The sequence below is a fragment of the Camelina sativa genome, chromosome 17, assembly GCF_030686135.1.
Source record: "Camelina sativa cultivar CO46 ecotype springtype chromosome 17, ASM3068613v1".
Lineage (NCBI taxonomy): Eukaryota > Viridiplantae > Streptophyta > Magnoliopsida > Brassicales > Brassicaceae > Camelina > Camelina sativa.
In genome coordinates this window covers 24813478-24885566 of record NC_141896.1, presented here as the reverse complement: position 1 = coordinate 24885566, position 72089 = coordinate 24813478, and the positions used below count along the sequence as shown (strand labels likewise).

At 39.2% G+C, this 72089-nt stretch overlaps 1 protein-coding gene across 1 annotated transcript; it reads right to left on the bottom strand.

Moving 5' to 3' along the window:
- Window positions 1-39943: 39943 nt before the first annotated feature.
- Window positions 39944-43103, bottom strand: LOC147924282 (uncharacterized). Its single transcript, XM_087496698.1, has 3 exons — window positions 42095-43103; window positions 40266-40843; window positions 39944-39988 (listed from the first exon to the last, which is right to left on the bottom strand). Exons 1-3 carry the CDS (start codon window positions 43059-43061, stop codon window positions 39944-39946), a joined length of 1590 nt encoding a protein of 529 aa, XP_087352824.1. The 5' UTR covers window positions 43062-43103.
- Window positions 43104-72089: the final 28986 nt, after the last annotated feature.

Here is a 72089-nt window from a genome sequence, read left to right as displayed (position 1 = left end):
TAAAATGTGTCTTAATCCAATGCAATTAACTAATTATAAGAGTTTGAAATAGATGTGAAGAGTTTAAAAGCCACTTATACCCATTTTGTCCCAAAACAGGCTAACAGCAAGAAAACATTGCTTAGTAGCTGTAAACAGCTATGTTAGTGTGTATGGGGTTAAAATGTGTCTTAATCCAATGCAACTAACTAAGTATAAGAGTTTGAGATAGATGTGGAGAGTTTAAAAGCCACTTATAACCATTTTGTCCCAAAACAGGTTAAAACCAAGAAAACATTGCTTAGAAGCTGTAAACAGCTATGTTAGTGTTTATGGGGTTAAAATGTGTCTTAATCCAATGCAACTAACTAATTCTAAGAGTTTGAGATAGATGTGGAGAGTTTAAAAGCCACTTATACCCATTTTGTCCCAAAACAGGCTAAAACCAAGAAAATATTGCTTAGAAGCACTAAACAGCTATGTTAGTGTTTATGGGGTTAAAATGTGTCTTAATCCAATGCAACTAACTAATTATAAGACTTCGAGATAGATGTGGAGAGTTTAAAAGCCACTTATACCCATTTTGTCCCAAAACAGGCTAAAACCAAGAAAACATTGCTTAGAAGCACTAAACAGCTATGTTAGTGTTTATGGGGTTAATATGTGTCTTAATCCAATGCAACTAACTAATTATAAGACTTTGAGATAGATGTGGAGAGTTTAAAAGCCACTTATAACCATTTTGTCCCAAAACAGGTTAAAACCAAGAAAACATTGCTTAGAAGCTGTAAACAGCTATGTTAGTGTTTATGGGGTTAAAATGTGTCTTAATTCAATGCAACTAACTAATTATAAGAGTTTGAGATAGATGTGGAGAGTTTAAAAGCCACTTATACCCATTTTGTCCCAAAACAGGCTAACAGCAAGAAAACATTGCTTAGTAGCTGTAAACAGCTATGTTAGTGTTTATGGGGTTAAAATGTGTCTTAATCCAATGCAACTAACTAAGTATAAGAGTTTGAGATAGATGTGGTGAGTTTAAAAGCCACTTATACCCATTTTGTCCCAAAACAAGCTAAAACCAAGAAAATATTGCTTAGAAGCACTAAACAGCTATGTTAGTGTTTATGGGGTTAAAATGTGTCTTAATCCAATGCAACTAACTAATTATAAGACTTCGAGATAGATGTGGAGAGTTTAAAAGCCACTTATACCCATTTTGTCCCAAAACAGGCTAAAACCAAGAAAACATTGCTTAGAAGCACTAAACAGCTATGTTAGTGTTTATGGGGTTAATATGTGTCTTAATCCAATGCAACTAACTAATTATAAGACTTTGAGATAGATGTGGAGAGTTTGAGATAGATGTGGAGAGTTTAAAAGCCACTTATACCCATTTTGTCCCAAAATAGGCTAACAGCAAGAAAACATTGCTTAGTAGCTGTAAACAGCTATGTTAGTGTTTATGGGGTTAAAATGTGTCTTAATCCAATGCAACTAACTAAGTATAAGAGTTTGAGATAGATGTGGTGAGTTTAAAAGCCACTTATAACCATTTTGTCCCAAAAAAGGTTAAAACCAAGAAAACATTGCTTAGAAGCTGTAAACAGCTATGTTAGTGTTTATGGGGTTAAAATGTGTCTTAATCCAATGCAACTAACTAATTATAAGAGTTTGAAATAGATGTGGAGAGTTTAAAAGCCACTTATACCCATTTTGTCCCAAAACAGGCTAAAACCAAGAAAACATTGCTTAGAAGTTGTAAACAGCTATGTTAGTGTTTCTGGGGTTAAAATGTGTCTTAATCCAATGCAATTAACTAATTATAAGAGTTTGAAATAGATGTGAAGAGTTTAAAAGCCACTTATACCCATTTTGTCCCAAAACAGGCTAACAGCAAGAAAACATTGCTTAGTAGCTGTAAACAGCTATGTTAGTGTGTATGGGGTTAAAATGTGTCTTAATCCAATGCAACTAACTAAGTATAAGAGTTTGAGATAGATGTGGAGAGTTTAAAAGCCACTTATAACCATTTTGTCCCAAAACAGGTTAAAACCAAGAAAACATTGCTTAGAAGCTGTAAACAGCTATGTTAGTGTTTATGGGGTTAAAATGTGTCTTAATCCAATGCAACTAACTAATTATAAGAGTTTGAGATAGGTGTGGAGAGTTTAAAAGCCACTTATACCCATTTTTTCCCAAAACAGGCTAACAGCAAGAAAACATTGCTTAGTAGCTGTAAACAGCTATGTTAGTGTTTATGGGGTTAAAATGTGTCTTAATCCAATGCAACTAACTAATTATAAGAGTTTGAGATAGATGTGGAGAGTTTAAAAGCCACTTATACCCGTTTTGTCCCAAAACAGGCTAAAACCAAGAAAACATTGCTTAGAAGCTGTAAACAGCTATGTTAGTGTTTATGGGGTTAATATGTGTCTTAATTCAATGCAACTAACTAATTATAAGAGTTTGAGATAGATGTGGAGAGTTTAAAAGCCACTTATACCCATTTTGTCCCAAAACAGGCTAACAGCAAGAAAACATTGCTTAGTAGCTGTAAACAGCTATGTTAGTGTTTATGGGGTTAAAATGTGTCTTAATCCAATGCAACTAACTAAGTATAAGAGTTTGAGATAGATGTGGTGAGTTTAAAAGCCACTTATAACCATTTTGTCCCAAAAAAGGTTAAAACCAAGAAAACATTGCTTAGAAGCTGTAAACAGCTATGTTAGTGTTTATGGGGTTAAAATGTGTCTTAATCCAATGCAACTAACTAATTCTAAGAGTTTGAGATAGATGTGGAGAGTTTAAAAGCCACTTATACCCATTTTGTCCCAAAATAGGCTAAAACCAAGAAAATATTGCTTAGAAGCACTAAACAGCTATGTTAGTGTTTATGGGGTTAAAATGTGTCTTAATCCAATGCAACTAACTAATTATAAGACTTCGAGATAGATGTGGAGAGTTTAAAAGCCACTTATACCCATTTTGTCCCAAAACAGGCTAACAGCAAGAAAACATTGCTTAGTAGCTGTAAACAGCTATGTTAGTGTTTATGGGGTTAAAATGTATTAGAATGTACCAAGGAGGAGAGAGGAGAGGCCGGTAAGGCCGAACCTTGGAAGAAGAGAAGAAAGGCCGGAAAGGCCATGTAAAGGCCGGTAAGGCCATGTCCGTGTCCGTGAGCGACCATGTACCGTGTCCGGTACCATGTACCGTGTCCGTGAACGGACCCATGTCCGGTGAGCGGCCAGGTAGGCCGTGAACACCAGGAAGAGAAGGCCCATGAAGATGCCCGTCCGTACAGGTCCGTCCGTACAGGCCCGTCCGTACAGGCCCGTCCGTACAGGCCCGTCCGTACGGTCTCGGCCTGTTACGTCCGTACGGCCTGCGCTTGGTCCAAGGGGCCTCACAAGAGAAAGGCCGAGTTTGAGAGAAGGAAAACAAGGCCTTACAAGAGAGAGAGGCCCATGGGAAGAAGAGAAGAAAAGAGAGGCCAATGGGAAGAAGAAGAAGGGAAAAGCGCACAAGGAAGGAAGGGAAGGAAGAATCACGTGGCCTTTGGTTGGTGAAGGAAGGAGCTGTCCCTTTCACCATTGTCTTGCCCAAGAGAAGACCACTTTATGTCCCTATCTCCCTTCTTCTCTCTCTAACGGTCATATAACATTTTGTACTCATATATTACATTGTATACACTCTCATATGTAACAACACAACAACAATATTGAATAAAAGAAGAGAAACGATTTTTCCTCTCTCTACCTTGTGTTCTTGTTCATGTCACCAATGTAGAGAGATTAGGGTAAACGATTTAGGGGCTGCCCTTAAGGCAGCCTATTCTCTTCTCAAATCCACCTAAAATCTTCCTTATTTACTGTTTTCTATAGCCTAGATTACTGATTCTTAATCCTCTTTCTCCTAAGTACACAAACTTGAGTGTTGTGATACTAGAAGAGGATAAGTCTCAAACTAGGCTGTTTGTTCCTCATAGATCCGATTTATATCTAGTATTTGGGGTCTATTGAGGTTGTTTGTGGGGAGTTCATCACAAGTTGATGTCCTCTCCTTCCCCCTTGAGAATGAGCTAGTTTGTTGTGGGTAAAGGGGGATTCATTCACCAAGTGTTTGTCTACCCTCTCTTGTGAGCTTTGTCTCATAAATCCCAACATGGTATCAGAGCAGGTTCTGTTCTTGGTGATTCAAACTCGTTCTCAAGGTTTAAATCTCTTAGGAGATAGCTTAGTGAAAGTTTTAAACTTTGCTTAAGTGTTAATTCGCTTAGCCTTGTTCTTTAAAGCTTTAACTTTGCTTTTGTTGTTAAAAACGATTCTCTAACAGCTCAATGTTGAGTAAGCTTGGTCTCTTGTCTTGTTAGAACTTGTAGACCAAGTGTGTAAAGAGAAATCGATTTTACAGCCCCATCCTTAAGCTTTAAAAGCCTCATTCTTAAGCTTTACCGATTTGGTGAAAGTTGGGTACAAAATGAGGTAGTGATGAACTAATGAGCAAATCGGTTGTGTTCATGGTTAGGATTCACGCTTGAGGAAGAGAGAGACCTTGTTTTTCGCATATATGGTCTGCTTTGTTGGGATTTATGAGACAAAGCTCACAAGAGAGGGTAGACAAACACTTGGTGAATGAATCCCCCTTTACCCACAACAAACTAACTCATTCTCAAGGGGGAGGAGAGAACATCAACTTGTGATGAACTCCCCATAAACAAGCTAGATAGAACCCAAATACTAGAGAGTAAGCGGATCCTAACTAGGAGAAGCACTAGTTTGAGACTTATCCTCTTCTAGTATCACAACACTTAGAGTTTGTGTACTTAGGAGAAGGAGGATTAAGAATCAGTAATCTAGGCTAAGTAAAGCAGTAAATAAGAAGAGTTTAGGTGGATTTGAGAAGAGAATAGGCTGCCTTAAGGGCAGCCTCTAACCGCTAATCTCCTAAACACTCTACATTGTTGATATGAACAAGAACACAAGTAGAGAGGGAAAACGGTTTCTCTTCTATTAGATAATATTGTAATGTATTACATATGAGAGAAATTACATCTTAATATAGGAATACAAAGCTCCATATAACCGTTAGAGAGGAGATGAGAGTTGAGAGGGACATGAGGAGAGAGAAGTGTGATTTCCTAAGCTAATAGCGACATGCCCACTTGCTTAACCACACTCGTGATTTCTCTCCTTCTTTCCTAACGGTTGGATTAGAAGCTTCTTGATCACATAGTGGGCCGAGTCTTCCTTCTTCTCATCACTCACACTCGGCCTCATTCCTTCCTTCTTTCCTTTGTGAGACTTCCTCATGGGCTTCTTCTTCTTATAAGGCCTTTGTTCTTCTTATAAGGCACTTATGGCCTTGCTGACCACTCTCCTTGCTCTCACGGCCCACATGGCCTTATTGGCCACTCTTATTGTGCTCACGGCCTTACTGGCCGCTCCCACACCACTCATGGCCTTACCGGCCACACTTCTTGTACTAGCAGCCTTACCGGCCACTCTCTTCTTCCTTGTGCAGCTCGGCCTCACCGGCCTCACTCTCTCTTCTCCTTCATATATACTAATAGTACGGACGGGCCTGCTCTTCAATGTGTTCACGGCCTAACTGGCCGCTCTCCGGACATGGGTCCGTTCACGGACACGGTACATGGTACCGGACACGGTACATGGTCGCTCACGGACACGGACATGGCCTTACCGGCCTTTACATGGCCTTTCCGGCCTTTCTTCTCTTCTTCCAAGGTTCGGCCTTACCGGCCTCTCCTCTCTCCTCCTTGGTACATTCTAATACTCCCCCGCACGCTTGATCGGTGGGACACCATGGGGACCAAAGATCAAGGGTGGACTAGTGTCATCTACCTCATTAAAAACCTCAACAAAGAAAACCTCTTGGGATAAAACTTTGTTAAGGGAAAAAGAGTATAGACTCCACTATCCATGATGTCCCTTGACCTTGGTTTGCAAAGAACTAGCTCCCTTCTCTTCATGATTTGAACCGCTACTCTTCCTTAGTCCACCTTGCCTTTAACACACTTCTTATGATCTCTATCTTTGTACCTTTAGAATTTCTTTGAGGCTCTCATAATCTTCTTTACCCTTCAAACAAGTGATAAAGAAGAAACAATAAGTGTATGTTATGAGGAATATCAAAGAAAATTTCTAAAAGTGTGACAATTTAAGAGAACATATTAAAGACTAAAGACTAGTAATGAAACTAAGGTAATGAATTTATGAATTAAAATAGAGAAGAGTTTAGAGCACAGCCTTTATGGTGTTTTGATGGATAGGAGGGAGAGAGTTGATCACTGTTGCGGTTTGGAATTCCTCCTTGAGACCGCTCCTACTCTAACCATGGTTTTTAAACCTGGTCAGTTTTATTTGTCAGACTGACACATGCCCACTGAATCGGACATAACTTTCGAACGGCTGCTCGGATTGGTATGATTCCACTTCCACTGGCAAGATGACTCTGTGGTCTCGAACTTTAATGAAGAACGCGGAAGCCGAATCGCAGTGGAAGGGTTTCGTCCGAGTCGATCTTTGAGACGCTTCGGCTGAGCTTTAAGTAAAGACTTTTGCTTGTGGCCGAGCAGAATCTGTGAGGTACGGTCTGAAGTCACTTGATCTCCCCCGTAACCTTTACTTGATGATGGGCTGAAACCTCATCACCTCAGTTGAAGCCTTGTGCATCACCGTTCTTGTGCACATCCAATCAACAGTTGAAACCTTGTGCATCACCTTTCCTAAAGACCATTGTGCACATCCGATCAACAACTTGGCACTAACACACATGCTCTTGGACTGATTCATCACCTTCCACCAGCTTAACAAAGACTTGGTGGCCCTTGGTTCTAACTCCAGGCATTGTGCTGCGCTCTCCTCATGGCTATCTTGTAGCCTTCAACCTCGCCACTTCTTCTTCTTGAGATAGTAGGCGAGCTCCACACAATCTTCAAGGCTGAAGCTGAAACCAAATTCAATGGAACAGATTCTAAACAAGAGATTGTTAGAGATTAGAGAATAGAGAATATAGAATATTACTGAAAATAAAATAGAATTTAGAGAATAAGTAACCAGAGAATTAGTAACCAAGAGTATAGAGTATAGTAGAGTATATGGGCGGAAGTATAAGGTGAGTGGAGAGTAGAATAGAGAATTTGCTCAAGAGTTCTTATGGACAGAGTTATACTCTGTTTTCTTGAGTTTGCAGAAGCTTTGACAGCCAAGAGCATCCAACATTCAACAAGACTTTGGTGCTTTAATGGCTGAAACACATGGACCGTTTGGAAAATTAATTTCTCCAACGGTTTGAACCTAACTCATGGTAGAATCACTTAAACAAAGTGTTCTCCAAGATCTTAAGGCTTTAGATCCACGAAAATAACATATAGAAGATGTTTTTCGTGGTCCCAAGCAAAGAAGAAACAACAAAAGCCTTTGGAACAGCCTATTGTCCAACGGTTAAAAGAATGCATCTTGGACCAACTTGAATCTATTTGACCAAGCGGGCTCTACATGCTAAAATAAAGTCTCTCTCTTCCTCAAACTCGAACCTGGACACACCATATGACCAGAAACAAAGCTTTCTCAACCTTGAGAAGAAGAAGAAGCGATTTAGTAATTAAGCCTTTAAAGGAAATTTAACAAAAGCAAAATTAAACCTTTAGAGGAAAAATTAACTAAATCCTAAGAGAACTAAATCCTAAGAATTTCGTGGCTCATACAAGCACACAAGAACCGTGAATCCTCACCATGAACAACACAATTTGCTCAATGGTTCATCACTTCCCACACATCCCAAAATAAACAAAGCTATTACCAAATCGGTGAAGCTTAAGGATGGGGCTTGTAAAATCGATTTCTTTCCACACACTTGGTCTACAAATTCTAACAAGACAAGAGACCAAGCTTACTCAACAATGAGCTGCTAGAGAATCGATTTAATCAACAAAAGCAAAATTAAAGCTTTAAAGAAACTAAGCTAAGCGATTTAACACCTAAGCAAAGTCTAAAACTTTAACTAAGCTAACTCCTAAGAAAACGACTTTGAGAATGAGTTTAAATCACCAAGAACAGAACCTGGCTCTGATACCATGTTGGGATTTATGAGACAAAGCTCACAAGAGAGGGTAGACAAACACTTGGTGAATGAATCCCCCTTTACCCACAACAAACTAACTCATTCTCAAGGGGGAGGAGAGAACATCAACTTGTGATGAACTCCCCATAAACAAGCTAGATAGAACCCAAATACTAGAGAGTAAGCGGATCCTAACTAGGAGAAGCACTAGTTTGAGACTTATCCTCTTCTAGTATCACAACACTTAGAGTTTGTGTACTTAGGAGAAGGAGGATTAAGAATCAGTAATCTAGGCTAAGTAAAGCAGTAAATAAGAAGAGTTTAGGTGGATTTGAGAAGAGAATAGGCTGCCTTAAGGGCAGCCTCTAACCGCTAATCTCCTAAACACTCTACATTGTTGATATGAACAAGAACACAAGTAGAGAGGGAAAACGGTTTCTCTTCTATTAGATAATATTGTAATGTATTACATATGAGAGAAATTACATCTTAATATAGGAATACAAAGCTCCATATAACCGTTAGAGAGGAGATGAGAGTTGAGAGGGACATGAGGAGAGAGAAGTGTGATTTCCTAAGCTAATAGCGACATGCCCACTTGCTTAACCACACTCGTGATTTCTCTCCTTCTTTCCTAACGGTTGGATTAGAAGCTTCTTGATCACATAGTGGGCCGAGTCTTCCTTCTTCTCATCACTCACACTCGGCCTCATTCCTTCCTTCTTTCCTTTGTGAGACTTCCTCATGGGCTTCTTCTTCTTATAAGGCCTTTGTTCTTCTTATAAGGCACTTATGGCCTTGCTGACCACTCTCCTTGCTCTCACGGCCCACATGGCCTTATTGGCCACTCTTATTGTGCTCACGGCCTTACTGGCCGCTCCCACACCACTCATGGCCTTACCGGCCACACTTCTTGTACTAGCAGCCTTACCGGCCACTCTCTTCTTCCTTGTGCAGCTCGGCCTCACCGGCCTCACTCTCTCTTCTCCTTCATATATACTAATAGTACGGACGGGCCTGCTCTTCAATGTGTTCACGGCCTAACTGGCCGCTCTCCGGACATGGGTCCGTTCACGGACACGGTACATGGTACCGGACACGGTACATGGTCGCTCACGGACACGGACATGGCCTTACCGGCCTTTACATGGCCTTTCCGGCCTTTCTTCTCTTCTTCCAAGGTTCGGCCTTACCGGCCTCTCCTCTCTCCTCCTTGGTACATTCTAATATGCTTGGTCAAAGAGATTAAAGCTGGTCCAAGAATGCTTTGTTTTAACCGATGGACAATAGGGTGTTCCAAAGGCTCTTTTGTTTCTTGTTTGCTTGTGACCACGAAAAGCATCTTCTTTATGTTATTTTCGTGGATCTAAAGCCTTAAGATCTTGGAGAACACTTTGTTTAAGTGATTCTACCATGAAATTTGTCTAAACCGTTGGAGAGATTAATTTTCCAATCGGTCCATGTGTTTCAGCCACTAAAGCACCAAAAGAGATTGTCTTGTTGGTTGTTCTTGGCTGTCAAAGTTGTCTCAAACTCAAGAAAACAGAGTATAACTCTGTCCATTGGAACTCTTGAGTCCAATTCTACACTCCATCCATCTTATACTACCCCCCATTCTCTTATATATATACTCTATTATACTCTCTTTGGTTACTTATTCTCCATTTACACTCTATACTCTACTCTACACTCTATACTCTAACTCCTAACAATCTCTTGTTTAGAATCTGTCCCATTAAATTTTGGTTTCAGTTTCAAACTTGAAGATTGTGTGGAGCTCACTTGCTATCTCAAGAAGAAGTGGCGAGGTTGAAGGCTACAAAGAAGCCATGAGAAGGCGCAGCACAATGCTTGGAGTTAGAACCAATGGCCATCAAGCTTCTTAGACCACACGTTTCACCACCATAGTAATAAACTCCGGCGGTCAGGTTTACCCGAGGAGAGCAGAAGACTCTTTTGAGCGAGGTAACCTATTAAGCTGACCGAGAGAGATAAAGCTTTGGGTATTAAACTCCGGCGGTTAGACTCATCCGAGGAGAGCAGAAGACTCTTTTGAGCGAGGTGGTCTATTTAAGGCTGACCGAGAGAGATAAAGCTATGGAGGAAGTTCTAGTGGAGAGAGCTGGTGGAAGGTGATGAATCAGCCCAAGGACATGTGTATTAGTGCCAAGTTGTTGATCGGATGTGCACAATGGTCTTTAGGAAAGGTGATGCACAAGGTTTCAACTGTTGATTGGATGTGCACAAGAACGGTGATGCACAAGGCTTCAACTGAGGTGATGAGGTTTCAGCCCATCATCAAGTAAAGGTTACGGGGGAGATCAAGTGACTTCAGACCGTACCTCACAGATTCTGCTCGGCCACAAGCAAAAGTCTTTACTTAAAGCTCAGCCGAAGCGTCTCAAAGATCGACTCGGACGAAACCCTTCCACTGCGATTCGGCTTCCGCGTTCTTCATTAAAGTTCGAGACCACAGAGTCATCTTGCCAGTGGAAGTGGAATCATACCAATCCGAGCAGCCGTTCGAAAGTTATGTCCGATTCAGTGGGCATGTGTCAGTCTGACAAATAAAACTGACCAGGTTTAAAAACCATGGTTAGAGTAGGAGCGGTCTCAAGGAGGAATTCCAAACCGCAACAGTGATCAACTCTCTCCCTCCTATCCATCAAAACACCATAAAGGCTGTGCTCTAAACTCTTCTCTATTTTAATTCATAAATTCATTACCTTAGTTTCATTACTAGTCTTTAGTCTTTAATATGTTCTCTTAAATGGTCACACTTTTAGAAATTTTCTTTGATATTCCTCATAGCAAACCCTTATTCTTTTCTTCTTTATCACTTGTTTAAGGGGTAAAGGAGACTATGAGAGCCTCAAAGAAATTCTAAAGGCGCAAGGATGGAGATCATAAGGAATGTGCTAAAGGCAAGGTGGGCTAAGGAGTAGGAGCGGTTCAAATCATGAAGAGAAGGGAGCTAGTTCTTTGCAAACCAAGGTCAAGGGACATCATGGATAGTGGAGTCTATACTCTTTTTCCCTTAACAAAGTTTTATCCCAAGAGGTTTTCTTTGTTGAGGTTTTTTAATGAGGTAGATGACACTAGTCCACCCTTGATCTTTGGTCCCCATGGTGTCCCACCGATCAAGCGTGCGGGGGAGTATTAGAATGTACCAAGGAGGAGAGAGGAGAGGCCGGTAAGGCCGAACCTTGGAAGAAGAGAAGAAAGGCCGGAAAGGCCATGTAAAGGCCGGTAAGGCCATGTCCGTGTCCGTGAGCGACCATGTACCGTGTCCGGTACCATGTACCGTGTCCGTGAACGGACCCATGTCCGGTGAGCGGCCAGGTAGGCCGTGAACACCAGGAAGAGAAGGCCCATGAAGATGCCCGTCCGTACAGGTCCGTCCGTACAGGCCCGTCCGTACAGGCCCGTCCGTACAGGCCCGTCCGTACGGTCTCGGCCTGTTACGTCCGTACGGCCTGCGCTTGGTCCAAGGGGCCTCACAAGAGAAAGGCCGAGTTTGAGAGAAGGAAAACAAGGCCTTACAAGAGAGAGAGGCCCATGGGAAGAAGAGAAGAAAAGAGAGGCCAATGGGAAGAAGAAGAAGGGAAAAGCGCACAAGGAAGGAAGGGAAGGAAGAATCACGTGGCCTTTGGTTGGTGAAGGAAGGAGCTGTCCCTTTCACCATTGTCTTGCCCAAGAGAAGACCACTTTATGTCCCTATCTCCCTTCTTCTCTCTCTAACGGTCATATAACATTTTGTACTCATATATTACATTGTATACACTCTCATATGTAACAACACAACAACAATATTGAATAAAAGAAGAGAAACGATTTTTCCTCTCTCTACCTTGTGTTCTTGTTCATGTCACCAATGTAGAGAGATTAGGGTAAACGATTTAGGGGCTGCCCTTAAGGCAGCCTATTCTCTTCTCAAATCCACCTAAAATCTTCCTTATTTACTGTTTTCTATAGCCTAGATTACTGATTCTTAATCCTCTTTCTCCTAAGTACACAAACTTGAGTGTTGTGATACTAGAAGAGGATAAGTCTCAAACTAGGCTGTTTGTTCCTCATAGATCCGATTTATATCTAGTATTTGGGGTCTATTGAGGTTGTTTGTGGGGAGTTCATCACAAGTTGATGTCCTCTCCTTCCCCCTTGAGAATGAGCTAGTTTGTTGTGGGTAAAGGGGGATTCATTCACCAAGTGTTTGTCTACCCTCTCTTGTGAGCTTTGTCTCATAAATCCCAACAAAATGTGTCTTAATCCAATGCAACTACCAAGGTATAAGAGTTTGAGATAGATGTGGAGAGTTTAAAAGCCACTTATAACCATTTTGTCCCAAAACAGGTTAAAACCAAGAAAACATTGCTTAGAAGCTGTAAACAGCTATGTTAGTGTTTATGGGGTTAAAATGTGTCTTAATCCAATGCAACTAACTAATTATAAGAGTTTGAGATAGATGTGGAGAGTTTAAAAGCCACTTATACCCATTTTGTCCCAAAACAGGCTAAAACCAAGAAAACATTGCTTAGATGCTGTAAACAGCTATGTTAGTGTTTATGGGGTTAATATGTGTCTTAATTCAATGCAACTAACTAATTTTAAGAGTTTGAGATAGATGTGGAGAGTTTAAAAGCCACTTATACCCATTTTGTCCCAAAACAGGCTAACAGCAAGAAAACATTGCTTAGTAGCTGTAAACAGCTATGTTAGTGTTTATGGAGTTAAAATGTGTCTTAATCCAATGCAACTAACTAAGTATAAGAGTTTGAGATAGATGTGGTGAGTTTAAAAGCCACTTATAACCATTTTGTCCCAAAAAAGGTTAAAACCAAGAAAACATTGCTTAGAAGCTGTAAACAGCTATGTTAGTGTTTATGGGGTTAAAATGTGTCTTAATCCAATGCAACTAACTAATTATAAGAGTTTGAGATAGATGTGGAGAGTTTAAAAGCCACTTATACCCATTTTGTCCCAAAACAGGCTAAAACCAAGAAAACATTGCTTAGAAGTTGTAAACAGCTATGTTAGTGTTTCTGGGGTTAAAATGTGTCTTAATCCAATGCAACTAACTAATTATAAGAGTTTGAGATATATGTGAAAAGTTTAAAAGCCACTTATACCCATTTTGTCCCAAAACAGGCTAACAGCAAGAAAACATTGCTTAGTAGCTGTAAACAGCTATGTTAGTGTGTATGGGGTTAGAAGCTGTAAACAGCTATGTTAGTGTTTATGGGGTTAATATGTGTCTTAATTCAATGCAACTAACTAATTATAAGAGTTTGAGATAGATGTGGAGAGTTTAAAAGCCACTTATACCCATTTTGTCCCAAAACAGGCTAACAGCAAGAAAACATTGCTTAGTAGCTGTAAACAGCTATGTTAGTGTTTATGGGGTTAAAATGTGTCTTAATCCAATGCAACTAACTAAGTATAAGAGTTTGAGATAGATGTGGTGAGTTTAAAAGCCACTTATAACCATTTTGTCCCAAAAAAGGTTAAAACCAAGAAAACATTGCTTAGAAGCTGTAAACAGCTATGTTAGTGTTTATGGGGTTAAAATGTGTCTTAATCCAATGCAACTAACTAATTATAAGAGTTTGAGATAGATGTGGAGAGTTTAAAAGCCACTTATACCCATTTTGTCCCAAAACAGGCTAAAACCAAGAAAACATTGCTTAGAAGTTGTAAACAGCTATGTTAGTGTTTCTGGGGTTAAAATGTGTCTTAATCCAATGCAACTAACTAATTATAAGAGTTTGAGATATATGTGAAAAGTTTAAAAGCCACTTATACCCATTTTGTCCCAAAACAGGCTAACAGCAAGAAAACATTGCTTAGTAGCTGTAAACAGCTATGTTAGTGTGTATGGGGTTAGAAGCTGTAAACAGCTATGTTAGTGTTTATGGGGTTAATATGTGTCTTAATTCAATGCAACTAACTAATTATAAGAGTTTGAGATAGATGTGGAGAGTTTAAAAGCCACTTATACCCATTTTGTCCCAAAACAGGCTAACAGCAAGAAAACATTGCTTAGTAGCTGTAAACAGCTATGTTAGTGTTTATGGGGTTAAAATGTGTCTTAATCCAATGCAACTAACTAAGTATAAGAGTTTGAGATAGATGTGGTGAGTTTAAAAGCCACTTATAACCATTTTGTCCCAAAAAAGGTTAAAACCAAGAAAACATTGCTTAGAAGCTGTAAACAGCTATGTTAGTGTTTATGGGGTTAAAATGTGTCTTAATCCAATGCAACTAACTAATTCTAAGAGTTTGAGATAGATGTGGAGAGTTTAAAAGCCACTTATACCCATTTTGTCCCAAAACAGGCTAAAACCAAGAAAATATTGCTTAGAAGCACTAAACAGCTATGTTAGTGTTTCTGGGGTTAAAATGTGTCTTAATCCAATGCAACTAACTAATTATAAGAGTTTGAGATATATGTGAAAAGTTTAAAAGCCACTTATACCCATTTTGTCCCAAAACAGGCTAACAGCAAGAAAACATTGCTTAGTAGCTGTAAACAGCTATGTTAGTGTGTATGGGGTTAGAAGCTGTAAACAGCTATGTTAGTGTTTATGGGGTTAATATGTGTCTTAATTCAATGCAACTAACTAATTATAAGAGTTTGAGATAGATGTGGAGAGTTTAAAAGCCACTTATACCCATTTTGTCCCAAAACAGGCTAACAGCAAGAAAACATTGCTTAGTAGCTGTAAACAGCTATGTTAGTGTTTATGGGGTTAAAATGTGTCTTAATCCAATGCAACTAACTAAGTATAAGAGTTTGAGATAGATGTGGTGAGTTTAAAAGCCACTTATAACCATTTTGTCCCAAAAAAGGTTAAAACCAAGAAAACATTGCTTAGAAGCTGTAAACAGCTATGTTAGTGTTTATGGGGTTAAAATGTGTCTTAATCCAATGCAACTAACTAATTCTAAGAGTTTGAGATAGATGTGGAGAGTTTAAAAGCCACTTATACCCATTTTGTCCCAAAACAGGCTAAAACCAAGAAAATATTGCTTAGAAGCACTAAACAGCTATGTTAGTGTTTATGGGGTTAAAATGTGTCTTAATCCAATGCAACTAACTAATTATAAGACTTCGAGATAGATGTGGAGAGTTTAAAAGCCACTTATACCCATTTTGTCCCAAAACAGGCTAACAGCAAGAAAACATTGCTTAGTAGCTGTAAACAGCTATGTTAGTGTTTATGGGGTTAAAATGTGTCTTAATTCAATGCAACTAACTAATTATAAGAGTTTGAGATAGATGTGGAGAGTTTAAAAGCCACTTATAACCATTTTGTCCCAAAACAGGTTAAAACCAAGAAAACATTGCTTAGAAGCTGTAAACAGCTATGTTAGTGTTTATGGGGTTAAAATGTGTCTTAATTCAATGCAACTAACTAATTATAAGAATTTGAGATAGATGTGGAGAGTTTAAAAGCCACTTATACCCATTTTGTCCCAAAACAGGCTAACAGCAAGAAAACATTGCTTAGTAGCTGTAAACAGCTATGTTAGTGTTTATGGGGTTAAAATGTGTCTTAATCCAATGCAACTAACTAAGTATAAGAGTTTGAGATAGATGTGGTGAGTTTAAAAGCCACTTATACCCATTTTGTCCCAAAACAGGCTAAAACCAAGAAAATATTGCTTAGAAGCACTAAACAGCTATGTTAGTGTTTATGGGGTTAAAATGTGTCTTAATCCAATGCAACTAACTAATTATAAGACTTCGAGATAGATGTGGAGAGTTTAAAAGCCACTTATACCCATTTTGTCCCAAAACAGGCTAAAACCAAGAAAACATTGCTTAGAAGCACTAAACAGCTATGTTAGTGTTTATGGGGTTAATATGTGTCTTAATCCAATGCAACTAACTAATTATAAGACTTTGAGATAGATGTGGAGAGTTTGAGATAGATGTGGAGAGTTTAAAAGCCACTTATACCCATTTTGTCCCAAAATAGGCTAACAGCAAGAAAACATTGCTTAGTAGCTGTAAACAGCTATGTTAGTGTTTATGGGGTTAAAATGTGTCTTAATCCAATGCAACTAACTAAGTATAAGAGTTTGAGATAGATGTGGTGAGTTTAAAAGCCACTTATAACCATTTTGTCCCAAAAAAGGTTAAAACCAAGAAAACATTGCTTAGAAGCTGTAAACAGCTATATTAGTGTTTATGGGGTTAAAATGTGTCTTAATCCAATGCAACTAACTAATTATAAGAGTTTGAAATAGATGTGGAGAGTTTAAAAGCCACTTATACCCATTTTGTCCCAAAACAGGCTAAAACCAAGAAAATATTGCTTAGAAGCACTAAACAGCTATGTTAGTGTTTATGGGGTTAAAATGTGTCTTAATCCAATGCAACTAACTAATTATAAGACTTCGAGATAGATGTGGAGAGTTTAAAAGCCACTTATACCCATTTTGTCCCAAAACAGGCTAACAGCAAGAAAACATTGCTTAGTAGCTGTAAACAGCTATGTTAGTGTTTATGGGGTTAAAATGTGTCTTAATCCAATGCAACTACCAAGGTATAAGAGTTTGAGATAGATGTGGAGAGTTTAAAAGCCACTTATAACCATTTTGTCCCAAAACAGGTTAAAACCAAGAAAACATTGCTTAGAAGCTGTAAACAGCTATGTTAGTGTTTATGGGGTTAAAATGTGTCTTAATCCAATGCAACTAACTAATTATAAGAGTTTGAGATAGATGTGGAGAGTTTAAAAGCCACTTATACCCATTTTGTCCCAAAACAGGCTAAAACCAAGAAAACATTGCTTAGATGCTGTAAACAGCTATGTTAGTGTTTATGGGGTTAATATGTGTCTTAATTCAATGCAACTAACTAATTTTAAGAGTTTGAGATAGATGTGGAGAGTTTAAAAGCCACTTATACCCATTTTGTCCCAAAACAGGCTAACAGCAAGAAAACATTGCTTAGTAGCTGTAAACAGCTATGTTAGTGTTTATGGAGTTAAAATGTGTCTTAATCCAATGCAACTAACTAAGTATAAGAGTTTGAGATAGATGTGGTGAGTTTAAAAGCCACTTATAACCATTTTGTCCCAAAAAAGGTTAAAACCAAGAAAACATTGCTTAGAAGCTGTAAACAGCTATGTTAGTGTTTATGGGGTTAAAATGTGTCTTAATCCAATGCAACTAACTAATTATAAGAGTTTGAGATAGATGTGGAGAGTTTAAAAGCCACTTATACCCATTTTGTCCCAAAACAGGCTAAAACCAAGAAAACATTGCTTAGAAGTTGTAAACAGCTATGTTAGTGTTTCTGGGGTTAAAATGTGTCTTAATCCAATGCAACTAACTAATTATAAGAGTTTGAGATATATGTGAAAAGTTTAAAAGCCACTTATACCCATTTCGTCCCAAAACAGGCTAACAGCAAGAAAACATTGCTTAGTAGCTGTAAACAGCTATGTTAGTGTGTATGGGGTTAGAAGCTGTAAACAGCTATGTTAGTGTTTATGGGGTTAATATGTGTCTTAATTCAATGCAACTAACTAATTATAAGAGTTTGAGATAGATGTGGAGAGTTTAAAAGCCACTTATACCCATTTTGTCCCAAAACAGGCTAACAGCAAGAAAACATTGCTTAGTAGCTGTAAACAGCTATGTTAGTGTTTATGGGGTTAAAATGTGTCTTAATCCAATGCAACTAACTAAGTATAAGAGTTTGAGATAGATGTGGTGAGTTTAAAAGCCACTTATAACCATTTTGTCCCAAAAAAGGTTAAAACCAAGAAAACATTGCTTAGAAGCTGTATATTGATCAAAAGAATAAGCCTAAGGCAGCCATGGCCGTCCGTACGAGTATTGAATATGGGCTGTCCGTACAAGTGTGGTGAAATGGCCGAGTCTTCTAGTGATAAGGAATGGAGAGGAGGCCTGCTCATCCTAAGCCCATTAGAAGACTCTAGAATTCCCAAGATAGCCGTTGGAGGGAAAGCGCAAGTGGAGCAAGAAGAGTCACGGGTGATGTTTGGTTTAAGGAGACTAAGACGGGTCGCTATCAACCTTGGGATTAGTCTCTTCTCTCTTCCTGTCCCTATCACTTAGCTGTGCGGTTTGTAAAGGGTGTAGCCCTAGAGTTTCTCATGATATAAATAGGCATTAGCCTACATTGTAACCGATATTCTTATGGAACAATAACCTAATCTTTTCTTCTTCCTCATTCTCTTTGTCTACCGATATCTCTCATCAATCTCTTGATTCTCTTCTTTATTCTACAAAGTCTTACATGGTATCAGAGCAAGTTCTTCGATTCTCTACAGTCTAATCTCATTCTCCTACTCATTTCTACACTCTAGTCTCCTTATCTTCGTTTCTTCTTACTCGCATCCCATTTATTCTCCGGGTAAAAGCTTTACCCATCGGTCCATAGAAATCCGACCATGGAAAACGCCAAGCCCATTGTTTCACCGGTTGTCCTAAAGGGGACAAACTACTTGCTGTGGACAAGAACCACAAGAACCGCCCTTGGAGGTCGTGGCCTTTGGAGTCATGTCGAGTCCGACTATGTCCCAAAGAAAAACCCCAAAGGAGAGGACGCTTCCGAGGCGGAAGCGGAGGAAGAGAGCGAGAGGAAGGCCAAATGGTTCCAAGAAGACCAAGTTGTCCTATCTGTTCTCCAAAACTCTCTGGACACGCCTATCCTTGAGGCCTACTCATATTGCGAGACGGCCAAGGAACTGTGGGAAACACTTAAAGGCGTGTATGGTAATGTCTCTAACATGACTAGAGTCTTTGAGGTCAAGAAGGCCATAAATGATCTTAACCAAGATGATGTGGAGTTCACTAAGCATCTTGGTAAGTTCCGTGCACTATGGTCCGAGCTTGACATGTTGCGGCCAAGTACACTTGAGGCAAGTGTGCTAAACGAAAGAAAGGAGCAAGACAAAGTCTTCGGACTCCTACTTACCTTGAACCCGTCCTTCAACGACCTCTTGAAGCACATCCTAAGGGCAGAGAAGCTCCCCTCCTTTGAGGATATTTGCTCCCAAATTCAGAAAGAGCAAGGATCCCTTGACTTGTTTAGCGGTAAGGGGGAGCTTGCTTCGGCCAACAAAGGAATGTACAAGCAAGAGGAGAGGAAGTTGTTGGTGTGCGACCACTGCAAGAAGCGGGGTCATCTGAAAGACAAGTGCTGGGTTCTCCATCCTCATCTCAAGCCGGCCAAGTTCAAAGCCAACCTCTCAAAGGAAGCGGTTAGCGATAAAGGAGCCGGATCATCAAAGCAGGGAGATGAGGTGGCCATGACCGCAGCCTACGGAGATGTGGTGAGGAAGTCAGACCTTGAGGCTCTCATCCGCTCCATTGCTTCACTCAAGGAGTCTGGTATCTCTTTCTTTACTTCTAGGCCTAGCAAATCGCTTGTTATTGACTCGGGAGCCTCACATCATATGATTAGTAACCCTAGTTTAATTGACAACATAAAACCGGCCTTAGGAAATGTTGTTATTGCAAATGGAGAACAAATACCAGTAAAGGGAATAGGGGACTTGAAACTATTTGATAAAACCTCAAAAGCTTTCTTTATGCCTACCTTTACCTCCAATTTACTATCGGTTAAGAGGGCCACAAATGATTTGAATTGTTATGCAATCTTTGGTCCTAACAATGTTTATTTTCAGGATATTGAGACTGGAAAGGTTCTTGGAGAAGGGCAAGGGAGTGGAGATCTCTATGTCCTAGAGAAAACCGATCCAAATTTATCCTCTACTAAGTCTTGTTTTGTTGTTGATTCGAATATGGTGTGGCATGCTAGGCTAGGCCACCCACATTCACGTGCTTTAGGGTTGATGTTTCCTAATATTTCTTTTGATAATTCTACTTGTGAACCTTGTATTCTTGGAAAACATTGCAAGTCTATCTTTCCTAAGTCAACTACTATTTATGAGAATTGTTTTGATTTGGTTCACTCAGATGTTTGGACATCACCATGCCTATCTAGAGATAATAACAAGTATTTTGTGACTTTTATTGATGAAAAATCAAAATACACTTGGATTACCTTGTTGCCATCTAAAGATAGAGTATTTGATGCCTTTATCAATTTTCAAAATTATGTGACTAATCACTTCAATGTTAAACTTAAGGTACTTAGGTCTGATAATGGGGGGGAATACACAAGTTGCAAGTTCAAAGAACATCTCTCCAAGCATGGCATTCTCCATCAAACTAGTTGTCCCTACACGCCACAACAAAATGGTGTGGCCGAGAGGAAGAACCGGCACCTCATGGAAGTGGCGCGGGCAATCATGTTCCATTCGAGTGTTCCTAAACGATATTGGGGTGATGCCGTGATGACTGCATGCTACCTAATCAACCGAACACCAACTAGAGTTCTTCATGACTTATCTCCATTTGAAGTACTAAACAAATTTAAACCATCTCTTGATCACTTACGAGTTTTCGGCTGTGTTTGTTTTGTGTTAGTACCAGGAGAACAAAGGAGTAAGCTGGATGCCAAAAGTACAAAGTGTATGTTCATTGGCTACTCCACCACACAAAAGGGGTACAAATGTTATGATCCGGCCACAAGTCGACTATATGTCTCTCGAGACGTCCGGTTTCTAGAACATATGGGCTACCATGACAAGAGGGATTGGAACAGCCTTAAAGATCTCTCTCACTCACCTAATGACCGAGCTTCGAGTCTACGGTTCCTTCTTGATCACCTTGGCAACCCATCTCCACCAACGGGTGCCGTGCGGCCAACACTAAGTCAAATTTCTACCGATGGTGGGTCTGACCAAGGAGATGCAAATGACAATGGTTCAGCCCAAGATGGTGAATCTCTCGGGTCTGGCCTACCCATAACCGGTGTTCCCGTCCCTGGCCCTACAACGGACACGCATGCTCCGGCGGCGGCCGAGGAAAACACGGAGACGGCTCCTACGGACGGTACGCCCACCGTGTTGCCTAGCGTGGATCCACTTCCGGCACCAGTCCTGCGTCGGAGCACCAGACCTCGATCAGATCCCTCCACTTGGAAGAACAAGCGTGTCTATTACAACAGCCAAGCTGTCGCTCATCCCATTCAGTCCGTTTGTTCCCTTGAGCTGTTACCTGCTGATCACCAAGCTTTCTTCGGCCAAGTGGACGCCAATTGGATCCCGCAGACATATGATGAAGCTAAGGAACATCAAGTTTGGTTAGATGCGGTCAAGAATGAAACTGGCGCCATGATCCGGAATCATACGTGGGACGAATCGGATCTTCCTCAAGGCAAGCGGGCAGTTAGCTCCAAATGGGTGTTTACCATAAAGTATTTGAGCAATGGTGACATTGAACGGCATAAAGCCAGGTTAGTGGCCCGTGGCTTCACCCAAACCTATGGCGCGGACTACACGGACACCTTTGCACCCGTGGCCAAGCTCCATACGGTTCGGGTTGTGCTGTCTCTTGCTGTCAACCTCTCATGGGACTTATGGCAGATGGATGTGAAGAACGCCTTCCTTCAAGGTGAACTTGATGAAGAAGTGTACATGACGCCTCCTCCCGGCCTTGAAGACATGGTTACACCCGGAAAAGTCTTGAGGCTACGTAAGGCCATCTATGGCCTTAAGCAGTCCCCACGAGCGTGGTACCACAAACTAAGCTCCACTCTCAAGACTGATGGTTTTACGCGATCGGAGGCTGATCATACTCTCTTCACGCGTCGCACCTCTATTGGTTGGGTGGTGGTGCTCATATACGTCGACGACATCATCGTGACTGGTGATGATAAGGCGGCCATTCAGGACACCAAGGACTCTCTCAAGTCGGTATTTGACATCAAGGACCTTGGGGAACTCAAATACTTTCTTGGTATTGAGATTTGTCGCTCACCGGAAGGACTCTTCCTCTCACAACGCAAGTTTACTCTTGACTTGTTAGAGGAGACTGGCAAGCTTGGTGTGTCTCCGGTTGCTACGCCCCTTGATGAAGATTACCAGCTCAAGCGAAAGGGGGAGAGCTTACGGGCAAAAGAAGGCCGACCTAAGGAACCAATGGACGAGCCATTCTTAGACGTCACACGCTACCGCCGGCTTGTAGGTAAGCTGATATACCTTACTATCACACGACCTGACATATCCTATGCTGTGAATCAGGTTAGCCAACATATGAAGGCACCAAGCAAGTACCAATGGAGTCAAGTCGAAAGGATCCTAAGCTATCTCAAGGGCAGTCCGGGTCAAGGTATTTGGATGGGCAAGAATGACAACACCGAAATCGTTGGCTATTGTGATGCGGATTACAATGGCGACACGCTGGATAGGAGATCCACCACTGGGTACTGCACGTTTGTTGGAGGCAACTTGGTTACATGGAGGTCTAAGAAACAAAAGGTGGTTTCATGCTCTAGCGCCGAGGCCGAGTATAGAGCTATGAGGAAGCTCACTAACGAGATGACATGGCTGAAGGGTCTACTCAAGGATTTAGGCATCGAAACAAAGCAGCCCATGACCATGCATTGCGACAATGAAGCGGCCATCCACATTGCTACAAACTCGGTCTTTCATGAGAGGACCAAGCACATAGAAAGCGATTGCCACAAGGTGAGAGAGAAGATTGAAGAAGGAGTGGTGTTACCATGCCACACAAGGAGTCAAGATCAGCTAGCTGACATCTTCACCAAGTCTGCAAGCTCCAAGGTTTGTGATCACATCTATAGCAAACTTGGACTTGTAGACATTACACGGCCATGATCAAGCTTCTCTAATCCGTGGACAGCACACTCTTTTTCCCTCGACTTGGTTTTGTCCCATGAGGTTTTCTAAGTCAAGGTTTTTAATGAGGTGCTGCTTCACGGGTTCCAAGCTTAGCCATTTCATTAGGCTAAGCTTGAGGGGGAGTATTGATCAAAAGAATAAGCCTAAGGCAGCCATGGCCGTCCGTACGAGTATTGAATATGGGCTGTCCGTACAAGTGTGGTGAAATGGCCGAGTCTTCTAGTGATAAGGAATGGAGAGGAGGCCTGCTCATCCTAAGCCCATTAGAAGACTCTAGAATTCCCAAGATAGCCGTTGGAGGGAAAGCGCAAGTGGAGCAAGAAGAGTCACGGGTGATGTTTGGTTTAAGGAGACTAAGACGGGTCGCTATCAACCTTGGGATTAGTCTCTTCTCTCTTCCTGTCCCTATCACTTAGCTGTGCGGTTTGTAAAGGGTGTAGCCCTAGAGTTTCTCATGATATAAATAGGCATTAGCCTACATTGTAACCGATATTCTTATGGAACAATAACCTAATCTTTTCTTCTTCCTCATTCTCTTTGTCTACCGATATCTCTCATCAATCTCTTGATTCTCTTCTTTATTCTACAAAGTCTTACACTGTAAACAGCTATGTTAGTGTTTATGGGGTTAAAATGTGTCTTAATCCAATGCAACTAACTAATTCTAAGAGTTTGAGATAGATGTGGAGAGTTTAAAAGCCACTTATACCCATTTTGTCCCAAAACAGGCTAAAACCAAGAAAATATTGCTTAGAAGCACTAAACAGCTATGTTAGTGTTTATGGGGTTAAAATGTGTCTTAATCCAATGCAACTAACTAATTATAAGACTTCGAGATAGATGTGGAGAGTTTAAAAGCCACTTATACCCATTTTGTCCCAAAACAGGCTAACAGCAAGAAAACATTGCTTAGTAGCTGTAAACAGCTATGTTAGTGTTTATGGGGTTAAAATGTGTCTTAATTCAATGCAACTAACTAATTATAAGAGTTTGAGATAGATGTGGAGAGTTTAAAAGCCACTTATAACCATTTTGTCCCAAAACAGGTTAAAACCAAGAAAACATTGCTTAGAAGCTGTAAACAGCTATGTTAGTGTTTATGGGGTTAAAATGTGTCTTAATTCAATGCAACTAACTAATTATAAGAGTTTGAGATAGATGTGGAGAGTTTAAAAGCCACTTATACCCATTTTGTCCCAAAACAGGCTAACAGCAAGAAAACATTGCTTAGTAGCTGTAAACAGCTATGTTAGTGTTTATGGGGTTAAAATGTGTCTTAATCCAATGCAACTAACTAAGTATAAGAGTTTGAGATAGATGTGGTGAGTTTAAAAGCCACTTATACCCATTTTGTCCCAAAACAAGCTAAAACCAAGAAAATATTGCTTAGAAGCACTAAACAGCTATGTTAGTGTTTATGGGGTTAAAATGTGTCTTAATCCAATGCAACTAACTAATTATAAGACTTCGAGATAGATGTGGAGAGTTTAAAAGCCACTTATACCCATTTTGTCCCAAAACAGGCTAAAACCAAGAAAACATTGCTTAGAAGCACTAAACAGCTATGTTAGTGTTTATGGGGTTAATATGTGTCTTAATCCAATGCAACTAACTAATTATAAGACTTTGAGATAGATGTGGAGAGTTTGAGATAGATGTGGAGAGTTTAAAAGCCACTTATACCCATTTTGTCCCAAAATAGGCTAACAGCAAGAAAACATTGCTTAGTAGCTGTAAACAGCTATGTTAGTGTTTATGGGGTTAAAATGTGTCTTAATCCAATGCAACTAACTAAGTATAAGAGTTTGAGATAGATGTGGTGAGTTTAAAAGCCACTTATAACCATTTTGTCCCAAAAAAGGTTAAAACCAAGAAAACATTGCTTAGAAGCTGTAAACAGCTATGTTAGTGTTTATGGGGTTAAAATGTGTCTTAATCCAATGCAACTAACTAATTATAAGAGTTTGAAATAGATGTGGAGAGTTTAAAAGCCACTTATACCCATTTTGTCCCAAAACAGGCTAAAACCAAGAAAACATTGCTTAGAAGTTGTAAACAGCTATGTTAGTGTTTCTGGGGTTAAAATGTGTCTTAATCCAATGCAATTAACTAATTATAAGAGTTTGAAATAGATGTGAAGAGTTTAAAAGCCACTTATACCCATTTTGTCCCAAAACAGGCTAACAGCAAGAAAACATTGCTTAGTAGCTGTAAACAGCTATGTTAGTGTGTATGGGGTTAAAATGTGTCTTAATCCAATGCAACTAACTAAGTATAAGAGTTTGAGATAGATGTGGAGAGTTTAAAAGCCACTTATAACCATTTTGTCCCAAAACAGGTTAAAACCAAGAAAACATTGCTTAGAAGCTGTAAACAGCTATGTTAGTGTTTATGGGGTTAAAATGTGTCTTAATCCAATGCAACTAACTAATTATAAGAGTTTGAGATAGGTGTGGAGAGTTTAAAAGCCACTTATACCCATTTTTTCCCAAAACAGGCTAACAGCAAGAAAACATTGCTTAGTAGCTGTAAACAGCTATGTTAGTGTTTATGGGGTTAAAATGTGTCTTAATCCAATGCAACTAACTAATTATAAGAGTTTGAGATAGATGTGGAGAGTTTAAAAGCCACTTATACCCGTTTTGTCCCAAAACAGGCTAAAACCAAGAAAACATTGCTTAGAAGCTGTAAACAGCTATGTTAGTGTTTATGGGGTTAATATGTGTCTTAATTCAATGCAACTAACTAATTATAAGAGTTTGAGATAGATGTGGAGAGTTTAAAAGCCACTTATACCCATTTTGTCCCAAAACAGGCTAACAGCAAGAAAACATTGCTTAGTAGCTGTAAACAGCTATGTTAGTGTTTATGGGGTTAAAATGTGTCTTAATCCAATGCAACTAACTAAGTATAAGAGTTTGAGATAGATGTGGTGAGTTTAAAAGCCACTTATAACCATTTTGTCCCAAAAAAGGTTAAAACCAAGAAAACATTGCTTAGAAGCTGTAAACAGCTATGTTAGTGTTTATGGGGTTAAAATGTGTCTTAATCCAATGCAACTAACTAATTCTAAGAGTTTGAGATAGATGTGGAGAGTTTAAAAGCCACTTATACCCATTTTGTCCCAAAACAGGCTAAAACCAAGAAAATATTGCTTAGAAGCACTAAACAGCTATGTTAGTGTTTATGGGGTTAAAATGTGTCTTAATCCAATGCAACTAACTAATTATAAGACTTCGAGATAGATGTGGAGAGTTTAAAAGCCACTTATACCCATTTTGTCCCAAAACAGGCTAACAGCAAGAAAACATTGCTTAGTAGCTGTAAACAGCTATGTTAGTGTTTATGGGGTTAAAATGTGTCTTAATCCAATGCAACTACCAAGGTATAAGAGTTTGAGATAGATGTGGAGAGTTTAAAAGCCACTTATAACCATTTTGTCCCAAAACAGGTTAAAACCAAGAAAACATTGCTTAGAAGCTGTAAACAGCTATGTTAGTGTTTATGGGGTTAAAATGTGTCTTAATCCAATGCAACTAACTAATTATAAGAGTTTGAGATAGATGTGGAGAGTTTAAAAGCCACTTATACCCATTTTGTCCCAAAACAGGCTAAAACCAAGAAAACATTGCTTAGATGCTGTAAACAGCTATGTTAGTGTTTATGGGGTTAATATGTGTCTTAATTCAATGCAACTAACTAATTATAAGAGTTTGAGATAGATGTGGAGAGTTTAAAAGCCACTTATACCCATTTTGTCCCAAAACAGGCTAACAGCAAGAAAACATTGCTTAGTAGCTGTAAACAGCTATGTTAGTGTTTATGGAGTTAAAATGTGTCTTAATCCAATGCAACTAACTAAGTATAAGAGTTTGAGATAGATGTGGTGAGTTTAAAAGCCACTTATAACCATTTTGTCCCAAAAAAGGTTAAAACCAAGAAAACATTGCTTAGAAGCTGTAAACAGCTATGTTAGTGTTTATGGGGTGAAAATGTGTCTTAATCCAATGCAACTAACTAATTATAAGAGTTTGAGATAGATGTGGAGAGTTTAAAAGCCACTTATACCCATTTTGTCCCAAAACAGGCTAAAACCAAGAAAACATTGCTTAGAAGTTGTAAACAGCTATGTTAGTGTTTCTGGGGTTAAAATGTGTCTTAATCCAATGCAACTAACTAATTATAAGAGTTTGAGATATATGTGAAAAGTTTAAAAGCCACTTATACCCATTTTGTCCCAAAACAGGCTAACAGCAAGAAAACATTGCTTAGTAGCTGTAAACAGCTATGTTAGTGTGTATGGGGTTAAAATGTGTCTTAATCCAATGCAACTAACTAAGTATAAGAGTTTGAGATAGATGTGGAGAGTTTAAAAGCCACTTATAACCATTTTGTCCCAAAACAGGTTAAAACCAAGAAAACATTGCTTAGAAGCTGTAAACAGCTATGTTAGTGTTTATGGGGTTAAAATGTGTCTTAATCCAATGCAACTAACTAATTATAAGAGTTTGAGATAGATGTGGAGAGTTTAAAAGCCACTTATACCCATTTTGTCCCAAAACAGGCTAACAGCAAGAAAACATTGCTTAGTAGCTGTAAACAGCTATGTTAGTGTTTATGGGGTTAAAATGTGTCTTAATCCAATGCAACTAACTAAGTATAAGAGTTTGAGATAGATGTGGAGAGTTTAAAAGCCACTTATAACCATTTTGTCCCAAAACAGGTTAAAACCAAGAAAACATTGCTTAGAAGCTGTAAACAGCTATGTTAGTGTTTATGGGGTTAAAATGTGTCTTAATCCAATGCAACTAACTAATTATAAGAGTTTGAGATAGATGTGGAGAGTTTAAAAGCCACTTATACCCATTTTGTCCCAAAACAGGCTAACAGCAAGAAAACATTGCTTAGTAGCTGTAAACAGCTATGTTAGTGTTTATGGGGTTAAAATGTGTCTTAATCCAATGCAACTAACTAAGTATAAGAGTTTGAGATAGATGTGGTGAGTTTAAAAGCCACTTATAACCATTTTGTCCCAAAAAAGGTTAAAACCAAGAAAACATTGCTTAGAAGCTGTAAACAGCTATGTTAGTGTTTATGGGGTTAAAATGTGTCTTAATCCAATGCAACTAACTAATTCTAAGAGTTTGAGATAGATGTGGAGAGTTTAAAAGCCACTTATACCCATTTTGTCCCAAAACAGGCTAAAACCAAGAAAATATTGCTTAGAAGCACTAAACAGCTATGTTAGTGTTTATGGGGTTAAAATGTGTCTTAATCCAATGCAACTAACTAATTATAAGACTTCGAGATAGATGTGGAGAGTTTAAAAGCCACTTATACCCATTTTGTCCCAAAACAGGCTAACAGCAAGAAAACATTGCTTAGTAGCTGTAAACAGCTATGTTAGTGTTTATGGGGTTAAAATGTGTCTTAATCCAATGCAACTACCAAGGTATAAGAGTTTGAGATAGATGTGGAGAGTTTAAAAGCCACTTATAACCATTTTGTCCCAAAACAGGTTAAAACCAAGAAAACATTGCTTAGAAGCTGTAAACAGCTATGTTAGTGTTTATGGGGTTAAAATGTGTCTTAATCCAATGCAACTAACTAATTATAAGAGTTTGAGATAGATGTGGAGAGTTTAAAAGCCACTTATACCCATTTTGTCCCAAAACAGGCTAAAACCAAGAAAACATTGCTTAGATGCTGTAAACAGCTATGTTAGTGTTTATGGGGTTAATATGTGTCTTAATTCAATGCAACTAACTAATTATAAGAGTTTGAGATAGATGTGGAGAGTTTAAAAGCCACTTATACCCATTTTGTCCCAAAACAGGCTAACAGCAAGAAAACATTGCTTAGTAGCTGTAAACAGCTATGTTAGTGTTTATGGAGTTAAAATGTGTCTTAATCCAATGCAACTAACTAAGTATAAGAGTTTGAGATAGATGTGGTGAGTTTAAAAGCCACTTATAACCATTTTGTCCCAAAAAAGGTTAAAACCAAGAAAACATTGCTTAGAAGCTGTAAACAGCTATGTTAGTGTTTATGGGGTTAAAATGTGTCTTAATCCAATGCAACTAACTAATTATAAGAGTTTGAGATAGATGTGGAGAGTTTAAAAGCCACTTATACCCATTTTGTCCCAAAACAGGCTAAAACCAAGAAAACATTGCTTAGAAGTTGTAAACAGCTATGTTAGTGTTTCTGGGGTTAAAATGTGTCTTAATCCAATGCAACTAACTAATTATAAGAGTTTGAGATATATGTGAAAAGTTTAAAAGCCACTTATACCCATTTTGTCCCAAAACAGGCTAACAGCAAGAAAACATTGCTTAGTAGCTGTAAACAGCTATGTTAGTGTGTATGGGGTTAAAATGTGTCTTAATCCAATGCAACTAACTAAGTATAAGAGTTTGAGATAGATGTGGAGAGTTTAAAAGCCACTTATAACCATTTTGTCCCAAAACAGGTTAAAACCAAGAAAACATTGCTTAGAAGCTGTAAACAGCTATGTTAGTGTTTATGGGGTTAAAATGTGTCTTAATCCAATGCAACTAACTAATTATAAGAGTTTGAGATAGATGTGGAGAGTTTAAAAGCCACTTATACCCATTTTGTCCCAAAACAGGCTAACAGCAAGAAAACATTGCTTAGTAGCTGTAAACAGCTATGTTAGTGTTTATGGGGTTAAAATGTGTCTTAATCCAATGCAACTAACTAAGTATAAGAGTTTGAGATAGATGTGGAGAGTTTAAAAGCCACTTATAACCATTTTGTCCCAAAACAGGTTAAAACCAAGAAAACATTGCTTAGAAGCTGTAAACAGCTATGTTAGTGTTTATGGGGTTAAAATGTGTCTTAATCCAATGCAACTAACTAATTATAAGAGTTTGAGATAGATGTGGAGAGTTTAAAAGCCACTTATACCCATTTTGTCCCAAAACAGGCTAACAGCAAGAAAAAATTGCTTAGTAGCTGTAAACAGCTATGTTAGTGTTTATGGAGTTAAAATGTGTCTTAATCCAATGCAACTAACTAAGTATAAGAGTTTGAGATAGATGTGGTGAGTTTAAAAGCCACTTATAACCATTTTGTCCCAAAAAAGGTTAAAACCAAGAAAACATTGCTTAGAAGCTGTAAACAGCTATGTTAGTGTTTATGGGGTTAAAATGTGTCTTAATCCAATGCAACTAACTAATTATAAGAGTTTGAGATAGATGTGGAGAGTTTAAAAGCCACTTATACCCATTTTGTCCCAAAACAGGCTAAAACCAAGAAAACATTGCTTAGAAGTTGTAAACAGCTATGTTAGTGTTTCTGGGGTTAAAATGTGTCTTAATCCAATGCAACTAACTAATTATAAGAGTTTGAGATATATGTGAAAAGTTTAAAAACCACTTATACCCATTTTGTCCCAAAACAGGCTAACAGCAAGAAAACATTGCTTAGTAGCTGTAAACAGCTATGTTAGTGTGTATGGGGTTAAAATGTGTCTTAATCCAATGCAACTAACTAAGTATAAGAGTTTGAGATAGATGTGGAGAGTTTAAAAGCCACTTATAACCATTTTGTCCCAAAACAGGTTAAAACCAAGAAAACATTGCTTAGAAGCTGTAAACAGCTATGTTAGTGTTTATGGGGTTAAAATGTGTCTTAATCCAATGCAACTAACTAATTATAAGAGTTTGAGATAGATGTGGAGAGTTTAAAAGCCACTTATACCCATTTTGTCCCAAAACAGGCTAACAGCAAGAAAACATTGCTTAGTAGCTGTAAACAGCTATGTTAGTGTTTATGGGGTGAAAATGTGTCTTAATCCAATGCAACTAACTAAGTATAAGAGTTTGAGATAGATGTGGAGAGTTTAAAAGCCACTTATAACCATTTTGTCCCAAAACAGGTTAAAACCAAGAAAACATTGCTTAGAAGCTGTAAACAGCTATGTTAGTGTTTATGGGGTTAAAATGTGTCTTAATCCAATGCAACTAACTAATTATAAGAGTTTGAGATAGATGTGGAGAGTTTAAAAGCCACTTATACCCATTTTGTCCCAAAACAGGCTAAAACCAAGAAAACATTGCTTAGAAGTTGTAAACAGCTATGTTAGTGTTTCTGGGGTTAAAATGTGTCTTAATCCAATGCAACTAACTAATTATAAGAGTTTGAGATATATGTGAAAAGTTTAAAAGCCACTTATACCCATTTTGTCCCAAAACAGGCTAACAGCAAGAAAACATTGCTTAGTAGCTGTAAACAGCTATGTTAGTGTGTATGGGGTTAAAATGTGTCTTAATCCAATGCAACTAACTAAGTATAAGAGTTTGAGATAGATGTGGAGAGTTTAAAAGCCACTTATAACCATTTTGTCCCAAAACAGGTTAAAACCAAGAAAACATTGCTTAGAAGCTGTAAACAGCTATGTTAGTGTTTATGGGGTTAAAATGTGTCTTAATCCAATGCAACTAACTAATTATAAGAGTTTGAGATAGATGTGGAGAGTTTAAAAGCCACTTATACCCATTTTGTCCCAAAACAGGCTAACAGCAAGAAAACATTGCTTAGTATTGATCAAGAATAAGCCTATGGCGTCCGTACAGTCCGTACCGTCCGTACGTGCAAGCAATAAGGCCGAGTGAAGCACTAAGGCCGAGTCATCTATGTGTGAGGATAGTGAGGAGGCCTGCTCACCTCCGGCCCATGAGAAGGATCGAGAATCCCTTGTGTAGCCGTTAGGGAGAAAGCGCAAGTGGACAAGAGTGGAAGACTAGGACAAGTCGCTATCACCGATCACCTACCCCCTCTCTCTCCTAATTGTCGATTTCTTTTGTTTCTATTTTAGGTCATGTGGTCGCCCTAGCTGCCTCCCTATTTAAACCTTTGTCATGTGTTGTATTTGTGATATCCTACCTAATTCTAATCTATTATCACTCTCTTTCATACTATTCGCCACCAACTCTTCTTCTTCATTCTAAACCTCTCAAATCTCTCTAAGTCTTCCGCTTATTTCAACATGGTATCAGAGCTAGGTTGTCGTTCTTGATAACCTATCTCTTCTATTCTTCCATTCTTCATTCTTGTTCACTCGATTCTCAGTCCTATTTCTCTTTATTCTCCGGGTAAAAGCTTTGTCCATCGGTCCATAGCGGTTAAACCATGGAAAACGCCAAACCCATTGTCATGCCGGTTGTTCTCAAAGGAACAAACTACTTGCTGTGGACTAGAACCACAAGAACTGCCCTTGGAGGTCGTGGTCTTTGGAGTCATGTCGAGAGTGACTATGCTCCAAAACAAAACCTCAAAGGAGAAGATGAAGGCGCTTCCGAGGAGGAAGTAGAAGAAGAGAGCGAGAGGAAGGCCAAGTGGTTCCAAGAAGACCAAGTTGTCCTATCTGTTCTCCAAAACTCTCTTGACACACCAATCCTTGAGGCCTACTCATATTGCGAGACGGCCAAGGAGTTGTGGGAGACACTTAAAGGTGTCTATGGCAATATCTCCAACTTGACTCGGGTCTTTGAGGTCAAGAAGGCCATAAATGAGCTTAACCAAGATGATGTGGAGTTCACTAAACATCTTGGCAAGTTTCGAGCTTTATGGTCCGAGCTTGACATGTTGCGGCCGAGTACACTCGATCCGAGTGTGTTGACTGAAAGAAAGGAGCAAGACAAGATCTTTGGTCTCCTTCTTACTTTAAACCCATCCTTCAACGATCTCTTGAAGCACATCCTCAGGGCAGAGAAACTTCCCTCTTTTGAAGACATTTGTTCACAAATCCAAAGAGAGCAAGGTTCTCTTGACTTGTTTAGCGGTAAGGGGGAGCTTGCTACGGCTAATAAAGGAGTGTACAAGCAAGAGGAGAGGAAGGTGTGGATATGCGACCACTGCAAGAGGCGGGGTCACCTGAAAGACAAGTGCTGGGTCCTCCACCCTCATCTCAAACCGGCCAAGTTCAAAGCAAACCTCTCAAAGGAAGCGGTTAGCGACAAGGGAGCCGGGCCGTCAAAGCAAGGAGATGAGGCAGCCATGACCGCAGCCTATGGAGAAGTGGTTAGGAAATCAGACCTTGAGGCGCTCATCCGTTCCATTGCCTCACTCAAGGAGTCTGGTATCTCTTTCTTTACCTCTAAGCCTAGTAAATCTCTTGTCATAGACTCGGGTGCTTCTCACCACATGATTAGTAATCCTAGTCTAATTGACAATATAAAACCGGCTTTAGGAAATGTTATAATTGCAAATGGAGAACAAATACCAGTGAAAGGAATAGGGGACTTGAAACTATTTGATAAAACCACAAAAGCTTTCTTTATGCCTACCTTCACATCTAATCTTCTATCGGTTAAGAGAACCACTAATGATTTGAATTGTTATGCAATCTTTGGTCCTAATAGTGTTCATTTTCAGGATATTGAGACTGGAAAAGTTCTTGGAGAGGGACAAGGGAGTGGAGATCTCTATGTCCTAGAGAGAACCTCGCCAAGTTTATCTACTAAATCTTGTTTTGTTGTTAATTTGGATAGTGTGTGGCATGCTAGATTAGGCCATCCTCATTCTCGTGCCCTTGCTTTAATGTTACCAAGTGTTTCTTTTGATAGTTCCATGTGTGAGTCTTGTATTCTTGGTAAACATTGCAAATCTATTTTTCCCAAGTCTAAAACTATTTATGAGCATTGTTTTGATTTAGTGCACTCGGATGTGTGGACTTCACCATGCCTTTCTAGAGATAATAACAAATATTTTGTGACTTTTATTGATGAAAAATCTAAGTACACATGGATTACTTTGTTGCCTTCAAAGGATAGAGTGTTTGATGCTTTTATAAACTTTCAAAATTATGTTACTAATCATTTCAATGCTAAAATTAAGGTACTTAGATCAGACAATGGTGGAGAGTATACAAGTCACAAATTCAGAGAACACCTAGCAAAACACGGCATACTACACCAAACGAGTTGTCCCTATACGCCCCAACAAAATGGTGTGGCCGAGAGGAAGAACCGACATCTAATGGAGGTGGCACGGTCGATGATGTTCCATTCACACGTTACAAGGCGATATTGGGGTGATGCTGTGATGACAGCATGCTACCTGATCAATCGGACACCAACCAAAGTCCTTAATGACCTATCGCCATTTGAGGTATTGAATGGATTTAAACCATCTCTAGAGCACTTACGGGTCTTTGGGTGTGTTTCTTTTGTACTTGTGCCAGGAGAACAGCGGAGTAAGCTCGATCCCAAAAGCATAAGGTGTATGTTCATCGGCTACTCCACTACTCAAAAGGGATACAAGTGTTTTGACCCAAAGACAAGCCGGCTGTATGTATCAAGAGATGTTCGGTTCTTGGAAAATGTGGGTTATTTTGATAACAAAGACTGGAACAGCTTGAAGGATCTTTCATCATCACCAAATGATAGAGCCTCCAGCCTTAAGTTTCTCCTTGACCATCTCGGAAATCCGCCTACGGCCACAGCCCTTCCTCAGCCAGAACCCAACCCGAGCTCCATTGACCATACGCTCGAGCCGGAAGGTGCTATGCCCGAGATGATATCCCCGGACCATGAGATGCCCGAGCCAAACCAGAGCATGACCGAGGCACATGAGATGCCCGAGCCAAACTCAAGCCTGACCGAGACACGACCTGATGCTGAACCGGTCATCGAAGATGTCACTCAGTCCAGCCAATCAGTGCCGCCAGCTCAACCAGCTCCACGACGAAGCACGCGTGTCCGGTCTCACCCCTCTACATGGAAAGATAAGAGGGTCTACTACAACAGTCAAGCCGTCGCACATCCTATCCAAGCCGTATGTTCGCTCGAGCTGCTTCCGACCGAGCACCAAGCCTTCTTCGGCCAAGTTGATGAACACTGGGTTCCCCAAACGTACGAGGAGGCCAAAGAACATAAGGTATGGGTAGATGCTGTGGAGGATGAAGCTGGTGCAATGATCAGAAATCACACATGGGATGAGGCTGACCTCCCCAAAGGGAAGAAGGCCGTAAGTTCAAAGTGGGTATTCACCATCAAGTTCTTGAGCACGGGAGAGATTGAAAGGCATAAGGCACGGCTGGTGGCCCGAGGGTTCACTCAAACCTATGGAGATGACTACATGGCAACGTTTGCTCCCGTGGCCAAATTGCATACCGTGCGAGTAGTGCTATCGTTGGCCGTGAACCTTTCTTGGAACTTATGGCAAATGGATGTGAAGAACGCGTTCCTCCAAGGCGAGCTAGATGAAGAAGTGTACATGACTCCTCCGCCTGGCCTTGAGGACATTGTTGCTCCCGGGAAAGTCTTACGGTTACGCAAGGCCATCTATGGCCTCAAACAGTCACCACGCGCCTGGTACCATAAGCTCAGCTCCACTCTTAAGGCGAATGGCTTTAGACGATCGGAGGCTGACCACACTCTTTTCACTCTCAAGACATCACTTGGCCTGGTTGTGGTGCTGGTTTATGTCGATGACATCATCGTGACTGGCGATGACAAGGCCGGTATTGTTGCCATTAAAGACTCTCTCAAGTCTGCCTTTGACATTAAGGACCTCGGAGAGCTCAAATACTTCCTCGGCATCGAAATCTGCCGTTCCCCGGAGGGTCTCTTCCTCTCACAACGCAAGTATGCTCTTGACTTGCTTGCTGAGACAGGCAAACTTGGTACGGTTCCAGCTACTACACCACTGGATGAAGATTACCAGCTCAAGCGAAAGGGGGAGAGCATTCGGGCGAAGGAAGGCAAACCACGCGAACCATTGGACGAGCCGTTCCCGGACGTCACACGCTACCGACGGCTTGTAGGTAAGTTGATCTATTTAACTATCACACGACCTGATATCTCTTATGCTGTGAATCAGGTGAGTCAGCACATGCAAGCTCCAAGCAAGTATCAATGGAGTCAAGTGGAGAGGATTTTGAGCTATCTCAAGGGCAGCCCTGGTCAAGGCATTTGGATGGGTAAAAACGGCAACACTGAGATCGTGGGTTATTGTGATGCGGACTATAATGGAGACACATTGGATAGGCGGTCAACTACTGGATATTGCACCTTTGTTGGAGGAAACCTAGTTACATGGAGGTCTAAGAAGCAAAAGGTGGTGTCATGTTCAAGTGCCGAGGCTGAGTACCGAGCTATGAGGAAGCTAACTAATGAGATGACATGGTTGAAAGGTCTACTTAAGGATCTCGGCATTGAAACAAGACAGCCGATGACAATGCATTGTGACAATGAGGCAGCGATCCACATAGCCACTAACTCAGTCTTCCATGAACGGACCAAGCACATTGAGAGCGACTGCCACAAGGTTAGGGAGAGGATCGAAGAGGGAGCGGTTCTACCATGCCACACAAGGAGTCAAGACCAGCTAGCCGACATCTTCACCAAATCTGCAAGTCCCAAGGTTTGTGATTATATTCATAGCAAACTTGGACTTGTAGACATCACACGGCCGTGATCAACTTTCCTAATCCGTGGACAGCACACTCTTTTTCCCTTGGCTTAGTTTTGTCCCATGAGGTTTTCTAAGTCAAGGTTTTTAATGAGGTGCTGCTTCACGGGTTCCAAGCTTAGCCATTTCATCAGGCTAAGCTTGAGGGGGAGTATTGATCAAGAATAAGCCTATGGCGTCCGTACAGTCCGTACCGTCCGTACGTGCAAGCAATAAGGCCGAGTGAAGCACTAAGGCCGAGTCATCTATGTGTGAGGATAGTGAGGAGGCCTGCTCACCTCCGGCCCATGAGAAGGATCGAGAATCCCTTGTGTAGCCGTTAGGGAGAAAGCGCAAGTGGACAAGAGTGGAAGACTAGGACAAGTCGCTATCACCGATCACCTACCCCCTCTCTCTCCTAATTGTCGATTTCTTTTGTTTCTATTTTAGGTCATGTGGTCGCCCTAGCTGCCTCCCTATTTAAACCTTTGTCATGTGTTGTATTTGTGATATCCTACCTAATTCTAATCTATTATCACTCTCTTTCATACTATTCGCCACCAACTCTTCTTCTTCATTCTAAACCTCTCAAATCTCTCTAAGTCTTCCGCTTATTTCAACACTTAGTAGCTGTAAACAGCTATGTTAGTGTTTATGGGGTGAAAATGTGTCTTAATCCAATGCAACTAACTAAGTATAAGAGTTAGAGATGGATGTGGAGAGTTTAAAAGCCACTTATACCCATTTTGTCCCAAAACACGCTAAAACCAATAAAACATTGCTTAGAAGTTGTAAACAGCTATGTTAGTGTTTCTGGGGTTAAAATGTGTCTTAATCCAATGCAACTAACTAATTATAAGAGTTTGAGATAGATGTGGAGAGTTTAAAAGCCACTTATAACCATTTTGTCCCAAAACAGGTTAAAACCAAGAAAACATTGCTTAGAAGTTGTAAACAGCTATGTTAGTGTTTCTGGGGTTAAAATGTGTTTTAATCCAATGCAACTAACTAATTATAAGAGTTTGAGATAGATGTGAAGAGTTTAAAAGCCACTTATACCCATTTTGTCCCATAACAGGCTAACAGCAAGAAAACATTTCTTAGTAGCTGTAAACAGCTATGTTAGTGTTTATGGGGTTAAAATGTGTCTTAATCCAATGCAACTAACTAAGTATAAGAGTTTGAGATAGATGTGGTGAGTTTAAAAGCCACTTATAACCATTTTGTCCCAAAAAAGGTTAAAACCAAGAAAACATTGCTTAGAAGCTATAAACAGCTATGTTAGTGTTTATGGGGTTAAAATGTGTCTTAATCCAATGCAACTAACTAATTCTAAGAGTTTGAGATAGATGTGGAGAGTTTAAAAGCCACTTATACCCATTTTGTCCCAAAACAGGCTAAAACCAAGAAAACATTGCTTAGAAGCACTAAACAGCTATGTTAGTGTTTATGGGGTTAAAATGTGTCTTAATCCAATGCAACTAACTAATTATAAGACTTTGAGATAGATGTGGAGAGTTTAAAAGCCACATATACCCATTTTGTCCTAAAACAGGCTAACAGCAAGAAAACATTGCTTAGTAGCTGTAAACAGCTATGTTAGTGTTTATGGGGTTAAAATGTGTCTTAATCCAATGCAACTACCAAAGTATAAGAGTTTGAGATAGATGTGGAGAGTTTAAAAGCCACTTATAACCATTTTGTCCCAAAACAGGTTAAAACCAAGAAAACATTGCATAGAAGCTGTAAACAGCTATGTTAGTGTTTATGGGGTTAAAATGTGTCTTAATCCAATGCAACTAACTAAGTATAAGAGTTTGAGATAGATGTGGTGAGTTTAAAAGCCACTTATAACCATTTTGTCCCAAAAAAGGTTAAAACCAAGAAAACATTGCTTAGAAGCTGTAAACAGCTATGTTAGTGTTTATGGGGTTAAAATGTGTCTTAATCCAATGCAACTAACTAATTATAAGAGTTTGAGATTGTAAGTTTAGAAACGAGAGAGTGTAGAGATCGAGTGAGTTTGAGAGTGTTCGCACGAGAGAGTAGAAGAGAGTATGGAAGTGTAAGAGAGAGAGTATAGAAGAAGAATCAAACTTCTTACTTGAAAAAGAACCTAGATACATCCTAATTATAGACAAAGTAAACAGCATATTCCTATGGGATCCTATACACGCTTTACATGACTGAAAGTGACATCCTTCCTTCTTAACATAACATGTGACTTGTGAGTTGAAATATCTTCCCACTTGCACACAAACTCCAACGGTCGGTAGGAGAAGGATCTAGAGACTTGGTTGTCTCATACAAGCCTTAGAAGACTTCAAGTGGGCTTCTACACGAGATGGTATGGTTGGCCCGATGAGAGAGAACGGTCGTTGACTTGTACGGACGTTGACTTGTACGGACATGGTGATCAAGATCCCAAATTATACTCCCCCTCAAGCTTTAGTCATTGGACCCTATGACATAAGCTTGAACCATTGATCACCTATCTCATTAAAAACCTTAGTATATAAAACCACTTGGGAAAAATTATACTTAAGGGAAAAAGAGCGTAGGATCTCAAGGTTTGGTGAGGTCCATGAGTCCTAGCCGAGGGTGAATGTATTCGCACACTTGTGGGCTGGCCGCCTTTGTGAAAATGTCGGCTAGTTGCTCTTTGCTGTCTGTATGACATGGGAGTGTGACGCCTAGCTGAATCTGCTCTCGCACCTTGTGGCAATCGACCTCTATGTGTTTTGTTCTCTCGTGAAACACGGAATTGGTGGCTATGTGGATGGCTGCTTCGTTATCACAATGCATAGTGATAGGCTTTGATGATTCAACTCCAAGATCCTTCAATAGTGCCTTAAGCCACATGAGCTCGGTTGTTAACTTCCTCATGGCTCTATACTCGGACTCCGCACTAGATAACGAGACAACCTTTTGTTTCTTGCTCTTCCATGTGACTAAGTTTCCTCCCAAGAACGTGCAGTATCCGGTGGTTGAGCGACGATCCCCATGGTCTCCGGCGTAATCAGCGTCACAATATCCTATCAACTCGGTGCTCTTGTTCCTTCCCATCCATATGCCTTGTCCCGGAGCTCCCTTGATGTACTTAAGGATTCGGTTCACCATGTTCCAGTGGTGTCTAGTTGGGTTTTGCATGTGTTGGCTTACCTGGTTCACAGCAAAACAAAGATCAGGCCTAGTGATAGTTAAATATATGAGCTTACCCACTAGACGCCTATATCGCGTGACATCTTCGAATGGAGGCTCCCCCTTTCCGGCTGTCTTGTAGTTTTCTTCAAGAGGTGTGGTCACTGCTTTTGATCCAAGTTTTCCTGCTTCACTTAAGAGGTCAAGAGCATACTTTCTTTGTGATAAAAACAATCCTTCATCAGACCTATACACTTCTATACCAAGAAAATACTTAAGTTCTCCAAGGTCTTTAATATCAAAAACTGACTTAAGAAACTCTTTAGCTTCTTGAATACCTACCTTGTCACTTCCAGATATGATGATATCATCAACATATACTAGAATGACCACTATACCTTTGTCACTTGGTAGTGTGAAGAGAGTATGATCCGATTCTGATTTCCGAAAACCTTTCCCAAGTAAGGTTGTGCTCAACTTGTGGTACCAAGCTCTAGGCGATTGTTTAAGGCCATATATTGCCTTGTTGAGCTTCAGCACCTTTCCCGGGCCTATGGTGTCCTCTAGACCAGGCGGTGGCCGCATGTAGACCTCATCTTCAAGTTCTCCTTGCAAGAACGCATTCTTCACATCCATTTGCCATAGATCCCAATCCAAGTTTGTGGCCAAGGAGAGAACAACTCGAACTGTGTGTAATTTGGCCACCGGAGCAAACGTATCTTTGTAATCCTCCCCATACGTTTGCGTAAAACCACGAGCTACAAGTCTGGCCTTGTAGCGTTCAATCTCCCCATTGCTCTTATACTTGATAGTGAAGATATACCGAGACGTCACAGCCTTCTTGCCCTTGGGTAAGTCTGATTCGTCCCATGTGTGATTTTGCACCATGGCCGTGTTCTCGGCATCAACTGCGTCTCGCCACACCTTGTGGTCCTTGGCCTCATCATATGTCTTGGGAACCCAATGCTGGTCAATTTGGCCAAGGAACACTTGATGTTCCATCGGAAAGTGTGCCAGCGTGCATACAGCTTGAATTGGGTGTGCGACGACCATGTTGTTGTAGTACACTCTAGTGTTCTTCCAGTTAGATGGGGGAAACTTGAGACGTTGGCTACGTCGAAGAGGAACTATAGTTCCCGCCTCTGAGCTAGCTCTGCCTAGTGTAATAATTTCTTCAAGCTGCTCAGCCGGTTCCTCGGATGGCACATCATTGTTGTCTCCGGGTAGTTCGGTCGAATCCGTGGGCAACTCAGTTTCGTCGTTGGTATGAGAAGTGGGTGGATCAAGGTCGGGCTCAGGGAATGGCTCAGGTTGTTCTGGTGATGCTTGACTGGCCGGCGCGTTGGTGATCCGATCATTCTCAATACCTAGCCTCTCAAGGATCACCCGGAGGTTGCGTGTCCGATCGGAAGAAGAGGTCGAGAGATTGCGAAGTTCATCCCAGTTCTTCTCATCATAAAATCCTTGTGACTCCACAAACTTGACATCACGAGACACAAGAACTCTTCTTGTCTCCGAGTCATAGCACTTATATCCTTTTTGAGTTGTAGAATAGCCGATAAACATTGCCTTAGTACTCTTAGCATCAAGCTTGTCTCTTAGTTCACCTGGTCGCAACACATAGCAAACACAACCAAATACTCGTAAATGATCAAAGTTAGGCTTTTCATTGTTCAATACCTCAAATGGAGACAAGTCGTTGAGTATTTTTGTTGGTGTGCGGTTGATAAGATAACAAGCTGTGAGCACGGCATCTCCCCAAAAGCGTTTTGGAACTCTTGTATGGAACATCATGGACCTTGCTACCTCCATGAGATGCCTATTCTTCCTTTCAGCCACCCCATTTTGTTGTGGTGTGTATGGACAGCTAGTTTGATGAAGAATTCCATGTTCGGCTAGATATTGCTTAAAGGCATGGCTTGTGTATTCTCCACCATTATCTGATCTCAAAATTTTAATCTTGGCATGATAGTGGTTAGTAACATAATTTTGAAAGCTAGTAAAAGCTTCAAGAACTCTATCCTTAGAAGGAAGCAAAGTTATCCAAGTATATTTTGATTTTTCATCAATAAAAGTCACAAAATACTTTTGATTTTCTCTAGATAAGCAAGGGGATGTCCAAACATCAGAATGAACCAAATCAAAACATTTTTCATAAATAGTAATAGATTTAGGAAAAACAGCCTTGCAATGTTTACCAAGAATACAAGCCTCACACCCATCATTTTGAAAAGAAATATTAGGGAACATTAAAGCTAAAGCTCTAGAGTGAGGATGTCCTAGCCTAGCATGTAAAATAGAATCACTAGGTTTAACAACAACCGAATTAAAACAAGAAGCAGATAAATTCAAGTCCTCAAGCATATAGAGATCACCCTTGGAACCTCCTTGACCAAGGACCTTACTTGTCTCAATATCCTGAAAATGAACCTTGTTAGGACCAAATATTGCATAACAATTCAAATCAGTAGTGGCTCTCTTAACTGATAGCAAGTTGGAAGTAAAATTTGGCATATAGAACGCTTTAGTATCTTTATCAAATAATTTCAAGTTTCCAATGCCTTTAACTGGCACTTTCTCACCATTTGCTATCACAACATTACCACTAGCCGGTTTAATATCACTCATTAACCTAGAATCACTAATCATGTGGTGAGAAGCACCGGAATCAACTATGAGCGGTTTAGTTTGATTCAAGGCAAGATAAGAGTTACCGGAACTTTCTTTGAGTGCCTTAATGAGCGCATCAAGATCAGACTTCCTCACGAGGTCCGACGAGGCAGCCAGGGCAGTTCCATTCATATCCGGAGCTCGAGGGTTCAGTTCAGCAACCAATGGCTCCACACTCGCTTGATGAGCTCTTGGTGCTCCACGGTGGTTCATTGGTCGGTTTACTCGGAGGTGTGGGTGGAGAATCCAACACTCATTCTTGAAATGGCCCGGCTTCTTGCAGTGGTGACACACTGGTTCTTTCTTGTTATCTCCTCGATAGTAGCCCTTGTTTGCGGTCGCTACATCAGCTTGGTTGGCGGTTACAAGCTCCCCCTTGTTACCAAACAACCCCATGGAACCATGCTCCTTTTGAATCTGACTACACACTTCCTCCAGGCTGGGAAGCTTGTCCGACCTCAAGATATGCTTGATAAGATCGTTGTAAGATGGATTCAGCGTAAGGAGGAGGCCGAACACCTTGTCTTGTTCACGCCTCTCATTCAAGATTGCCGGATCAAGAGTCGCTGGCCTAAGCATCTCAAGCTCAGCCCAAAGGGACCTAAACTTCCCAAAGTGTTTGGTGAACTCCATGTCTTCTTGGCTTAGGTTGTTGATGGCTCTCTTGATCTCAAAGACTCGGCTTAAATTGGTAGTGTTACCAAAGACGTTTTGCAAGGTATCCCATAGATCCTTGGCCGTTTCACAATACGAGTAGGCCTCGAGTATTGGAGCATCGAGAGAGTTTTGTATGATGGCGAGAACACTTTGGTCTTCTTGAAACCACTTTTCTTCACCACTTGTGGCCACAACTTTGCCGTCTTCAGTCGGCTCGCCCTTCGGAGCTTCACTTGTTGTCACATGGGTCCAAAGCCCTCGGCCACATAGCGCCGTCTTTGTGGTCCTTGCCCACAACAAATAGTTCTCTCCTTTGAGAGTAACTGGAACAACCAAGGTTTTGGTGCTTTCCATGGAGTTTTGTCCAATGGTCAATAAGTTTACCCAACGGTTAAAGAAAAAAAAAACTCAAGAGATTGAATGAACGAGTTGCGGAAGAAAGTAGAGTGAATGAAGAGTTTAACGAGAGGAACCACAAGGCTCTGATACCATGTAAGTTTAGAAACGAGAGAGTGTAGAGATCGAGTGAGTTTGAGAGTGTTCGCACGAGAGAGTAGAAGAGAGTATGGAAGTGTAAGAGAGAGAGTATAGAAGAAGAATCAAACTTCTTACTTGAAAAAGAACCTAGATACATCCTAATTATAGACAAAGTAAACAGCATATTCCTATGGGATCCTATACACGCTTTACATGACTGAAAGTGACATCCTTCCTTCTTAACATAACATGTGACTTGTGAGTTGAAATATCTTCCCACTTGCACACAAACTCCAACGGTCGGTAGGAGAAGGATCTAGAGACTTGGTTGTCTCATACAAGCCTTAGAAGACTTCAAGTGGGCTTCTACACGAGATGGTATGGTTGGCCCGATGAGAGAGAACGGTCGTTGACTTGTACGGACGTTGACTTGTACGGACATGGTGATCAAGATCCCAAATTATAGAGATAGATGTGGAGAGTTTAAAAGCCACTTATACCCATTTTGTCCCAAAACAGGCTAAAACCAAGAAAACATTGCTTAGAAGTTGTAAACAGCTATGTTAGTGTTTCTGGGGTTAAAATGTGTCTTAATCCAATGCAACTAACTAATTATAAGAGTTTGAGATATATGTGAAAAGTTTAAAAGCCACTTATACCCATTTTGTCCCAAAACAGGCTAACAGCAAGAAAACATTGCTTAGTAGCTGTAAACAGCTATGTTAGTGTGTATGGGGTTAAAATGTGTCTTAATCCAATGCAACTAACTAAGTATAAGAGTTTGAGATAGATGTGGAGAGTTTAAAAGCCACTTATAACCATTTTGTCCCAAAACAGGTTAAAACCAAGAAAACATTGCTTAGAAGCTGTAAACAGCTATGTTAGTGTTTATGGGGTTAAAATGTGTCTTAATCCAATGCAACTAACTAATTATAAGAGTTTGAGATAGATGTGGAGAGTTTAAAAGCCACTTATACCCATTTTGTCCCAAAACAGGCTAACAGCAAGAAAACATTGCTTAGTAGCTGTAAACAGCTATGTTAGTGTTTATGGGGTGAAAATGTGTCTTAATCCAATGCAACTAACTAAGTATAAGAGTTTGAGATAGATGTGGAGAGTTTAAAAGCCACTTATAACCATTTTGTCCCAAAACAGGTTAAAACCAAGAAAACATTGCTTAGAAGCTGTAAACAGCTATGTTAGTGTTTATGGGGTTAAAATGTGTCTTAATCCAATGCAACTAACTAATTATAAGAGTTTGAGATAGATGTGGAGAGTTTAAAAGCCACTTATACCCATTTTGTCCCAAAACAGGCTAAAACCAAGAAAACATTGCTTAGAAGTTGTAAACAGCTATGTTAGTGTTTCTGGGGTTAAAATGTGTCTTAATCCAATGCAACTAACTAATTATAAGAGTTTGAGATATATGTGAAAAGTTTAAAAGCCACTTATACCCATTTTGTCCCAAAACAGGCTAACAGCAAGAAAACATTGCTTAGTAGCTGTAAACAGCTATGTTAGTGTGTATGGGGTTAAAATGTGTCTTAATCCAATGCAACTAACTAAGTATAAGAGTTTGAGATAGATGTGGAGAGTTTAAAAGCCACTTATAACCATTTTGTCCCAAAACAGGTTAAAACCAAGAAAACATTGCTTAGAAGCTGTAAACAGCTATGTTAGTGTTTATGGGGTTAAAATGTGTCTTAATCCAATGCAACTAACTAATTATAAGAGTTTGAGATAGATGTGGAGAGTTTAAAAGCCACTTATACCCATTTTGTCCCAAAACAGGCTAACAGCAAGAAAACATTGCTTAGTAGCTGTAAACAGCTATGTTAGTGTTTATGGGGTGAAAATGTGTCTTAATCCAATGCAACTAACTAAGTATAAGAGTTAGAGATGGATGTGGAGAGTTTAAAAGCCACTTATACCCATTTTGTCCCAAAACACGCTAAAACCAATAAAACATTGCTTAGAAGTTGTAAACAGCTATGTTAGTGTTTCTGGGGTTAAAATGTGTCTTAATCCAATGCAACTAACTAATTATAAGAGTTTGAGATAGATGTGGAGAGTTTAAAAGCCACTTATAACCATTTTGTCCCAAAACAGGTTAAAACCAAGAAAACATTGCTTAGAAGTTGTAAACAGCTATGTTAGTGTTTCTGGGGTTAAAATGTGTCTTAATCCAATGCAACTAACTAATTATAAGAGTTTGAGATAGATGTGAAGAGTTTAAAAGCCACTTATACCCATTTTGTCCCATAACAGGCTAACAGCAAGAAAACATTTCTTAGTAGCTGTAAACAGCTATGTTAGTGTTTATGGGGTTAAAATGTGTCTTAATCCAATGCAACTAACTAAGTATAAGAGTTTGAGATAGATGTGGTGAGTTTAAAAGCCACTTATAACCATTTTGTCCCAAAAAAGGTTAAAACCAAGAAAACATTGCTTAGAAGCTATAAACAGCTATGTTAGTGTTTATGGGGTTAAAATGTGTCTTAATCCAATGCAACTAACTAATTCTAAGAGTTTGAGATAGATGTGGAGAGTTTAAAAGCCACTTATACCCATTTTGTCCCAAAACAGGCTAAAACCAAGAAAACATTGCTTAGAAGCACTAAACAGCTATGTTAGTGTTTATGGGGTTAAAATGTGTCTTAATCCAATGCAACTAACTAATTATAAGACTTTGAGATAGATGTGGAGAGTTTAAAAGCCACTTATACCCATTTTGTCCTAAAACAGGCTAACAGCAAGAAAACATTGCTTAGTAGCTGTAAACAGCTATGTTAGTGTTTATGGGGTTAAAATGTGTCTTAATCCAATGCAACTACCAAAGTATAAGAGTTTGAGATAGATGTGGAGAGTTTAAAAGCCACTTATAACCATTTTGTCCCAAAACAGGTTAAAACCAAGAAAACATTGCATAGAAGCTGTAAACAGCTATGTTAGTGTTTATGGGGTTAAAATGTGTCTTAATCCAATGCAACTAACTAAGTATAAGAGTTTGAGATAGATGTGGTGAGTTTAAAAGCCACTTATAACCATTTTGTCCCAAAAAAGGTTAAAACCAAGAAAACATTGCTTAGAAGCTGTAAACAGCTATGTTAGTGTTTATGGGGTTAAAATGTGTCTTAATCCAATGCAACTAACTAATTATAAGAGTTTGAGATAGATGTGGAGAGTTTAAAAGCCACTTATACCCATTTTGTCCCAAAACAGGCTAAAACCAAGAAAACATTGCTTAGAAGTTGTAAACAGCTATGTTAGTGTTTCTGGGGTTAAAATGTGTCTTAATCCAATGCAACTAACTAATTATAAGAGTATGAGATAGATGTGAAAAGTTTAAAAGCCACTTATACCCATTTTGTCCCAAAACAGGCTAACAGCAAGAAAACATTGCTTAGTAGCTGTATATTAGAATGTACCAAGGAGGAGAGAGGAGAGGCCGGTAAGGCCGAACCTTGGAAGAAGAGAAGAAAGGCCGGAAAGGCCATGTAAAGGCCGAACCTTGGAAGAAGAGAAGAAAGGCCGGAAAGGCCATGTAAAGGCCGGTAAGGCCATGTCCGTGTCCGTGAGCGACCATGTACCGTGTCCGGTACCATGTACCGTGTCCGTGAACGGACCCATGTCCGGAGAGCGGCCAGTTAGGCCGTGAACACATTGAAGAGCAGGCCCGTCCGTACTATTAGTATATATGAAGGAGAAGAGAGAGTGAGGCCGGTGAGGCCGAGCTGCACAAGGAAGAAGAGAGTGGCCGGTAAGGCTGCTAGTACAAGAAGTGTGGCCGGTAAGGCCATGAGTGGTGTGGGAGCGGCCAGTAAGGCCGTGAGCACAATAAGAGTGGCCAATAAGGCCATGTGGGCCGTGAGAGCAAGGAGAGTGGTCAGCAAGGCCATAAGTGCCTTATAAGAAGAACAAAGGCCTTATAAGAAGAAGAAGCCCATGAGGAAGTCTCACAAAGGAAAGAAGGAAGGAATGAGGCCGAGTGTGAGTGATGAGAAGAAGGAAGACTCGGCCCACTATGTGATCAAGAAGCTTCTAATCCAACCGTTAGGAAAGAAGGAGAGAAATCACGAGTGTGGTTAAGCAAGTGGGCATGTCGCTATTAGCTTAGGAAATCACACTTCTCTCTCCTCATGTCCCTCTCAACTCTCATCTCCTCTCTAACGGTTATATGGAGCTTTGTATTCCTATATTAAGATGTAATTTCTCTCATATGTAATACATTACAATATTATCTAATAGAAGAGAAACCGTTTTCCCTCTCTACTTGTGTTCTTGTTCATATCAACAATGTAGAGTGTTTAGGAGATTAGCGGTTAGAGGCTGCCCTTAAGGCAGCCTATTCTCTTCTCAAATCCACCTAAACTCTTCTTATTTACTGCTTTACTTAGCCTAGATTACTGATTCTTAATCCTCCTTCTCCTAAGTACACAAACTCTAAGTGTTGTGATACTAGAAGAGGATAAGTCTCAAACTAGTGCTTCTCCTAGTTAGGATCCGCTTACTCTCTAGTATTTGGGTTCTATCTAGCTTGTTTATGGGGAGTTCATCACAAGTTGATGTTCTCTCCTCCCCCTTGAGAATGAGTTAGTTTGTTGTGGGTAAAGGGGGATTCATTCACCAAGTGTTTGTCTACCCTCTCTTGTGAGCTTTGTCTCATAAATCCCAACATGGTATCAGAGCCAGGTTCTGTTCTTGGTGATTTAAACTCATTCTCAAAGTCGTTTTCTTAGGAGTTAGCTTAGTTAAAGTTTTAGACTTTGCTTAGGTGTTAAATCGCTTAGCTTAGTTTCTTTAAAGCTTTAATTTTGCTTTTGTTGATTAAATCGATTCTCTAGCAGCTCATTGTTGAGTAAGCTTGGTCTCTTGTCTTGTTAGAATTTGTAGACCAAGTGTGTGGAAAGAAATCGATTTTACAAGCCCCATCCTTAAGCTTCACCGATTTGGTAATAGCTTTGTTTATTTTGGGATGTGTGGGAAGTGATGAACCATTGAGCAAATTGTGTTGTTCATGGTGAGGATTCACGGTTCTTGTGTGCTTGTATGAGCCACGAAATTCTTAGGATTTAGTTCTCTTAGGATTTAGTTAATTTTTCCTCTAAAGGTTTAATTTTGCTTTTGTTAAATTTCCTTTAAAGGCTTAATTACTAAATCGCTTCTTCTTCTTCTCAAGGTTGAGAAAGCTTTGTTTCTGGTCATATGGTGTGTCCAGGTTCGAGTTTGAGGAAGAGAGAGACTTTATTTTAGCATGTAGAGCCCGCTTGGTCAAATAGATTCAAGTTGGTCCAAGATGCATTCTTTTAACCGTTGGACAATAGGCTGTTCCAAAGGCTTTTGTTGTTTCTTCTTTGCTTGGGACCACGAAAAACATCTTCTATATGTTATTTTCGTGGATCTAAAGCCTTAAGATCTTGGAGAACACTTTGTTTAAGTGATTCTACCATGAGTTAGGTTCAAACCGTTGGAGAAATTAATTTTCCAAACGGTCCATGTGTTTCAGCCATTAAAGCACCAAAGTCTTGTTGAATGTTGGATGCTCTTGGCTGTCAAAGCTTCTGCAAACTCAAGAAAACAGAGTATAACTCTGTCCATAAGAACTCTTGAGCAAATTCTCTATTCTACTCTCCACTCACCTTATACTTCCGCCCATATACTCTACTATACTCTATACTCTTGGTTACTAATTCTCTGGTTACTTATTCTCTAAATTCTATTTTATTTTCAGTAATATTCTATATTCTCTATTCTCTAATCTCTAACAATCTCTTGTTTAGAATCTGTTCCATTGAATTTGGTTTCAGCTTCAGCCTTGAAGATTGTGTGGAGCTCGCCTACTATCTCAAGAAGAAGAAGTGGCGAGGTTGAAGGCTACAAGATAGCCATGAGGAGAGCGCAGCACAATGCCTGGAGTTAGAACCAAGGGCCACCAAGTCTTTGTTAAGCTGGTGGAAGGTGATGAATCAGTCCAAGAGCATGTGTGTTAGTGCCAAGTTGTTGATCGGATGTGCACAATGGTCTTTAGGAAAGGTGATGCACAAGGTTTCAACTGTTGATTGGATGTGCACAAGAACGGTGATGCACAAGGCTTCAACTGAGGTGATGAGGTTTCAGCCCATCATCAAGTAAAGGTTACGGGGGAGATCAAGTGACTTCAGACCGTACCTCACAGATTCTGCTCGGCCACAAGCAAAAGTCTTTACTTAAAGCTCAGCCGAAGCGTCTCAAAGATCGACTCGGACGAAACCCTTCCACTGCGATTCGGCTTCCGCGTTCTTCATTAAAGTTCGAGACCACAGAGTCATCTTGCCAGTGGAAGTGGAATCATACCAATCCGAGCAGCCGTTCGAAAGTTATGTCCGATTCAGTGGGCATGTGTCAGTCTGACAAATAAAACTGACCAGGTTTAAAAACCATGGTTAGAGTAGGAGCGGTCTCAAGGAGGAATTCCAAACCGCAACAGTGATCAACTCTCTCCCTCCTATCCATCAAAACACCATAAAGGCTGTGCTCTAAACTCTTCTCTATTTTAATTCATAAATTCATTACCTTAGTTTCATTACTAGTCTTTAGTCTTTAATATGTTCTCTTAAATTGTCACACTTTTAGAAATTTTCTTTGATATTCCTCATAACATACACTTATTGTTTCTTCTTTATCACTTGTTTGAAGGGTAAAGAAGATTATGAGAGCCTCAAAGAAATTCTAAAGGTACAAAGATAGAGATCATAAGAAGTGTGTTAAAGGCAAGGTGGACTAAGGAAGAGTAGCGGTTCAAATCATGAAGAGAAGGGAGCTAGTTCTTTGCAAACCAAGGTCAAGGGACATCATGGATAGTGGAGTCTATACTCTTTTTCCCTTAACAAAGTTTTATCCCAAGAGGTTTTCTTTGTTGAGGTTTTTAATGAGGTAGATGACACTAGTCCACCCTTGATCTTTGGTCCCCATGGTGTCCCACCGATCAAGCGTGCGGGGGAGTATTAGAATGTACCAAGGAGGAGAGAGGAGAGGCCGGTAAGGCCGAACCTTGGAAGAAGAGAAGAAAGGCCGGAAAGGCCATGTAAAGGCCGAACCTTGGAAGAAGAGAAGAAAGGCCGGAAAGGCCATGTAAAGGCCGGTAAGGCCATGTCCGTGTCCGTGAGCGACCATGTACCGTGTCCGGTACCATGTACCGTGTCCGTGAACGGACCCATGTCCGGAGAGCGGCCAGTTAGGCCGTGAACACATTGAAGAGCAGGCCCGTCCGTACTATTAGTATATATGAAGGAGAAGAGAGAGTGAGGCCGGTGAGGCCGAGCTGCACAAGGAAGAAGAGAGTGGCCGGTAAGGCTGCTAGTACAAGAAGTGTGGCCGGTAAGGCCATGAGTGGTGTGGGAGCGGCCAGTAAGGCCGTGAGCACAATAAGAGTGGCCAATAAGGCCATGTGGGCCGTGAGAGCAAGGAGAGTGGTCAGCAAGGCCATAAGTGCCTTATAAGAAGAACAAAGGCCTTATAAGAAGAAGAAGCCCATGAGGAAGTCTCACAAAGGAAAGAAGGAAGGAATGAGGCCGAGTGTGAGTGATGAGAAGAAGGAAGACTCGGCCCACTATGTGATCAAGAAGCTTCTAATCCAACCGTTAGGAAAGAAGGAGAGAAATCACGAGTGTGGTTAAGCAAGTGGGCATGTCGCTATTAGCTTAGGAAATCACACTTCTCTCTCCTCATGTCCCTCTCAACTCTCATCTCCTCTCTAACGGTTATATGGAGCTTTGTATTCCTATATTAAGATGTAATTTCTCTCATATGTAATACATTACAATATTATCTAATAGAAGAGAAACCGTTTTCCCTCTCTACTTGTGTTCTTGTTCATATCAACAATGTAGAGTGTTTAGGAGATTAGCGGTTAGAGGCTGCCCTTAAGGCAGCCTATTCTCTTCTCAAATCCACCTAAACTCTTCTTATTTACTGCTTTACTTAGCCTAGATTACTGATTCTTAATCCTCCTTCTCCTAAGTACACAAACTCTAAGTGTTGTGATACTAGAAGAGGATAAGTCTCAAACTAGTGCTTCTCCTAGTTAGGATCCGCTTACTCTCTAGTATTTGGGTTCTATCTAGCTTGTTTATGGGGAGTTCATCACAAGTTGATGTTCTCTCCTCCCCCTTGAGAATGAGTTAGTTTGTTGTGGGTAAAGGGGGATTCATTCACCAAGTGTTTGTCTACCCTCTCTTGTGAGCTTTGTCTCATAAATCCCAACACTGTAAACAGCTATGTTAGTGTGTATGGGGTTAAAATGTGTCTTAATCCAATGCAACTAACTAAGTATAAGAGTTTGAGATAGATGTGGAGAGTTTAAAAGCCACTTATAACCATTTTGTCCCAAAACAGGTTAAAACCAAGAAAACATTGCTTAGAAGCTGTAAACAGCTATGTTAGTGTTTATGGGGTTAAAATGTGTCTTAATCCAATGCAACTAACTAATTATAAGAGTTTGAGATAGATGTGGAGAGTTTAAAGCCACTTATACCCATTTTGTCCCAAAACAGGCTAACAGCAAGAAAACATTGCTTAGTAGCTGTAAACAGCTATGTTAGTGTTTATGGGGTTAAAATGTGTCTTAATCCAATGCAACTAACTAAGTATAAGAGTTTGAGATAGATGTGGAGAGTTTAAAAGCCACTTATAACCATTTTGTCCCAAAACAGGTTAAAACCAAGAAAACATTGCTTAGAAGCTGTAAACAGCTATGTTAGTGTTTATGGGGTTAAAATGTGTCTTAATCCAATGCAACTAACTAATTATAAGAGTTTGAGATAGATGTGGAGAGTTTAAAAGCCACTTATACCCATTTTGTCCCAAAACAGGCTAAAACCAAGAAAACATTGCGTAGAAGCACTAAACAGCTTTGTAAGTGTTTATGGGGATAAATTGTGTCTTAATCCAATGCAACTAACTAAGTATAAGAGTCTGTGATAGATGTGGAGAGTTTAAAAGCCACTTATACTCATTTTGTCCCAAAACAGGCTAAAACCAAGAAAACATTGCTTAGAAGCTGTAAACAGCTATGTTAGTGTTTATGGTGTTAAAATGTGTCTTAATCCAATGGAACTAACTAATTATAAGAGTTTGAGATAGATGTGGAGAGTTTAAAAGCCACTTATACCCGTTTTGTCCCAAAACAGGCTAAAACCAAGAAAACATTGCTTAGAAGCACTAAACAGCTTTGTTAGTGTTTATGGTGTTAAATTGTGTCTTAATCCAATGCAACTAACTAATTATAAGACTTTGAGATAGATGTGGAGAGTTTAATAGCCACTTATACTCATTTTGTCCCAAAACAGGCTAAAACCAAGAAAAAATTGTAAACAGCTATGTTAGTGTTTATGGGGTTAAAATGTGTCTTAATCCAATGCAACTAACTAATTATAAGAGTTTGAGATAGATGTGGAGAGTTTAAAAGCCACTTATACCCATTTTGTCCCAAAACAGGTTAACAGCAAGAAAACATTGCTTAGTAGCTGTAAATAGCTATGTTACTGTTTATGGGGTTAAAATGTGTCTTAATCCAATGCAACTAACTAATTATAAGAGTTTGAGATGGATGTGGAGAGTTTAAAAGCCACTTATACCCATTTTGTCCCAAAACACGCTAAAACCAATAAAACATTGCTTAGAAGTTGTAAACAGCTATGTTAGTGTTTCTGGGGTTAAAATGTGTCTTAATCCAATGCAACTAACTAATTATAAGAGTTTGAGATAGATGTGGAGAGTTTAAAAGCCACTTATACCCATTTTGTCCCAAAACAGGTTAAAACCAAGAAAACATTGCTTAGAAGCTGTAAACAGCTATGTTAGTGTTTATGGGGTTAAAATGTGTCTTAATCCAATGCAACTAACTAATTATAAGAGTTTGAGATAGATGTGGAGAGTTTAAAAGCCACTTATAACTATTTTGTCCCAAAACAGGTTAAAACCAAGAAAACATTGCTTAGAAGTTGTAAACAGCTATGTTAGTGTTTCTGGGGTTAAAATGTGTCTTAATCCAATGCAACTAACTAATTATAAGAGTTTGAGATAGATGTGAAGAGTTTAAAAGCCACTTATACCCATTTTGTCCCATAACAGGCTAACGGCAAGAAAACATTTCTTAGTAGCTGTAAACAGCTATGTTAGTGTTTATGGGGTTAAAATGTGTCTTAATCCAATGCAACTAACTAAGTATAAGAGTTTGAGATAGATGTGAAGAGTTTAAAAGCCACTTATACCCATTTTGTCCCAAAACAGGCTAACAGCAAGAAAACATTGCTTAGTAGCTGTAAACAGCTATGTTAGTGTTTATGGGGTTAAAATGTGTCGTAATCCAATGCAACTAACTAAGTATAAGAGTTTGAGATAGATGTGGAGAGTTTAAAAGGCACTTATACCCATTTTGTCCCAAAACAGGCTAACAGCAAGAAAACATTGCTTAGAAGCTGTAAACAGCTATGTTAGTATTTCTGGGGTTAAAATGTGTCTTAATCCAATGCAACTAACTAATTATAAGAGTTTGAGATAGATGTGGAGAGTTTAAAAGCCACTTATACCCATTTTGTCCCAAAACAGGCTAAAACCAAGAAAACATTGCTTAGAAGTTGTAAACAGCTATGTTAGTGTTTATGGGGTTAAAATGTGTCTTAATCCAATGCAACTAACTAATTATAAGAGTTTGAGATAGATGTGGAGAGTTTAAAAGCCACTTATACCCATTTTGTCTCAAAACAGGCTAACAGCAAGAAAACATTGCTTAGTAGCTGTAAACAGCTATGTTAGTGTTTATGGGGTTAAAATGTGTCTTAATCCAATGCAACTAACTAATTATAAGACTTTGAGATAGATGTGGAGAGTTTAAAAGCCACTTATACCCATTTTGTCCCAAAACAGGCTAACAGCAAGAAAACATTGCTTAGTAGCTGTAAACAGCTATGTTAGTGTTTATGGGGTTAAAATGTGTCTTAATCCAATGCAACTAACTAAGTATAAGAGTTTGAGATAGATGTGGAGAGTTTAAAAGCCATTTATAACCATTTTGTCCCAAAACAGGCTAAAACCAAGAACACATTGCGTAGAAGCACTAAACAGCTTTGTTAGTGTTTCTGGGGATAAATTGTGTCTTAATCCAATGCAACTAACTAAGTATAAGAGTCTGTGATAGATGTGGAGAGTTTAAAAGCCACTTATACTCATTTTGTCCCAAAACAGGCTAAAACCAAGAAAACATTGCTTAGAAGCTGTAAACAGCTATGTTAGTGTTTATGGTGTTAAAATGTGTCTTAATCCAATGGAACTAACTAATTATAAGAGTTTGAGATAGATGTGGAGAGTTTAAAAGCCACTTATACCCATTTTGTCCCAAAACAGGCTAAAACCAAGAAAACATTGCTTAGAAGTTGTAAACAGCTATGTTAGTGTTTCTGGGGTTAAAATGTGTCTTAATCCAATGCAACTAACTAATTATAAGAGTATGAGATAGATGTGAAAAGTTTAAAAGCCACTTATACCCATTTTGTCCCAAAACAGGCTAACAGCAAGAAAACATTGCTTAGTAGCTGTAAACAGCTATGTTAGTGTGTATGGGGTTAAAATGTGTCTTAATCCAATGCAACTAACTAAGTATAAGAGTTTGAGATAGATGTGGAGAGTTTAAAAGCCACTTATAACCATTTTGTCCCAAAACAGGTTAAAACCAAGAAAACATTGCTTAGAAGCTGTAAACAGCTATGTTAGTGTTTATGGGGTTAAAATGTGTCTTAATCCAATGCAACTAACTAATTATAAGAGTTTGAGATAGATGTGGAGAGTTTAAAGCCACTTATACCCATTTTGTCCCAAAACAGGCTAACAGCAAGAAAACATTGCTTAGTAGCTGTAAACAGCTATGTTAGTGTTTATGGGGTTAAAATGTGTCTTAATCCAATGCAACTAACTAATTATAAGAGTTTGAGATAGATGTGGAGAGTTTAAAAGCCACTTATACCCATTTTGTCCCAAAACAGGCTAAAACCAAGAAAACATTGCTTAGAAGTTGTAAACAGCTATGTTAGTGTTTCTGGGGTTAAAATGTGTCTTAATCCAATGCAACTAACTAATTATAAGAGTATGAGATAGATGTGAAAAGTTTAAAAGCCACTTATACCCATTTTGTCCCAAAACAGGCTAACAGCAAGAAAACATTGCTTAGTAGCTGTAAACAGCTATGTTAGTGTGTATGGGGTTAAAATGTGTCTTAATCCAATGCAACTAACTAAGTATAAGAGTTTGAGATAGATGTGGAGAGTTTAAAAGCCACTTATAACCATTTTGTCCCAAAACAGGTTAAAACCAAGAAAACATTGCTTAGAAGCTGTAAACAGCTATGTTAGTGTTTATGGGGTTAAAATGTGTCTTAATCCAATGGAACTAACTAATTATAAGAGTTTGAGATAGATGTGGAGAGTTTAAAAGCCACTTATACCCATTTTGTCCCAAAACAGGCTAACAGCAAGAAAACATTGCTTAGTAGCTGTAAACAGCTATGTTAGTGTTTATGGGGTTAAAATGTGTCTTAATCCAATGCAACTAACTAAGTATAAGAGTTTGAGATAGATGTGGAGAGTTTAAAAGCCACTTATAACCATTTTGTCCCAAAACAGGTTAAAACCAAGAAAACATTGCTTAGAAGCTGTAAACAGCTATGTTAGTGTTTATGGGGTTAAAATGTGTCTTAATCCAATGCAACTAACTAATTATAAGAGTTTGAGATAGATGTGGAGAGTTTAAAAGCCACTTATACCCATTTTGTCCCAAAACAGGCTAAAACCAAGAAAACATTGCGTAGAAGCACTAAACAGCTTTGTTAGTGTTTCTGGGGATAAATTGTGTCTTAATCCAATGCAACTAACTAAGTATAAGAGTCTGTGATAGATGTGGAGAGTTTAAAAGCCACTTATACTCATTTTGTCCCAAAACAGGCTAAAACCAAGAAAACATTGCTTAGAAGCTGTAAACAGCTATGTTAGTGTTTATGGTGTTAAAATGTGTCTTAATCCAATGGAACTAACTAATTATAAGAGTTTGAGATAGATGTGGAGAGTTTAAAAGCCACTTATACCCGTTTTGTCCCAAAACAGGCTAAAACCAAGAAAACATTGCTTAGAAGCACTAAATAGCTTTGTTAGTGTTTATGGTGTTAAATTGTGTCTTAATCCAATTCAACTAACTAATTATAAGACTTTGAGATAGATGTGGAGAGTTTAATAGCCACTTATACTCATTTTGTCCCAAAACAGGCTAAAACCAAGAAAAAATTGTAAACAGCTATGTTAGTGTTTATGGGGTTAAAATGTGTCTTAATCCAATGCAACTAACTAATTATAAGAGTTTGAGATAGATGTGGAGAGTTTAAAAGCCACTTATACCCATTTTGTCCCAAAACAGGTTAACAGCAAGAAAACATTGCTTAGTAGCTGTAAATAGCTATGTTACTGTTTATGGGGTTAAAATATGTCTTAATCCAATGCAACTAACTAATTATAAGAGTTTGAGATGGATGTGGAGAGTTTAAAAGCCACTTATACCCATTTTGTCCCAAAACACGCTAAAACCAATAAAACATTGCTTAGAAGTTGTAAACAGCTATGTTAGTGTTTCTGGGGTTAAAATGTGTCTTAATCCAATGCAACTAACTAATTATAAGAGTTTGAGATAAATGTGGAGAGTTTAAAAGCCACTTATACCCATTTTGTCCCAAAACAGGTTAAAACCAAGAAAACATTGCTTAGAAGCTGTAAACAGCTATGTTAGTGTTTATGGGGTTAAAATGTGTCTTAATCCAATGCAACTAACTAATTATAAGAGTTTGAGATAGATGTGGAGAGTTTAAAAGCCACTTATAACTATTTTGTCCCAAAACAGGTTAAAACCAAGAAAACATTGCTTAGAAGTTGTAAACAGCTATGTTAGTGTTTCTGGGGTTAAAATGTGTCTTAATCCAATGCAACTAACTAATTATAAGAGTTTGAGATAGATGTGAAGAGTTTAAAAGCCACTTATACCCATTTTGTCCCATAACAGGCTAACAGCAAGAAAACATTTCTTAGTAGCTGTAAACAGCTATGTTAGTGTTTATGGGGTTAAAATGTGTCTTAATCTAATGCAACTAACTAAGTATAAGAGTTTGAGATAGATGTGAAGAGTTTAAAAGCCACTTATACCCATTTTGTCCCAAAACAGGCTAACAGCAAGAAAACATTGCTTAGTAGCTGTAAACAGCTATGTTAGTGTTTATGGGGTTAAAATGTGTCGTAATCCAATGCAACTAACTAAGTATAAGAGTTTGAGATAGATGTGGAGAGTTTAAAAGCCACTTATACCCATTTTGTCCCAAAACAGGCTAACAGCAAGAAAACATTGCTTAGAAGCTGTAAACAGCTATGTTAGTGTTTCTGGGGTTAAAATGTGTCTTAATCCAATGCAACTAACTAATTATAAGAGTTTGAGATAGATGTGGAGAGTTTAAAAGCCACTTATACCCATTTTGTCCCAAAACAGCCTAAAACCAAGAAAACATTGCTTAGAAGTTGTAAACAGCTATGTTAGTGTTTATGGGGTTAAAATGTGTCTTAATCCAATGCAACTAACTAATTATAAGAGTTTGAGATAGATGTGGAGAGTTTAAAAGCCACTTATACCCATTTTGTCTCAAAACAGGCTAACAGCAAGAAAACATTGCTTAGTAGCTGTAAACAGCTATGTTAGTGTTTATGGGGTTAAAATGTGTCTTAATCCAATGCAACTAACTAATTATAAGACTTTGAGATAGATGTGGAGAGTTTAAAAGCCACTTATACCCATTTTGTCCCAAAACAGGCTAACAGCAAGAAAACATTGCTTAGTAGCTGTAAACAGCTATGTTAGTGTTTATGGGGTTAAAATGTGTCTTAATCCAATGCAACTAACTAAGTATAAGAGTTTGAGATAGATGTGGAGAGTTTAAAAGCCACTTATAACCATTTTGTCCCAAAACAGGTTAAAACCAAGAAAACATTGCTTAGAAGCTGTATACAGCTATGTTAGCGTTTATGGGGTTAAAATGTGTCTTAATCCAATGCAACTAACTAATTATAAGATTTTGAGATAGATGTGGAGAGTTTAAAAGCCACTTATACCCATTTTGTCCCAAAAAAGGCTAACAGCAAGAAAACATTGCTTAGTAGCTGTAAACAGCTATGTTAGTGTTTATGGGGTTAAAATGTGTCTTAAAAAAATGCAACTAACTAAGTATAAGAGTTTGAGATAGATGTGGAGAGTTTAAAAGCCACTTATAACCATTTTGTCCCAAAACAGGTTAAAACAAAGAAAACATTGCTTAGAAGCTGTAAACAGCTATGTTAGTGTTTATGGGGTTAAAATGTGTCTTAATCCAATGCAACTAACTAATTATCAGAGTTTGAGATAGATGTGGAGAGTTTAAAAGCCACTTATACCCATTTTGTCCCAAAACAGGCTAAAACCAAGAAAACATTGCTTAGAAGTTGTAAACAGCTATGTTAGTGTTTATGGGGTTAAAATGTGTCTTAATCCAATGCAACTAACTAATTATAAGAGTTTGAGATAGATGTGGAGAGTTTAAAAGCCACTTATAACCATTTTGTCCCAAAACAGGTTAAAACCAAGAAAACATTGCTTAGAAGCTGTAAACAGCTATGTTAGTGTTTATGGCGTTAAAATGTGTCTTAATCCAATGCAACTAACTAAGTATAAGAGTTTGAGATAGATGTGGAGAGTTTAAAAGCCACTTATAACCATTTTGTCCGAAAACAGGCTAAAACCAAGAAAACAATGCTTAGAAGTTGTAAACAGCTATGTTATTGTTTCTGGGGTTAAAATGTGTCTTAATCCAATGCAACTAACTAATTATAAGAGTTTGAGATAGATGTGGAGAGTTTAAAAGCCACTTATACCCATTTTGTCCCAAAACAGGCTAACAGCAAGAAAACATTGCTTAGTAGCTGTAAACAGCTATGTTAGTGTTTATGGGGTTAAAATGTGTCTTAATCCAATGCAACTAACTAATTATAAGAGTTTGAGATAGATGTGGAGAGTTTAAAAGCCACTTATACCCATTTTGTCCCAAAACAGGCTAAAACCAAGAAAACATTGCTTAGAAGCTGTAAACAGCTATGTTAGTGTTTATGGGGTTAAAATGTTTCTTAATCCAATGCAACTAACTAATTATAAGAGTGTAAGATAGATGTGGAGAGTTTAAAAGCCACTTATACCCATTTTGTCCCAAAACAGGCTAAAACCAAGAAAACATTGCTTAGTAGCTGTAAATAGCTATGTTACTGTTTATGGGGTTAAAATGTGTCTTAATCCAATGCAACTAACTAATTATAAGAGTTTGAGATGGATGTGGAGAGTTTAAAAGCCACTTATACCCATTTTGTCCCAAAACAGGCTAACAGCAAGAAAACATTGCTTAGTAGCTGTAAACAGCTATGTTAGTGTTTATGGGGTTAAAATGTGTCTTAATCCAATGCAACTAACTAAGTATAAGAGTTTGAGATAGATGTGGAGAGTTTAAAAGCCACTTATAACCATTTTGTCCCAAAACAGGTTAAAACAAAGAAAACATTGCTTAGAAGCTGTAAACAGCTATGTTAGTGTTTATGGGGTTAAAATGTGTCTTAATCCAATGCAACTAACTAATTATAAGAGTTTGAGATAGATGTGGAGAGTTTAAAAGCCACTTATACCCATTTTGTCCCAAAACAGGCTAAAACCAAGAAAACATTGCTTAGAAGTTGTAAACAGCTATGTTAGTGTTTCTGGGGTTAAAATGTGTCTTAATCCAATGCAACTAACTAATTATAAGAGTTTGAGATAGATGTGGAGAGTTTAAAAGCCACTTATAACCATTTTGTCCCAAAACAGGTTAAAACCAAGAAAACATTGCTTAGAAGTTGTAAACAGCTATGTTAGTGTTTATGGGGTTAAAATGTGTCTTAATCCAATGCAACTAACTAAGTATAAGAGTTTGAGATAGATGTGGAGAGTTTAAAAGCCACTTATAACCATTTTGTCCCAAAACAGGCTAAAACCAAGAAAACAATGCTTAGAAGTTGTAAACAGCTATGTTAGTGTTTCTGGGGTTAAAATGTGTCTTAATCCAATGCAACTAACTAATTATAAGAGTTTGAGATAGATGTGGAGAGTTTAAAAGCCACTTATACCCATTTTGTCCCAAAACAAGCTAACAGCCAGAAAACATTGCTTAGTAGCTGTAAACAGCTATGTTAGTGTTTATGGGGTTAAAATGTGTCTTAATCCAATGCAACTAACTAATTATAAGAGTTTGAGATAGATGTGGAGAGTTTAAAAGCCACTTATACCCATTTTGTACCAAAACAGGCTAAAACCAAGAAAACATTGCTTAGAAGCTGTAAATAGCTATGTTAGTATTTATGGGGTTAAAATGTTTCTTAATCCAATGCAACTAACTAATTATAAGAGTTTGAGATAGATATGGAGAGTTTAAAAGCCACTTATACCCATTTTGTCCCAAAACAGGCTAAAACCAAGAAAACATTGCTTAGAAGCTGTAAACAGCTATGTTAGTGTTTATGGGGTTAAAATGTGTCTTAATCCAATGCAACTAACTAATTATAAGAGTTTGAGATAGATGTGAAGAGTTTAAAAGCCACTTATACCCATTTTGTCCCAAAACAGGCTAACAGCAAGAAAACATTGCTTAGTAGCTGTAAACAGCTATGTTAGTGTTTATGGGGTTAAAATGTGTCGTAATCCAATGCAACTAACTAAGTATAAGAGTTTGAGATAGATGTGGAGAGTTTAAAAGCCACTTATACCCATTTTGTCCCAAAACAGGCTAACAGCAAGAAAACATTGCTTAGAAGCTGTAAACAGCTATGTTAGTGTTTCTGGGGTTAAAATGTGTCTTAATCCAATGCAACTAACTAATTATAAGAGTTTGAGATAGATGTGAAAAGTTTAAAAGCCACTTATACCCATTTTATCCCAAAACAGGTTAAAACAAAGAAAACATTGCTTCGAAGCTGTAAACAGCTATGTTAGTGTTTATGGGGTTAAAATGTGTCTTAATCCAATGCAACTAACTAATTATAAGAGTTTGAGATAGATGTGGAGAGTTTAAAAGCCACTTAAACCCATTTTGTCCCAAAACAGGCTAAAACCAAGAAAACATTGCTTAGAAGTTGTAAACAGCTATGTTAGTGTTTCTAGGGTTAAAATGTGTCTTAATCCAATGCAACTAACTAAGTATAAGAGTCTGAGATAGATATGGAGAGTTTAACAGCCACTTATAACCATTTTGTCCCAAAACAGGTTAAAACCAAGAAAACATTGCTTAGAAGCTGTAAACAGCTATGTTAGTGTTTATGGGGTTAAAATGTGTCTTAATCCAATGCAACTAACTAAGTATAAGAGTTTGAGATAGATGTGGAGAGTTTAAAAGCCACTTATAACCATTTTGTCCCAAAACAGGCTAAAACCAAGAAAACAATGCTTAGAAGTTGTAAACAGCTATGTTAGTGTTTCTGGGGTTAAAATGTGTCTTAATCCAATGCAACTAACTAATTATAAGAGTTTGAGATAGAGGTGGAGAGTTTAAAAGCCACTTATACCCATTTTGTCCCAAAACAGGCTAACAGCAAGAAAACATTTCTTAGTAGCTGTAAACAGCTATGTTAGTGTTTATGGGGTTAAAATGTGTCTTAATCCAATGCAACTAACTAAGTATAAGAGTTTGAGATAGATGTGAAGAGTTTAAAAGCCACTTATACCCATTTTGTCCCAAAACAGGCTAACAGCAAGAAAACATTGCTTAGTAACTGTAAACAGCTATGTTAGTGTTTATGGGGTTAAAATGTGTCGTAATCCAATGCAACTAACTAAGTATAAGAGTTTGAGATAGATGTGGAGAGTTTAAAAGCCACTTATACCCATTTTGTCCCAAAACAGGCTAACAGCAAGAAAACATTGCTTAGAAGCTGTAAACAGCTATGTTAGTGTTTCTGGGGTTAAAATGTGTCTTAATCCAATGCAACTAACTAATTATAAGAGTTTGAGATAGATGTGGAGAGTTTAAAAGCCACTTATACCCATTTTGTCCCAAAACAGGCTAAAACCAAGAAAACATTGCTTAGAAGTTGTAAACAGCTATGTTAGTGTTTATGGGGTTAAAATGTGTCTTAATCCAATGCAACTAACTAATTATAAGAGTTTGAGATAGATGTGGAGAGTTTAAAAGCCACTTATACCCATTTTGTCTCAAAACAGGCTAACAGCAAGAAAACATTGCTTAGTAGCTGTAAACAGCTATGTTAGTGTTTATGGGGTTAAAATGTGTCTTAATCCAATGCAACTAACTAATTATAAGACTTTGAGATAGATGTGGAGAGTTTAAAAGCCACTTATACCCATTTTGTCCCAAAACAGGCTAACAGCAAGAAAACATTGCTTAGTAGCTGTAAACAGCTATGTTAGTGTTTATGGGGTTAAAATGTGTCTTAATCCAATGCAACTAACTAAGTATAAGAGTTTGAGATAGATGTGGAGAGTTTAAAAGCCACTTATAACCATTTTGTCCCAAAACAGGTTAAAACCAAGAAAACATTGCTTAGAAGCTGTATACAGCTATGTTAGCGTTTATGGGGTTAAAATGTGTCTTAATCCAATGCAACTAACTAATTATAAGATTTTGAGATAGATGTGGAGAGTTTAAAAGCCACTTATACCCATTTTGTCCCAAAAAAGGCTAACAGCAAGAAAACATTGCTTAGTAGCTGTAAACAGCTATGTTAGTGTTTATGGGGTTAAAATGTGTCTTAATCCAATGCAACTAACTAAGTATAAGAGTTTGAGATAGATGTGGAGAGTTTAAAAGCCACTTATAACCATTTTGTCCCAAAACAGGTTAAAACAAAGAAAACATTGCTTAGAAGCTGTAAACAGCTATGTTAGTGTTTATGGGGTTAAAATGTGTCTTAATCCAATGCAACTAACTAATTATAAGAGTTTGAGATAGATGTGGAGAGTTTAAAAGCCACTTATACCCATTTTGTCCCAAAACAGGCTAAAACCAAGAAAACATTGCTTAGAAGTTGTAAACAGCTATGTTAGTGTTTCTGGGGTTAAAATGTGTCTTAATCCAATGCAACTAACTAATTATAAGAGTTTGAGATAGATGTGGATGTTGGGATTTATGAGACAAAGCTCACAAGAGAGGGTAGACAAACACTTGGTGAATGAATCCCCCTTTACCCACAACAAACTAACTCATTCTCAAGGGGGAGGAGAGAACATCAACTTGTGATGAACTCCCCATAAACAAGGCTTAGTAAAGAGTAAATAAGAAGACTTTAGGTGAGATTTGGGAAGAGAATAGGCTGCCTTAAGGGCAGCCTCTAACCGTTTACCCCTAGTCTCTCTACATTGCTAATAAGAACATAAACACTTGTGTAGAGAGGAGAAGATGGGAAACGGATTCTCTTAGTATTAGATAATGTTGTGATATCTTACATATGAGAGAATTACAGCTTAATATAGAGAAAACAAAGGCATAGAGCCGTTAGGCACACAAGGGATTCAAAGGAGAGATGAAAGGGACAGCTCCTTGTCTTTGGTTGACTCGCTATGCTTCCCAACCAAAGCCACACGTGATTTCCTTCCCTTCCATGCCTTGTGACCGTTAGATCTCCTTCCCTTATGGCCATTGGATCCTTCTTCCCTTCCTTGTGAGATATTTCCTTCTTCTTGGGCTTCTTCTTCTTATAAGGCCTTTGTTCTTCTTATATTGCACTTATGGCCTTGCTGACCACTCTCCTTGCTCTCACGGCCCACATGGCCTTATTGGCCACTCTTATTGTGCTCTCGGCCTTACTGGCCGCTCCCACACCACTCATGGCCTTACCGGCCACACTTCTTGTACTAGCAGCCTTACCGGCCACTCTCTTCTTCCTTGTGCAGCTCGGCCTCACCGGCCTCACTCTCTCTTCTCCTTCATATATACTAATAGTACGGACGGGCCTGTACGGACGGGCCTGTACGGACGGGCCTGTACGGACGGGCCTGTACGGACGGGCCTGTACGGACGGGCCTGCTCTTCAATGTGTTCACGGCCTAACTGGCCGCTCTCCGGACATGGGTCCGTTCACGGACACGGTACATGGTACCGGACACGGTACATGGTACCGGACACGGTACATGGTCGCTCACGGACACGGACATGGCCTTACCGGCCTTTACATGGCCTTTCCGGCCTTTCTTCTCTTCTTCCAAGGTTCGGCCTTACCGGCCTCTCCTCTCTCCTCCTTGGTACATTCTAATACTCCCCCGCACGCTTGATCGGTGGGACACCATGGGGACCAAAGATCAAGGGTGGACTAGTGTCATCTACCTCATTAAAAACCTCAACAAAGAAAACCTCTTGGGATAAAACTTTGTTAAGGGAAAAAAGAGTATAGACTCCACTATCCATGATGTCCCTTGACCTTGGTTTGCAAAGAACTAGCTCCCTTCTCTTCATGATTTGAACCGCTCCTACTCCTTAGTCCATCTTGCCTTTAGCACACTTCTTATGATCTCCATCTTTGCACCTTTAGAATTTCTTTGAGGCTCTCATAATCTCCTTTACCCTTGAAACAAGTGATAAAGAAGCAAGAATAAGTGTATGTTATGAGGAATATCAAAGACAATTTTTCAAATCTCTTTGAGGCTCTCATAGTCTATAATGTATGAGGAATATCAAAGACAATTTCTTTGAGGCTCTCATAATCTAATGTATGAGGAATATCAAAGTAAATTTCTTTGAGGCTCTCATAAAACAATAATGTATGAGGAATATCAAAGACAATTTCTTTGAGGCTCTCATAATCTAATGTATGAGGAATATCAAAGTAAATTTCTTTGAGGCTCTCATAAAACAATATGAGGAATATCAAAGACAATTTCAAAAGTGACAATTTAAGAGATCACATGAGAGAGTAAAGGCTAGTAATGGAGCTAATATAATGAATTTAAGATAATAATTTAAATAGAGTAGAGTTTAGAGCACAGCCTTTTTATTTCGGTGTCTTTGATGGAGAAGAGGAAGAGAGTTTATCATTGTTGCGGTTTGAACTCTCTTCTTGAGACCGCTTCTTTAAAACGCGTCAGAATGATATATGCCCACTGTTTCGGACATAACTTTCGAACGGCTGCTCGGATTGGTATGATTTCACTTCCACTGGCAAGGTGACTTTATGTTCTAGAACTTTTGTGAAGAACGCGGAAGCTGAATCGCAGTGGAAGGCTTTCGTCCGAGCCGATCTTTGAGACGCATCGGCAAATCTTTTGTTTGTTGCCGTGAATTTGAAACCATAGACTGTGAGGTGCGGTGAAGTCACTTGAAAGTCGATCTCCCCCGTACCCTTGACTTGATGATGAGCTGACATCTCATCATTTCACTTGAAACCTTGTGCTTGACCTTCCTTAAAGTCTTGTGCACATCCGATCAACAACTTGGCACTAACACACATGCTCTTGGGCTGATTCATCACCTTCCACCAGCTTAACAAAGACTTGGTGGCCCTTGGTTCTAACTCCAGGCATTGTGCTGCGCCTCCTCATGGCTTTCTTGTAGCCTTCAACCTCGCCACTTCTTCTAGAGATAGCAAGCGAGCTCCACACAATCTTCAAGGTTGAAACTGAAACCAAATTCAATGGGACAGATTCTAAAACAAGAGATTGTGAGAGATTAGAGTGTAGAGTGTAGAGTATATTACTGAAAAATAAAAGAGAGTTTAGAGAGTATAGAGTAACCGAGAGTATTAGTAACCAAAGAGTATAGAGTATAGGGTAACCAAGAGTATGAAGTATTAAAGATTATGGAAGAGTGGGGGGATTTTGCTCAAGAGTTCTTATGGACAGAGTTTAACTCTGTTTTCTCGAGTTGAAAGAAGCTTTAAACAGCTTTGAACAGCCCAGAACTTTAGAGAGTATCACACTATGGTGTTTGTTTACTCAAGAACATGGGCGTTTTAGTGGCTGCAACTTCTAAGAACCGTTGGATAATAAATCCCACACGGTTTTAATGACATAATTCATGGAAGAATCACCTAAACAGAGTGTTCTCCAAGATTAAATCCTTCAAGATCCACGAAATCACATGAACAAGTGTATTTCGATGGTTTAAATTGAACCCATCCCACAAGAAATCATATTGAAGATGATTTTGTGGTCAGATTCAAATAAAAGCTAAAAAAAAACACCTTTGGAACACCCTTGTGTCCATCGGTTAAAAGACTGCATCTTGGACCAGCTTTAATCTATTTGACCAAGCGGACCATATATGCTAAAAACAAGACCTCTCTCTTCCTCAAGCTCGAATCTGGACACACCACGGCCAGAAACAAAGCTTTCTCAACATTGAGAAGAAGAAGAAGCGATTTAGCAACTAAACCTTTAAAGGAAAATTAACTAAAGCAAAATTAAACCTTTAAAGGAAAATTAACTAAATCCTAAGAGAACTAAATCCTAAGAATTTCGTGGCTCATACAAGCACACAAGAACCGTGAATCCTCACCATGAACAACACAATTTGCTCAATGGTTCATCACTTCCCACACATCCCAAAACAAACAAAGCTATTACCAAATCGGTAAAGCTTAAGGATGGGGCTTGTAAAATCGATTTCTTTCCACACACTTGGTCTACAAATTCTAACAAGACAAGAGACCAAGCTTACTCAACAATGAGCTGCTAGAGAATCGATTTAATCAACAAAAGCAAAATTAAAGCTTTAAAGAAACTAAGCTAAGCGATTTAACACCTAAGCAAAGTCTAAAACTTTAACTAAGCTAACTCCTAAGAAAACGACTTTGAGAATGAGTTTAAAACACCAAGAACAGAACCTGCTCTGATACCATGTTGGGATTTATGAGACAAAGCTCACAAGAGAGGGTAGACAAACACTTGGTGAATGAATCCCCCTTTACCCACAACAAACTAACTCATTCTCAAGGGGGAGGAGAGAACATCAACTTGTGATGAACTCCCCATAAACAAGGCTTAGTAAAGAGTAAATAAGAAGACTTTAGGTGAGATTTGGGAAGAGAATAGGCTGCCTTAAGGGCAGCCTCTAACCGTTTACCCCTAGTCTCTCTACATTGCTAATAAGAACATAAACACTTGTGTAGAGAGGAGAAGATGGGAAACGGATTCTCTTAGTATTAGATAATGTTGTGATATCTTACATATGAGAGAATTACAGCTTAATATAGAGAAAACAAAGGCATAGAGCCGTTAGGCACACAAGGGATTCAAAGGAGAGATGAAAGGGACAGCTCCTTGTCTTTGGTTGACTCGCTATGCTTCCCAACCAAAGCCACACGTGATTTCCTTCCCTTCCATGCCTTGTGACCGTTAGATCTCCTTCCCTTATGGCCATTGGATCCTTCTTCCCTTCCTTGTGAGATATTTCCTTCTTCTTGGGCTTCTTCTTCTTATAAGGCCTTTGTTCTTCTTATATTGCACTTATGGCCTTGCTGACCACTCTCCTTGCTCTCACGGCCCACATGGCCTTATTGGCCACTCTTATTGTGCTCTCGGCCTTACTGGCCGCTCCCACACCACTCATGGCCTTACCGGCCACACTTCTTGTACTAGCAGCCTTACCGGCCACTCTCTTCTTCCTTGTGCAGCTCGGCCTCACCGGCCTCACTCTCTCTTCTCCTTCATATATACTAATAGTACGGACGGGCCTGTACGGACGGGCCTGTACGGACGGGCCTGTACGGACGGGCCTGTACGGACGGGCCTGCTCTTCAATGTGTTCACGGCCTAACTGGCCGCTCTCCGGACATGGGTCCGTTCACGGACACGGTACATGGTACCGGACACGGTACATGGTACCGGACACGGTACATGGTCGCTCACGGACACGGACATGGCCTTACCGGCCTTTACATGGCCTTTCCGGCCTTTCTTCTCTTCTTCCAAGGTTCGGCCTTACCGGCCTCTCCTCTCTCCTCCTTGGTACATTCTAATAGTGGAGAGTTTAAAAGCCACTTATAACCATTTTGTCCCAAAACAGGTTAAAACCAAGAAAACATTGCTTAGAAGCTGTAAACAGCTATGTTAGTGTTTATGGCGTTAAAATGTGTCTTAATCCAATGCAACTAACTAAGTATAAGAGTTTGAGATAGATGTGGAGAGTTTAAAAGCCACTTATAACCATTTTGTCCCAAAACAGGCTAAAACCAAGAAAACAATGCTTAGAAGTTGTAAACAGCTATGTTATTGTTTCTGGGGTTAAAATGTGTCTTAATCCAATGCAACTAACTAATTATAAGAGTTTGAGATAGATGTGGAGAGTTTAAAAGCCACTTATACCCATTTTGTCCCAAAACAGGCTAACAGCAAGAAAACATTGCTTAGTAGCTGTAAACAGCTATGTTAGTGTTTATGGGGTTAAAATGTGTCTTAATCCAATGCAACTAACTAAGTATAAGAGTTTGAGATAGATGTGGAGAGTTTAAAAGCCACTTATAACCATTTTGTCCCAAAACAGGTTAAAACCAAGAAAACATTGCTTAGAAGCTGTAAACAGCTATGTTAGTGTTTATGGGGTTAAAATGTGTCTTAATCCAATGCAACTAACTATTATAAGAGTTTGAGATAGATGTGGAGAGTTTAAAAGCCACTTATACCCATTTTGTCCCAAAACAGGCTAAAACCAAGAAAACATTGCTTAGAAGTTGTAAACATCTATGTTAGTGTTTCTGGGGTTAAAATGTGTCTTAATCCAATGCAACTAACTAAGTATAAGAGTTTCAGATAGATGTGGAGAGTTTAAAAGCCACTTATAACCATTTTGTCCCAAAACAGGCTAAAACCAAGAAAACATTGCTTAGAAGTTGTAAACAGCTATGTTAGTGTTTATGGGGTTAAAATGTGTCTTAATCCAATGCAACTAACTAATTATAAGAGTTTGAGATAGATGTGAAGAGTTTAAAAGCCACTTATACCCATTTTGTCCCAAAACAGGCTAACAGCAAGAAAACATTGCTTAGTAGCTGTAAACAGCTATGTTAGTGTTTATGGGGTTAAAATGTGTCGTAATCCAATGCAACTAACTAAGTATAAGAGTTTGAGATAGATGTGGAGAGTTTAAAAGCCACTTATACCCATTTTGTCCCAAAACAGGCTAACAGCAAGAAAACATTGCTTAGAAGCTGTAAACAGCTATGTTAGTGTTTCTGGGGTTAAAATGTGTCTTAATCCAATGCAACTAACTAATTATAAGAGTTTGAGATAGATGTGAAAAGTTTAAAAGCCACTTATACCCATTTTATCCCAAAACAGGTTAAAACAAAGAAAACATTGCTTTGAAGCTGTAAACAGCTATGTTAGTGTTTATGGGGTTAAAATGTGTCTTAATCCAATGCAACTAACTAATTATAAGAGTTTGAGATAGATGTGGAGAGTTTAAAAGCCACTTAAACCCATTTTGTCCCAAAACAGGCTAAAACCAAGAAAACATTGCTTAGAAGTTGTAAACAGCTATGTTAGTGTTTCTAGGGTTAAAATGTGTCTTAATCCAATGCAACTAACTAAGTATAAGAGTCTGAGATAGATATGGAGAGTTTAACAGCCACTTATAACCATTTTGTCCCAAAACAGGTTAAAACCAAGAAAACATTGCTTAGAAGCTGTAAACAGCTATGTTAGTGTTTATGGGGTTAAAATGTGTCTTAATCCAATGCAACTAACTAAGTATAAGAGTTTGAGATAGATGTGGAGAGTTTAAAAGCCACTTATAACCATTTTGTCCCAAAACAGGCTAAAACCAAGAAAACAATGCTTAGAAGTTGTAAACAGCTATGTTAGTGTTTCTGGGGTTAAAATGTGTCTTAATCCAATGCAACTAACTAATTATAAGAGTTTGAGATAGAGGTGGAGAGTTTAAAAGCCACTTATACCCATTTTGTCCCAAAACAGGCTAACAGCAAGAAAACATTTCTTAGTAGCTGTAAACAGCTATGTTAGTGTTTATGGGGTTAAAATGTGTCTTAATCCAATGCAACTAACTAAGTATAAGAGTTTGAGATAGATGTGAAGAGTTTAAAAGCCACTTATACCCATTTTGTCCCAAAACAGGCTAACAGCAAGAAAACATTGCTTAGTAACTGTAAACAGCTATGTTAGTGTTTATGGGGTTAAAATGTGTCGTAATCCAATGCAACTAACTAAGTATAAGAGTTTGAGATAGATGTGGAGAGTTTAAAAGCCACTTATACCCATTTTGTCCCAAAACAGGCTAACAGCAAGAAAACATTGCTTAGAAGCTGTAAACAGCTATGTTAGTGTTTCTGGGGTTAAAATGTGTCTTAATCCAATGCAACTAACTAATTATAAGAGTTTGAGATAGATGTGGAGAGTTTAAAAGCCACTTATACCCATTTTGTCCCAAAACAGGCTAAAACCAAGAAAACATTGCTTAGAAGTTGTAAACAGCTATGTTAGTGTTTATGGGGTTAAAATGTGTCTTAATCCAATGCAACTAACTAATTATAAGAGTTTGAGATAGATGTGGAGAGTTTAAAAGCCACTTATACCCATTTTGTCTCAAAACAGGCTAACAGCAAGAAAACATTGCTTAGTAGCTGTAAACAGCTATGTTAGTGTTTATGGGGTTAAAATGTGTCTTAATCCAATGCAACTAACTAATTATAAGACTTTGAGATAGATGTGGAGAGTTTAAAAGCCACTTATACCCATTTTGTCCCAAAACAGGCTAACAGCAAGAAAATATTAGAATGTACCAAGGAGGAGAGAGGAGAGGCCGGTAAGGCCGAGCCTTGGAAGAAGAGAAGAAAGGCTGGAAAGGCCATGTAAAGGCCGGTAAGGCCATGTCCGTGTCCGTGAGCGACCATGTACCGTGTCCGGTACCATGTACCGTGTCCGTGAACGGACCCATGTCCGGTGAGCGGCCAGTTAGGCCGTGAACACATTGAAGAGAAGGCCCGTCCGTACAGGCCCGTCCGTACAGGCCCGTCCGTACAGGCCCGTCCGTACGATGAAGAGAAGGCCCGTCCGTACAATGAAGAGAAGGCCCGTCCGTACGGTCTCGGCCCTTAGGCCTGCGCTCGGTCCAGTAGATAGAGAGGCCGAGTTTGAGAGGAGGAAAGCGAGGCCCTACAAGAGAGAGAGGCTTATGGGAAGATCACATGTGCCCTTGGTTGGTGAAGGAAGGAAAGGTCACTCTCACCAACACCAAATCGAGAATGTCACTTTCATCACTCTCTTCTTCTCTCCAACGGTCATATGGCATTTGTATCTCTATATTAAGCTTTGTATACACTCTCATATGTAACAACAACAACAAAAAAATCACAATATTATTCAATAGAAGAGAAACCGATTTCCTCTCTATACTTGTGTTCTTGTTTCATATTAACAATGTAGAGAGTTTAGGATTAGCGGTTAGGGGCTGCCCTTAAGGCAGCCTATTCTCTTCTCAAATCCACCTAAACTCTTCTTATTTACTGCTTTACTTAGCCTAGATTACTGATTCTTAATCCTCCTTCTCCTAAGTACACAAACTCTAAGTGTTGTGATACTAGAAGAGGATAAGTCTCAAACTAGTGCTTCTCCTAGTTAGGATCCGCTTACTCTCTAGTATTTGGGTTCTATCTAGCTTGTTTATGGGGAGTTCATCACAAGTTGATGTTCTCTCCTCCCCCTTGAGAATGAGTTAGTTTGTTGTGGGTAAAGGGGGATTCATTCACCAAGTGTTTGTCTACCCTCTCTTGTGAGCTTTGTCTCATAAATCCCAACATGGTATCAGAGCAGGATCTGTTCTTGGTGATTCAAACTCGTTCT

Coding starts and splice junctions, on each gene's coding strand:
- LOC147924282 (XM_087496698.1), bottom strand. CDS start 43,061: ATGGAAAGCACCAAAACCTTGGTTGTTCCAGTTACTCTCAAAGGAGAG. Junction 40,844..42,094: donor GGCACTCAAAGAAAGTTCCG/GTAACTCTTATC, acceptor TGGAGTCACAAG/GATTTTATGATGAGAAGAAC. Junction 39,989..40,265: donor ATGCCGAGAACACGGCCATG/GTGCAAAATCAC, acceptor CGTTCTTGCAAG/GAGAACTTGAAGATGAGGTC.